This window comes from Microtus oregoni, unplaced genomic scaffold, assembly GCF_018167655.1.
Source record: "Microtus oregoni isolate MIOR12 unplaced genomic scaffold, Mior012 000002F_ref0000024, whole genome shotgun sequence".
NCBI classification, from domain to species: Eukaryota; Metazoa; Chordata; class Mammalia; order Rodentia; family Cricetidae; genus Microtus; species Microtus oregoni.
Window position 1 is genome coordinate 31,344,700 of NW_024543061.1, and position 70,632 is coordinate 31,415,331.

The window sequence follows — 70,632 nt, forward strand, 5'->3', positions numbered from 1 at the left end:
GAACCACGGCCACGGTAGGAGCACATGGCTTGTGTGGCTCCATTGCTGCTGGGAGCCTCCCCCTGTAGGAAGCCAGCATGGGGTATTTGTCCATTTTACTGAGAATATTTATTCTGTGTCACTTTCCCTCTCACAAGCAGCACACATCTCGATGCATGGAAAGCCGCTGCTCTCGCATGCTCACTGTGGCAGTGGCTGCTCATGGCATGGATATGAGTTTATGTCACTAGATCATGTCACGCTGCTTTCCCAAGCCATTGTGCTGACTCCACTCCCGAGCGGGTGAATTAAGGTTCCTTCCTTTCCTTGCTGCTCTGGAACACAGTCCTCCAAGCACGATAGTAGTTACCATCTTCGGAGCAGCTGTGGCTGCTGGCAAGAGGCCCTCAGTATTGGGCCTGCTGACTTTCCCTATAAAAAAAGAGATAGTGGGGAGGTTGTCACACGTCACCTGATGCTCACGGTATCTGGGGCACCGGGCAGACCGAGTGCATGGAGGCGGAAGGTTAATTGATGAGGGGACTCCATGTAGGCAGTGGTTGGGAAGTCCTCACCCACGCTGAAATGGGACTTTCCCATGATGCAACTGTTTGGGGTGCTCACCAATACTCCTGGTATAAACCCCTCACCCATGCTCTTGTAAACAAACCAAATAAACCCGTTGGTTCACCGAGCTAGACTTAAGTAGAACCATACTTTGGTATGAGCTTTTTGAGACAGTGTCTCGTTTAGCCCAGGCTAGCCTGGAATTTATTACATAGCTGAGGGTGGCCTTGAGACCCTGCTCCTCCTGCCTCTGCCTCCCTTGTGCCTTTGACGCTGCTGTGTGTCACCCCGGACACCACGGCTTTAGTGTGGCTTTAACTTGCTTACCACCATGGACAGTGAGGGACTGATATCTCCTCAAGTGCTGAATGGCTCTCAGCTTTCTTCTGCGACATGTCACTGGGCATCCTTCCTGCATGCCTTCCTCTTTCTGCCCCTGTTAGCTGCAGTCCATGCCTTGTGGATATCTGTTCTTTGTCAGGTGCCTTCGTTACCCTGAACCTTTGCAGATGCATCCTTCATGCTTTTGTCCTACCCCACCCAGAAAGCAGCTTTGCACACATCAGGGTGGGAATTTAATTTTCTGTCCTCTCTATCTAGATAATCAATTGACACACAATCGTTTATTTAAAAGTCTGCCATCTGGGACAGAGATGGCTCAGTTGCTGAAGTGTTTGCTGTGCCAGTATAAAGCCCTGGGTCTGACTCTTCAGCGCCCACATAAGCCAGGCACTGGGGAGGTGAAGACAGCTGGGTTCTTGCAGTCTGCTGAACCACTGAACCAGGTTCAGTGAGAAGCACTGGTAAGGCAGAGGCAGGTGGATCTTTGAGGTCGAGGTCAACTTGATCTACAAAGTGAGTTCCTAGTATCCAGAGCTGTTACACAGAGAAACCCTGTCTCAAAACAAAACAAAACCAATAATGATAAAACAATAATAGCAATTATTATTGTTATTTGGAGAATTATTGAGGAAGACACTTAGTGTCAGTGTCTGGCCTATATGCACGCGCACACACACACACACACACACACACACACACACACAAATGTAAAAGAATAAATTAGCCAAAGCAGTATATCCACTCATATGCTTTCCTGGGATCTTGCTGCTCTGTGTCAGGACACAGGGACTGCTTGTTTCTGGTCCCTTGGTCATGGATGGGTCTCCACACTGCCTGGATCAATAGGATGAGGCCTGATTGTCAAGACTGGATCATAAAAGCTGACACAGCCTCTTCCCAGTGCTCTCCTGGGCTGCTTAGGAAACAGCCTCCAGAAAGTGGGAGGTGTAGCTGCATAGAGGACCCATGTGTGGGTGTCGCAGCTAAGAGCTCAGCTCACTGGGAATCAGCATTGATGCGCAGAGAGGGAGGTGAAAGCAATCTCTCAGCTAACTCCAGCCTCCATCCTTCCCATCATCCCCAATGATGCTATGTGTCATGAGTGGCTCCCCCTCACACAAACCCTAGCTGGCAGATCTGGGAACACAGCCGATGTTGCCACTGTTACAGGGGCTGAGCTCTGGAATGTTTGCTAAGCAGTGAACGTGGCAAGGATGGCCATCTGCACACCAGCTACTGTCTCAGTGGACGCAGGGAAAACACCCGTGGCTGGGTCGTCCCTGCACCGGAAGAGGCCAGCGTGTTCTTATGAACTACAATACTTGTATAATCTCAGGCTGGGAGTGCAGCCCAGTGGTCGAGCACTTGCCTACCCCCATAAGCAGTTAATGTAATATAGCAAAGAATGAGTAAGCCTCACTTCTCCAAGTGTCCTGACATCTGGACACTTAGCTGGACACCGAGCTCATCTTCACTGGCCATTTGGTTGTCTGAAAGGTGGACACTCTGATGGGTTTACACCTCTGGAAGCTTGGCTGGACAAGGAGCACACGGCTAATGACATGAGGGTAATAGGGACATAATAGCACCGGCCTGAAGCACCTTTGTGCTATGGCCTGCTCATACCCGAGCCATGCCCATGTGGAATTGGTTCACCCCCAGAGGTTACCAGCAAGGAAACACTTCCATCTGGGCCAGGAGCAAAGCAAGGGCTTCTCAAATGTTTTGGGGAACTCACTGGGGAACAACAGTCCTGGGACCTCATGGGCAGAGCTCAGAATTAGATAGGGGACTCCAGACTCCAGAACACAGGCAGCCTGGTGACCTCAGCAAAGGAGTTGTGCAGCCACTATTGTCAGCTGTGTGAGGGGGTCCTCGAGGGGGTTAGGGACACCTCAGTCCCCAAGGGCAGCGCTGCAGCCCGCCCGTCTCCCGACCCCATGGGTCCCAGACTGAGCAGGCTAGCTTAGCCTTGGTCTGCACTGGAAAAACTGCTTCAGCACTCAGCTCACGACAGCAAGTGCAGCCGAGAACAAAAGATGGCAAATCCTCCCGGAGGGACTTTCTCACGGAGGGAGGCCCAGGGCCAGTGTGGGCTAGTGGCAGCAGGCCAGGCCAGACTGGGGCCTGCAGAGAAGCTGCCGCCTATGGGGGAGGGATGGGCTGGGGGTTGTTTTCAATGAATGGTCAGGTGAGCCTGAGAGACAGGATCCTGCAAGAGTAGGGGCCTCCTGTCAGCAGAGACATCTCTGACCTAGACGAAGGAATGGAGAGACCGGTGGGTTTTCACAGAGCAAGCAAAGGCTCTCTCTGGTCAGTCACTGTAGGGCCCTTGTATCCCCAGGCGTGCTGGTTCCTGACAGGAGCACAGGAGTCCACTTTACCGTGGAAGGGTCCTTGTGGGTCTAGACATGGTTTCAGTAGTGCAAGTGATGGACTTGTTACCCACCATGGTAGGTTTTCGTCCTAGCTGAGCTTGTCAGGTCTCAGCGCCATGACCTTGATCAGGGTCCCTTCTTATAGGACCAGTCAGTGTGAATGGAGGCGCGTTCCTAAACTTCCCTGCATCCCAAATGCCCAGTGCCTTAGGAACCTGTAACACAGCTCCATGTCCCTTCTCCAAGGTCCCCTCCACTGACCTCTCCTGCCTGTGACTGGTCCATTTCCAGAGCTGTCTTTCCCATTCTTCCAGGTTCCCCATGCCAGTGTTTCATTGGGTGGCTAATCCTCCCTTCCCCACATTCCCAGAAGATAAAATGGAGATGGGGGGAGGACTCCCCAGGCCAACTCGAACTAATTCTTCCCTGGTGGATCCATGGGGCAGCTTACAGTCAGACTAACCTCCACCCGTCTTCCAGCGGCTCACCTTCCTGATAGAGGCCCAGGGTTTTGTTGCCTTTATAAATAGTTTCTTATAGGGGAGGCATTATGATCTTCCTTTTAAGAGCCTGGGTTCTGGTTTCCAACAACGTGGGTCCAAATCTTGACTCCATGGTCTTCTATCTGTGTGGCTTATGATGAGTTCATTAACCGTTCTGTGTGATCTCTGTAATAGATTAAAACAGTCCTTTACCAGGCTATGCGACTTGATGTTCCTCACGCACTCAGAGCAGAGCCACTGGTGAGCAATGATCTGCTAAGGACCCTGGTGAGGAGCCACCTTGAGGCCGCCCTCCCCGAATTGTCCTTAGCACATGATAGACACCCCCGCCTCCGGCCTCTTGGATCTACCCACCTCCTCCATATTCTCCTCCTGGTGAGACAGCTTGAGAGATTTTCAGGAGACCTGGGCTGGACCACGCCATTACCCAGAAGTCTCAGCTCACCTCGAGTCACATCCTCCCTGGAGCCCACAAAGTCCAATGTTTGCTCTTTTCTGACTGTCCTTTGGCTGCTCAAGGTCACACTAGCCTCCCTTCTGCTTCTTTATCACACCAGACTCGCTGCCCCAGGACCGTTGCTCTGACTGTAGCCTCCTTCCTAACCTCCCCTTCAAGACTTCTGCCACCTTCTGGCTAAACAATCTTCTGGTTCCCTAGCACCACCATTCTATTTCTTGTCTTGTTGCTTCCATCCTGTCTGACATCATGTCCCTGGCTGTCTGGGATGCACAGAAGTAGACCTGCTTCCTGCTTCTTACCTTCTCGTGTAACTCTCTCAAAGGTAAATATGCTTGCCTGCTACATTCTCTGGTGGGGCTGATGCCCCCGCCCCCCACAGCCTGTGGCATGGCAGAGACTGAACTGGGAATGTCATGGCTATCACCTAGAGATGCAGACGCCCTGTCCTTTAACAGTCTCTGGGGTAGGGCTGAGTACCACTTAACTGCCCTCCTTGGGGCTGGACCTGAAACAGGACCGCATATGACAGACAGCGGGTGAGTTGGGATCTGCACCCTAGATACTTCCCTGCAGACACATGCTCCGGCACAGACATTGAAGGTCACAGACCTCACTTTCTTGGGGCTCAAGACTCCAGATGTTTCCAACCAGATGCCCAAGGCTGTGTAAAAAACACCTTGAATCAGCCAGAGGCATAGAAGAGAGCCCCAGTCAGAAGACCAGGTGAGGGACCATTTCCAGGTGGGTGCAGACATCCGGGTTCTAGAGAGAATGGCTGAGGGTGGCCAAGGAGGCTTGTAGTTAGATACTCCTCTAAGAGTTGCAGCGGAGGCAGCCCTGCATTGTGCCAGGACTGCTAGTGATTGTAAGAAGAATGGGAGTTGGCCAGGGCCCCGGTGCATTCTGGTACTACTCAAGCGGAAAAAGCAGGAGCCATTTAACCAACTTCTGTCTCAGGGACCCTCACATCAAGACTTGTGAATCAATGGGGCTTTTTTTAATTTTTAATTTTTTTTTTTGAGACAGGGTTCCATATTGTAGACAAGGCTGGCCTCCAATTCACAGAGACTGTTGCTGCAGCCTCCTGAGTTCTAGAATTACAGATATAAACCCTCTGACCTGGTCTTCACTCTCTTCCTCTCCTGTCAGATGCGTCAGAAGCTTGATGTACGTGGTCTCTGATGGGGCACTCACTGCCTGTTTGCAGAAGCGAAGGCAACACCAGCAGGAGGCGCTGGTGAGGCAAGTGTGGATCCTCCCACAACACAGCCACCCAGGAATTGCCTGAATAACCATGCAGGATAGTCTCGCTAATGGGGACAAGCAAGACATGTCACAATCACTGGGTCTTAAAATGGACACGCTTGGGGTCTGGCGAGATTGGTCAGCTTGTGCAGGTCTGGAAATACATGTTTGAGTCCTGGAATCCATGTGAAGGTAGAAGCAGAGCTAGCACCACGTGTACACCATGGCATGCATGTGCACCCTCCCCCTTAACAATAACAGTGCATTTGTTTGTGGTTTTCTCTGCAAAGCTTTGGCTGACCTGGAATTGGCTCTGTAGACCAGGCTGGTCTTAAAACTCAGAGACCTGCCTGGCTTTGTCCCAGTGCTGCGATTAAAGGCCTGCCCCCACCACCACCACTTGGCAACAGTAAATTTTTTTAATGGACACACCATTTGGGCCAGCATCTCTAGGGAATGGCCCCTGTGGTAGCCTTGGCAGTAGAAGCAGAGAAGATGGGCTTTTCTTGTGTACCCTCTCATGATTGACTGAGTGACTCTGAGCCTCATATAACCACTCCTGCTCTGGAAGCCAGCTCATGTGTCACCATCCTGGCAGCTGGAACACTGGCAGGGTCCTCTGGTGCCCTCCTCAGGCTCCACCCACACTGGCACAGGCTTCGGCCTTTGAGCCAGCCTTGCCTAGGGACCTTTGCGCGCCCTAGGCTCCTAGCCAGGACTCTTCTTGCCGGACCCTCCGCCTGGCTAGGCACTTGAATCCTTTAGATCTCTATACAAAGTCCATTCTCGGAAACACCTGTCACGTTCTGTCCTGTCCTGTCTGCCTGTCTATAGCACAGCCATGCCCATCATGACAGACAGGGCTAAGCATATGTGAGGGCTTCAGAGAGCTGTGCTGGCTCGCTAGGCTGTCCTCTCTCCAGACTTTGGGGCAGGGCCTTACATGTGGCTCTATCAAACACCTGTCTCCTGCACCATCACCCCAATCCCCAGACCCAAAGACTGAGCAGTGGGGCACCAACCCAAGTACCCCTCCCTTCGGGCTGTCCTCACCTCTGGAGTGCTGATTCTTGTCCCCAACCTCAACAGTCTTCCCCTTTGCCTTGAAAGGTTCCATAGGACTCCTTCAACCTGACAGCTGCAGCTAGGTGTCACTGACCCCAGGGGACAGTTCTGTCCCAGAAGCAGAAGGAGCGTGTCACCCTCTGCAGTCTGGACTGGGTCCCTGCTTCTCTGTGTGCTCTTTAGACTCCCAGTTCCTTGTCTGAGACCTGAGTTGTGACACACCTGCCCTGTAGCACCTGGCACAGCCTAAGAGCATGAGGAAAAAGCCTCTTTCTGGGGAGGTCAGTGCTCGCTGCCATGACTTTAGAGTATTATACAACCCCAGTCTCAAGCTGGCCTGGATTACTGAGTCCTCTGTGCCTCTGGCTCAGGCCGAGTTGTCGATCAGCAGGAGGCTCCTCTGTTCATTCAGGTGGGAATCTCCTGACCTCAAACATCCTAAGGCAAGATCAAAGGGGAGGCAGGCAAGCCAGGCGTGTCCAGTCTGTACAGGTGAGATTCTGACTTTGGCCTGGGGTAAGATAAAATTCCAACTACTCAGAAGAGGTTTCATCACCTGGTCTCATAGGCTAATTCCTTGTGGGAAGACAATGGGACAAAATACACACAGGACTTTGATGCAGAGGGATTCTTTTTTTCTCAGCAGATGCCAAAGGCAGAATCCATGGCTGTATTTGGCTTTAGAAATGTAAACAAATTCTGCTATTTCAAAAGCATGTTGGGCACAGATAAGACTGGGTTTAGGTATCTCTGGGTAAGATACCTAAAAAGTCTGGATACCAGATCTGCAAGGGGCTGCACACAGGCCCTCCCTAGGGACTCACGATGTTAGTCAGGAGCAAATGAGCACTTGGGAATGTGCATCTAGCAATTACGGGGGCGCAGAGCAACACGGTGACATGCTTTCACTTGTAAGATTGGCCATCAGCTGTCACGCTTTTACTAAGCCACGGCCCTGAGAGCTGACACGGACCCAGAGAAGGAAGCCTGGAGCCCGCTGGGGCAGGGACCTGCAGGACTGGAGATCCTAGAGAGCAATCGAGACACAAACGTCGCAATGAAAAACCCTTGGTTCACTGTCCTGTTCTTCAAATTCTGCTTTAAGAAGCAAGATAGAGGCTGGGAACGTGATTCAGAGTGTTTGCCTGCCTGTTATACGGAAAGCCTTGGGTTCCAGCCCAGCACTGTATAGACTGGGCATGATGGCTCATGCCTGTAATCCTAGCAGTGAGGTGGTAGAGGTCATACAAGGTCAGCCTCAACCACACCATGAGAAGAAAAGGCCAGTCTGAGCTACAAAAGACACTATCTCAAGAGAAATGAGTGGGTGAGTGGGGAGATAGACCCTGAAAGGAAGGCAGGAAAGAGGGACAGAGGGTCAGAAAAGCATTAGGGTGGAACTCAGAACATATGCTTAAGGTCAGGTGGCCCTGGCTTCCGTCCCCAGTACACCCCCAATCCCAAAGTAAGATAAATATGCAGAAACATACACACCAAAAAAATTTATTGCCATTGATGTTGCGTTTGCTGTTCTGGGCACTGGACACTGGGTTCACGCATGCACGGCAGCAGCCTTGACTCTCATCCTCAGCCTCGGCCCCTTCTGTATTTTTCATTTTGAGACAGGGTCTTACTAAGTCACCTAAAGTGACCCTGAACTCACTCGGTAGACCAGGCCTCCGCCTCCACATAACTGGGATGACAAGCCTATGCCTGCAGGTCTGGCTTTTTATTATAATTTTATATGTGATAGTAAAATCGAATTTTCTAAATTGAACTTGAGGAATCACTTTTAACCTCCAGTAGCTCATTGTGAGGATTTTGAATGCTCCTAGCCCAGCCTAGAGGGACAGTAGGTGTCTGAGGCCATATGTCACTCATCTGCATGCATCTGCTGACATCACCTTGTACTCGATAAATACATAATTACCACATAGCAAATATGAAGGAAATATCTATTTAAAAATAGGTCTACAAGCTGGGTGGCAGTGGCGCACGCCTTTAATCCCAGCACTCAAGAGGCAGAGGCAGGAGAATCTCTGTGAGTTGGAAGCAAGCCTGGTTTACAAAGAGTAGTTCTAGGACAGGCTCCAAAGCTACAGAGAAACCCCATCTTAGAAAAAAACAAACAAAGAAACAAAAGGTCTACAGCTAAGTGAATGAATCTACTTCTAACGGCAACTAGACTATTATTTATTGTCAAGATTTATTCTTATTTTACATGTATGGGTGTTTTGCCTGCACGTATATATATGCACCAGGTACATGCCGTGCCTTCAGAGGCCGGAAATAGGCATTTGATCCCTTGGAACCAGAGCTATAGGTGGTTGTGAACCTCCATGTGGGCGCTGGGAAATGAACCCAGGACCTGTGCAGGAGCAGCCCAGCAGCCAGTACTTTACCGCTGAGCCATCTCTTTAGCCCTGCCCAATGTCTTTGATTATGATTTTTAAAAAGTCTCCAAAGCGGGGCTCTACCTTCAAAATGTGCCTCTTTTGTTATGCAATAAGAAAACTTAACAATGGTGTGACCATCCACATTTCCTTTTCTTTCAATACGTGCTTGTATTTCCTGACATTTTGAACAATAAGAAAGTGTGTGTGCGTGTTTAAGACAAATTTCTTGATCTGCCTCCAGAGTACATGATTTCTGGCGTATGGCACCAGGCAGGACAATATTACTTCTACCCTCATAAAAAAATAACATATAAATAACTCTTACATGATTTTTTTTTAAAAAAAAACAGTAAAACTCTCTTACTGGTTCTATTTTTAAGTAGGCATGCCCATTGTAGGAACACGCAGAAATGCAAGAGGAGGCGCTGAAGTGATGACTCACGCCGAGATCTCAGTGTAAATATTGGGTAACGTCACTGGTACAAGTTGCTGAACCTCTCGTTCGTTTCTGTTTATTTTTTTTCTTTAGGTAGAACTGCACAGAGTTTGTGTAACAGTTTTTCCTTCTTTTCTTTCTTCCCCCTCTCTATCTCTCTTTCTCTTTTGAGGCAAGATCTTATTAGTAGCCCTGGCTGGCCTTGAGCTCATAGCAATCCTCCTGCCTTAGCCTCCCACTTGCTGAGATTACTGGCCTGAGCACCCAGGACAGGCTCACATATTTTTTCCACCTTAAGCTTTATAAAATGGTCTTTTTAAACTGTGAATTAAGTTGACCACGAAGGTTGGAGATGAGGCCCTGAGTTCCATCCCTGGTGCTTTAAAACAAACAAAACATCTGTCTGAGGTGACAAGCAACAGTCTACTGCACACACAGGCCACAGCCAATGAGAGGGTCTGTTGTCGTTTATTTTGTTTTTTGATGAGCTTCTAATACTTCTCAAATGGCAGGGAAAATATGTTTGCTGGAAAACTAACAGAACACCTGGTCATGTCTTCAAGTTGGTTCCTGATTGTAGACCTGTGGCAGCTACTTGCAGAGCATAGGTGGGCTGTGGAGACGCCAGTTTAACCCGGTTTCAGTGTCCTCATTTTAAAAGAGTGAGTTAGCCGGGCGGTGGTGGCGCACGCCTTTAATCCCAGCACTCGGGAGGCAGAGGCAGGCGGATCTCTGTGAGTTCGAGGCCAGCCTGGTCTAGAAGAGCTAGTTCCAGGACAGGAACCAAAAGCTACGGAGAAACCCTGTCTCGAAAAATCAAAAAAAAAAAAAAGAAAAGAAAAGAAAAGATAAGAAAAGGGTTAAAAGAGTGAGTTAGAGTAAGAGTCTGGCTTTCTTCAACCAGAAGCGAGGTTAAAGTCACCCTGAGCAAGAAGCGACCTGCATACCCTGCCCCTCCTCTGCCTGAGCCAGTACTGGAACTCCCTTTAGTATCTGAGAGATGGCTAGTGTAGGGCTGGAAGGGAGAGTAGCCATCTCCAGATCTCCAGGGTTCCCTCCTCAACAACTCCAGGACACCCTTCAGCCCCTTGAGAGCTGGTGTTACGAAAATTCTTTCCTCAGAGACAGAAACACCTACTGCACCTCTTAAGGTCCTACAGCAAACGGAGGAGTAAGGGCACCAAAGTTCACTCTGGAGAACCTATAGAGTACGGGTGAGGGGTTACAGGCAGGAGCAGCCACACTTCAAAGGTATCTATTAGGTGTGTCTAATTTTAAAGGTCCACAGCCATCAGGGATGATGATTCTCCAATGACTGTGTGGATGGAGGCCCTTCCCCACCTCTATTCTCCAGCCCTTCCCCAGGTCACTTGCCAATCAGGGCAGAATTGCATATGGCTAGCTGGGAGGTGGGACTGGCTACTCTGGCTAGGATCCCAGAACCCTCCCCGCCCTCCCTCCATGAGGCAGCATCAACAGTCAACAAGCCCAGCTGTGGTGATCTTTCGGCAGCTGGCATGGCTGATTTGATGAGGATGGCAGCACTTTGACTCTGCTGGGCTTACAGAACAGGTGGCTAGACGAGGTTGGTGGGAACTTCAGCCCGAGGTTGGCATGACAGACCTATGTTAAGTCTCCCTTCAGTCAGGGAGGGGAGATTCACTGTCACCAGGTGAGGCCCATGCTATATGGCTCGGGAGGGCATGCTGGGGCCTAGGGTGGCATTTGGACGCATCTTCAGTTCTGACCGAGACTTCACCTCCTCCCCAGTAGGTCAAGCAGGTCTGGGCTCAGGATTCTTCTCCTGTCACCCACATGTCATTGCCATGTGATTCCTCAGGCAGACCCTGCCAGTCAGGCTTTGGGCTGAGTTTTCATGGTACCATCACACTTTACGCAGACAGGAGTTCACTCCTGTCCTGATGGTGCCAGCTCCTCCTATGGACTCTTATGCCCATGCCTATAGGACAGCACCAACGTCCTAGGGACACTGAGTTGGAGAAGTGAGGCAGAATCTGTCAAGCATTGGGACCAAGCTGGCATAGAGGACACACCTCTGTTGGCCCTTGGCCCTGTACCTGGCATCTGATGGGCACTCAGGAAAGTGACTTATTGTATCAACTGGGGATTCATAAAAGCTTCTCAGAAAGAACTCGGAGGCTCTGTCAATGACCTGGGGTTGTATTTCCTGGCTACTACCTCCTGCCTGCCACTGCCAGCACAGCTCCCTGCGTCACACAGCCCCATCCTCTAGCTTCTCCAGAGTGGGAGATAAAGAGGCTGCTACTGCATTTGACTTCACTGCTGCTCTGCAATGTGCAGCCCATCCCACCAGGCTAGCTGGGAGATGACTAGGAGCAGACTTGGTCCCTCATGGGCAGACCCTCCTCAGACACAGCAGGATCCCCTCCCGACAAACTCCCCAAAATAGAAAATGCACTGAATACCCCTAATATATGGAGCAGCCTCACTCAGCAACGCAGCATGGCACACTGTACACAGCACCTGTATCCAGAACCTTGCACACAACACTCTCTACATAACACCCTGCAGCATCTGTACCCAAGTACCTTGTACACAGTTCCTGTACATGGCACCCTGCATTCAGCGCCTCGCATAAATCACCCTGCACACAACCCCTGCACCTGCATCACAGCCTCTGGCAGGCAGCTGACTGGGAACTGTGGTCACTGCTGCTGCCCAGCACCAAGGGAGCATCAGACCGCAGTTCAGTAGCCTGGGAAGGTCCAAAGCCAGAGCTCTACAAGGTGCCACTCAAGCCATCCCAAGGCAAGAACCCTAAGTCAGATCCTTACGCTTCGGAGACTACCGGTAGCCATTAACCATTTGCAACAGAGACTCAAAGCAACGTTGTCTTAACACGTCGTGTCTCAGTTACTCTCCTGAGAGCCTGCCTGGTAAAGCAGATGCCCTGCACGAGCTGTCTACAGTCTTCTCCCCTGGCATCCCCTCCCAGACAATGGCCTTGTCTGCTTAGCCCCTGAGAGTTCTCCTGGTCCCTACCTTCAGAGAAGCACGAGTAGGCTAACCCAGAGCTTCCACCCTCGCTTCTGCCATCTACAGGGGCGTCAAGAGACATGGTCTTTCCTTGGGGTCATTCTGTTGAGAACTAGAAGTTCTAAGAATAGGAGACTGAGCGATATTGGCAATGCCACCATGGGAGACAAGGATTAATTAACGAACACACTAATTAATGGATCACTACAAATGTAGAAAAATGCTTAGAAAAAGAGGTACTAGCTATAAAGAAGGTCGGGTAAATGTTAGCTCTGACCTAGGAATATAGAGGTGACTGGGAAAGGGAAGCAGTGGTGCAAAGGGCCTGAGGTCAGCGGAAGTGGAGCACACTCCGGGCCTAAGAAGCCTTTTGCAGAGGTCTTGGGTTCAGTTCCCAGCACCCACATGGAGGCTCACAACCATCTGTAAACTCCAGTTCCAGGGGATTGGACACCCACTTCCAGCCTCCATGGGTACTGCATGCATATGGTGCATAGACATACATGCTGGCAAAACACCCATACATGTGAAATAAAAATAAATCTTTGCAATAAATTAGTCTAGTTGCCTATAGAGTAGATTCATTAACTTAGTTGTAGACCGACTCTTTAAGTACATAGCTTATTATTATTTGCAATGTAGTAATTATGCATTTATTGAGTACAGGGGGATGTCAGCAGGCACATGCAGATGAATGACATATGACCTCAGACACTTACTGTCTATCAGACCTCTATACACTGGGTAGTTGTAGTCCCTGAGACTGGCTTACAGGAAGGAGCTGTGGCCCCAACTCATAAACTTCTACTTGGTTCCAGGCGCTTTTCTAATGTTTGGTATGTAATTCACTCAATTCCTGAGCAAGCCACAGAATGGCTCCCTGCATTAGTTCTGTCCTCAGAGAAGCAGACGCCCTGGGGAAGGACCTGTGGGAGAGTACAGGGGCAATGTCTGGGAGACTCAGGAGAGAGAGGAGTTAACTGTAGCAGAACAGCACCAGCCAGGATGCAGGGCTGATAGACAGGAAGCCTCCGACGGTAGCGTGGCCTGGAGAGTACTGGACAGGGAACCCCAGCATCACAGTTCCATCCGGTGTCTGGGATCCCTGCACCCAGCAGGAACAGCCAGGCAGCACCCAAGTTCTGTCCCCAGCTGGGAAGCTAGGAGAGACCATGTGGGTTCCAAGGGTGCATCTCCTCAGGCTCTGATTGACAATATTCCCATAGCCCTCTGCACAGGGGATCTGAATGAGTTTTCTCCAGGGTCCAGACACCTCAGGGTCATTCTCATTTTCGGACAGGAATGGAAGGGTTGCTACTTGCCTGGAATCGTACACCCAAGGCTCAGGAGCAGGGCTTGAAATGAGGCGGAACACCCAGACCCTTGTTTTGCTACCCATATCAACTTCCTCCCTGAGGTGGGACAAGAGGCCTGTTGGCATGCATGTAACTGATTAGAGCCTTGAACATCAGGGTCACTTGGACAGGGGCTTGTTTTGTGGCTGTCGGCTGAGGATTACCAGCCAGCAGGACCCTTGGGCTGCCAACCCCTGTGGGGGTAGGGCCCGGCAGTGTGCAGTGTGGCCTCAACCTCCCTTGGGTAACTGGACTGGGATTACTTAAATGGCTGCAGGTGAGGCAGCTTTAGGAGAGCTGTTTACCCAAGGGACTCAAGGGTCAAGAACTGGATGTCTCTCCCAATGCTTATGTCATGACGCTAACTTCAGTCCTTCAGAAAGTCTGTGTTCTGGAAACAGGACCTTCAAAGATGGAATTAAATTTTAAAAAAAAAGCCACTGGGATAGAATTCTTAGGAGAAGAGATCAGGACACAGACAAACACAGGGAAGATCATACAGGAACTGGGTGAGAAGAGGGCCGCGTCTCCAAGTCAAGGAGGAAGGCCTTGGGAAACCTTCTCTGTGACACCTCGTCCTGGACTTGTAGCTTCATGCTTGCTCATGCTGTAACGAAGTGAGCTGCCAGGGAAGCAGGCATCCCACGCAAGACAAGCCCTGGCCAGTACCCCACGGGACTCCTGCTGAGTCCACCTGCATTGCTTCAGAGGTCTGCCTCTGCAGGAACAAGCCAGCAGGATGAGATCCCCGTTGTCAGTAGCTGTCAGGGGGAGGGCTGCAGATTTGGGGGTGCAACTGGATCTGTGAACATGTGCATGGGAGAGGAAATGAAGCTAAGCTAACCAGGAGAATGTCAATCCAAGATACACGTCCTTTATTTTATTATCCGTGAGTAGGTGTGCTTGCGCGTGTGTGCTGTGTCGGGAGATCAAACCCTGGCCCCACAAGTCAGGCAAGAACTCTATCTCCAGTCCAAATCCATGACCTTAAAGAGCTTATTGACTTGTGGGAAAGATGGACAATGACACATAAGTAAAAACTAGAAAACCAGAACCATGAAATGAGATGAACCAAGGCCAGAGATCAGAGAGCAGGGCAGACTCTTTCAGACCTGGGGATCAAGAAAGCCATGGGCTCATGTGACATTTGAGCAGAGGTCTGAACAGGAGAAATCTGGCCATAAAGATACCTCAGGAAATAAGGAAACAATAGAAGAATATGTGCCTGACAAGGAGAACGACTTCTATTTTCCTGCTAAAAGGATATACCTGAGTCTGGGCTCAGTGATAGAGCTCTTACCTTAAATGCACTATGCACCAGATTAAATAGCAACTATTAAGGGGAGGAAAGTATAGCAATTCTAAAGCAACAATAAAAAAGGAAAAGTAGAGAAAGAAGGACTCTAAAATCAAATATATCTTGATAAAACGTATAAAATTTGCGAGAAAACATGAGGAAAATATCAACACCCCCAGAGGACTCAGTACTAGGCGTTTTTACAGGCAAAGTCATATGATACTCAAATAACATGTTTTGTTTGTTTTTCAAGACAAGGCTTCTTTGTAGCTTTGGTGCCTGTCCTGGAACTAGCTCTTGTAGACCAGGGTGGCCTTGAACTCACAGAGATCAGCCTGCCTCTGCTTCCCGAGTGCTGTGATTAAAGGCATGTGCCACCACTGCCTGGCTCAAATAACGTATTTTATATCCATTTATTTCCTTTTAAAAGCAATGTAAGTTTTTCTATTAAAAGGTTATTTAAAATTAAAATACATGATGCTAGGGAGATGGCTCAGAATTTAAAAGGACAGGCTATTCTCACGGAGGACCTGGATTTGATTCCCAGCACCCACATGGTGGTTCACAACTGTCTGTAACTTCAGTTCCAGGGATCTTACATCCTCTTCTGGCCTCCATGGGCACTGCCTACATGTGCACATAGAGAACATTCATACACGGAAAATATAAATCAGTCTTTTTAAATTAAGCTTTCAAAAATGAGGCTGAGCTAGGAGGATACCAAGAGAACCTGTGATCTATATCAATACCTTGTTTCAAACAAAAACAAACAAAAAACAAAAACTCTGCAAATTTGAAGAAATAAAAGTCATTCCACTGCTAAAGATTGTTCTTAAAGTTTAAAAGACTCCCAGAGACTAGGAGCTCGACACCCTCTCTGGCCTCTTCTTTCTTTTTTCATTTATTTATTTATTCATTTATTTTTATTGTTTGAGACATGGTTTCTCTGTGTAATAGTCCTGGCTGCCCTGGAACGTGCTTTGTAGATCAGGCTAGCCTTGAACTCACAGAGTTCTGCTTGTCTCTGTCTCCCAAGTGCTGGGATTAAAGGTGTGCGCCACCACCACCCACTCTCTGGCCTTTTCTATAAGGCATTTCTTTGAATGGATGGTGCATGGGATGTTTCTGCTGCTGTGAGATCTCTGTCCCATCCAGGTCTCCCGTGGAGAGTTTCTATTGCCTGGTTGTCTTTTCCTTCTCTCTAGCGAGTGTGGAAATGGAGCATCAGGGAGAGCTCGCTTAGCAAGCCTGAGACCCTAGCATCTAGCTCCAACTCTGAAAACAAGCAAATAAGTCCTTCCTTCTGTACGTGGGAGCTTTTCTTTCTAGATGGTGGAAAAAGAGGGTACACCTATAAAAAGGCACATGCTAAGAGATTGGATACGAAATCAGGATCCAACATTCCGCTGTTTACAAGAAACACACCTCAACCACAATGACAGATATCTGCTCAGAGTAAAGGGTTGGGAAAAGGTTTTTCAATCAAATGGACCTAAGAAACAAGCGGGTGTGGCTATACTAATTTCTAACAAAATTGACTTCAAACTAAAATCAATCAGAAGAGATGGAGATGGACACTTTATACTCATAACAGGAACAATCCACCAGGATGAAGTCTCAATCCTGAATATCTATGCCCCTAATATAAAAGCACCCACTTATGTAAAAGAAACATTACTAGAACTCAAGGTAGACATCAAACCCCACACATTAATAGTAGGAGACTTCAACACTCCTCTCTCACCAAAGGACAGGTCAATCACACAGAAGCTTGTTTTGTCTCTTACAAGAAAATTGTTCTGATTTCCCAGAGGACCAACTGTCCCGTTTAGTGTAAATCCCTGGGACCCTGTTTAATTTCTTTTCTGTGTGTGGGGAATGAATATGCATGTTGGGGGCTGGCACACATCGCATATGTATGCGTGCAGTAGAGGCCTGACGCTGACATTAGGTGTCTTTCTCTACTTCTCTCCACTTTGTTCATTGAGGCAGGGGTCTCTTGCCGAGCCTGGAGCTCACCAATTCCAGTTGGTCCAGCAGCCAGCTTGCTCGGGGGATCCTGCCTTTGCTCCCGTGTCCTAAAATTACAGGCTTCTGCATGGTGTTGGCCATGCAAACTCTGCTTCTGAATATCTAGAAATCTCTGTGCAGCTTACATTCTTTGCAGGAGACAAGAGAACACAGAATAAAGTGAAACTTTTTAAAAAATTAGAAGGTAGTAAGTATCCAGAACTGTTAAACGGGATAGGAAAAGAGGGGAAGGAAGAGGTAGTGCAAATGCAGGCTCACCTCGAAGATATCTATCACTTACAAACCCTGGAGGAGAGAGCCACGTTGAGTTTTGGGGTCAGAGCATACCCAGGCAGAGGGAACAGCATATGCAAAGGCCCTGAAGTTGGTGCTTGGTAAGTTGGCGACCATGTGGCTGGAGTAACATGAGCAAGAAGACGGGGTCAGGGGAATGAAAGGGACCCAAGAGAGACTGAGAAAGCTTGGGTTATATATATTACCTGTGAGTGAGCTTCCGGAAGGTTCTGAAGCAAGGGGGTCTAATCTGACTCAGGGTTAGGCAAAATGCCCTAAGCTGGTCATGGGTTTCTGGACAGCTGGGGCATCTTCCCCCTGGGCCAAGGCTGCTCAGCTACACGCTTGCTGTTGAGCCTTTGACCTTTGGCTGCACTTCTTCCTAGGGGGTGCGAGACATTGGACAGAGTGAGAGGAATGCAGAGCCCAGCGTAGGCAGTGCAGAGGAGAAGTGTGCTGGCCCAGCCTGACCCTGCCCTGAGCGGACGAGCTAGGATCAATCAACTTTACAGACTAGCCAATGCCACCTGCTTTGCTTGCTAGCCCTGGCTGCAGAATGCCCCAGCCTCAGGGGGTACCTTGTCTAAGATCAGAAAGTTGATGACCAGCGGCTTATGATGAGCACAGGCTGCCTCAAGTGCTCTGGTTAAGACTCAGTTTAACTGGTGGGTCGTTCGCAGTGACCTGGAGGGCCCCCAGATCCTTGATTAAGGGGGCCCAGACCCGCTGGCGCTACAAATTCTGTCTCCAGCACGGACAGCTGGGAGAAGCAGGGGGGAAACGGTTGGCCACCTGCCAGTACCAGGTAAGAAATGCCACGAAGAAGGTCTGTCCAAATGTCCTAGGTGTTTGTAAGAAGCTCCCTAGGCAGACACACCTGGCTTTGCCTGATCCTCTATCTATGTGTGGCTAGGAAGGCCCGTGCTCTCTCTCAGAGGGTTTCTTCATGCTGACTGAGGAACCAGGTATAGTGTGGGTTAAAGGGCACAGCAGGGTACCCAGCTCCCTCTGCTCACGTGTTTTCTACGGCTTCACTTTCCTCATTAAGTCGTGCAAGAGCGGCCCAGGATGGCTTGGGACTGAAGTCTGGAACTCCCTCTGCAGATCGAGAGCACCCTGCAGTCTTTGAGGAGGCGCCCGCACTGTCACAAGCCTCCGCGGACAGTCAGTCGCAGAGGCCTAGGGCAGCGCAGCGAGCGCGAATTCCCGTGGGTAACCATGACCGCTGGAGAAAAGAGCAGATGGATTTTTACAAATGGTTCCTTTAGACACGGTCCCTACTAGATCCGGCCTTGATCGGGCTGCGGGGACGATTCCGCTCAGGAGGCCCCACGTGGCCTGCACTTAAGATTTGTGCGGGCTTTCCGTGGGTCGTTAGGCCCGTCTCCCGTGCGCACCGGAGGACCAAGTGAGAATCCACGCAGAGGCCCGGGAGCGCGTGGGCTGCGGGAGGGCGCGGCCGGGGCGGGGCGGGGCGCGTGACGCGCGGCCCTAGCCAATGGGGCGCGCGCCCGAGGCCGAGCCTCCTGCGAGCCTTCGCGGCGCCCGCGGCGTCACGTGAGCGGCCGGAGAGCGCGGAGAGCGGCGAGCGGCGAGCGCCCAGCTCGGCCGCAGGGAGCGCGGGCTGCGGCCAGGAGCGCTGGACGCGCGGCCGCATACGGAGCCGGGCCGCACGCGCGAGGCCTCGCCAGGCGACGCCGAGTCCAGGTGGGAGACGCGTGGGATACCGCGGCCGCGTGGGTCCGCCCGGGGGATCGCGGGCCGTCCCCTGGCGCTTGCTGTTCGAGCTGCGCGCAGGAGCCGGGGAATGCGGGAACCCCCCGAGTGAGAGCGCGGCGCCCGCGGAGGGCAAACCCCGTGTACGCAGCTCCTGCCCGCGGAGCCCACGCGCGTCCGTGGCACTCCTGGATCTGCGCTCCCATATGGCGGCGCCCGGCGGGGCCTGGCGACGGAGGGGCGGAGAGGTTACTGTCGGTCATAGCAGCGGTGGCCTAAGAGGGGACGCGGAGGGGGGCACCGGGCTGAGGGTAAGGTGCTCTCCGAAGCCGTGCGCAGGAGTCTGGCCCACCTCCTTCTCTGCGTACTTCACACCCACGGGTGGACACCCACGCGCGGGCACCTGGCGGACACCCGCACGGCTGCACTGCGCCCCGCACACGCAGTCACACGACACAAACTCACACCCATTTGCGCGCACCCGCAGCGTTCCTGCGGTTCTGCTCAGATTCCCCAGGCAGAGTCCCCAGGCCTCTTTGACCAAACATTACCGATGAGATGGCTGAGGGTAGCAGCCGCGGAGCAGGGCAGGCCACCCTTCTTGGAAGCCCTCTCGCGAGCAGGGTACAGGGGCTGTTTTCTCTCATGGTATGCGAAGCTGAAATCCCAGATGTTTGATTGAGTCCTTCAGATGTTTTTTTCCCCTACCATGGGGAGCCCCCACCGCCCTACAGGTGCGAGAATGTAACTTTGGGGGCCTTAGGACTGCTCAAGAAGGAGACTCTTATTTTGAAGAGCGGCCCCCATTCGCCACCCCCGTGATTTGCACGCTGACCCAATGGCTAGCCCTTGGCCGGCTCTAGGCTTGTTATCAATTACATGTTGTTCCTACAGCCGCTGTGTCCCCGGGAGGATAAACAGCAGGCCTGGCCGGCTAGGAGAGGGGGCGGAGTCCAGCGGCCGGCCAGGGATCGTGCCCAGAACCGGGTGCCCCCTCCCCCTGCACGCAGACTGCGCCTCTGGCTGCGCCACGTGCTGCTGTTTTTCAGGGACCGGTTTGAGCGCTGGCACTCAGACTTTCAGCCCTGGGTCTTCAACGCCTCAGTGTCCCGGGGTTGCTCAGTTCTGTTTTAAGATCCTGTTGACTGACTGGGGCCTCTCCACTCCTGGATTCAGTCAAGGGCTTTTTCTTGACTCTAGATCTTGGCCTGTACGGAAGAGTCATAACTGCTTGTTTTCTGGTGGGGAAGCAGAGCATAGACAGGTCTCACAGTGGTGCCTGCTGTGAAGGATATAATCCCGGGTGATTTGTCTAAGGGAAAGTGTCTTCTGAGTTGAAATATCTAAATAATGAGCTCCCAACTGGAACGCTTGGAGAGCCTTCCACAGAGTTGTTGGTGCCATGGCCCAGGCTCTCTTAGTGCAGATGAGCCAGGCCTGAAGCAGCTGGAGGTGCAGCGTGGGTGGGCAAGGTGCTAGTGCCCTGGGCCCTGGAGGAATCAGAAACATTTTAGAAACATTTTTATGGCGGGAGGGAGATTCTTCTGTGCAGTTCCACTTTGCCATCCTTTTGTATCTGCATTCGCTACCTTGTTCCTGCCCCGCTTCCATGTCTCAGTAGGCTCTCACTCAGCTGCCCTTGAACTCATGATCCCCTGGCTGTCTCCTGAGTGCTGAGACACCGAGTATGAGCCGCTCTGCCCACCAGCACCGCTGTTTGTACTTACAGCAGACTGGTTTCCATCCTTTTAACAATGGAGTCTGGAGACCACCATGACATTTGAAAGCAGTGTGATCGCCCGGTGCTGTGGGTGTCCAGCTGTGAATGTCATCTCAGATCTTAGGCGGCTCTGTTCCAAGTCCTGGGATACCATGCGCCCTGCGTTTGCCTGACTGTCCACATCTTAATAAGTGTTCCGGTATACATGAGCTCTTTGGGTGTGCACGCGGCCTCGGAGCCGGGTCACACTGGCAGCACCCAGATGTGTGCACAGAGAAGTTGTGCCCCTTGCCTGAGGTCACGCAGCTGATAGCTGCATGCGAGGCGTGCGTCCCGCGCCTTTGCCTTTTGCATTGCTGGCACTTGATTCCTGCTCAGCACCTGCCTTAGTGAAGAGAGTGTATTTTAAAGCACACTCCTGCTTTTAGATCCTCAGCTGAGTGTTTAAACCCAGATGGCCTCCTGGCAGGATTTCCCTCGAGCTCAGATCTTGCCTCTATTCCCTGGAGCAAGAGAGAAACTTAGAGAGCACTGAGGCATAGAACAGTTGGGGAAATTGAGACCCAGGGGAGCAAAATGACTCTGGCCTCTTGGCTGCTGGGCAGTGCCAGGTGCCAGGCTGTGGAGGGGACCTGTGGAGATGATGGCCAGGATGTGGGTGCAGAGACTATGGACTCTACAGTTCTGCGCATTCCCCCTCTCCAGTCTTGATAATCACACAGCCAGCCGTGGTCACTGGGCGGGGACAAAGGTCCAGAGAGGTGGCCCCATCCCAGCCAGATACTGTTGACTCTCCTTGGCCGCCAGACCTAGCATGGGATTTGGCTTTGGAGGACACGGCTTTCCCTCTCCTTTCTGTCCACATTCTCTGAGCCCTTCTTGGGTACGTGGTGTGGTGCTGAGTGCTGGGGATACGGCAGCAGAGTGTGCTGCCAAGAGGGGACACGGGCATCTGCTGAGCTTCCCCAAGTCGGTGAGTGTCCCAGACAGGAGAGGTGGGGTGGGGGGAGGACAGGAGGCTCTGCTCCCACACATCGGCCAAGGGCAAATGTCACCCCCTCATCCTGCCTGAAGGTTGTGATGTCCCAGGAAGTTACCCACGAACTGGGCTCTCAGACCTTCTGGAGCCTCATGGCCACCAGGGACTGGACCTTGTCCATCATGGCGGGATAGTGTTAGGCACCATGGAGGGAGCGCTTGGCTCAACTCCGTGTCTCCTCTCCTAGTCATAGAGGAGAAAGGTGGTTCTGGAACTCGGCTGGAAGTTTGTAGGGAAACATTGTGAAGGCAGGCAGGCAGGCACTTAATGGCCTCTAACCTTTTTTTTCCCCTCCACATTATAGCTACCAGGCTAAAGTACAGGCAGCTCAGATACACGCGTGTCCCATTCAACTCTGGGAACGCTGTGCTTGCATTCACAGAAGTTCATTTTTGAAATCTGAAGTGAACATCTAACAAGCAGCTTGTGCTTTTATTCGCTCAGAAGCCTCCGAAGCCTGGACTCAGAGTGCAAATGGCATCTTTCCTTGTCACCCCCTCTCTAGCTCCAGGTAGAGGGCAGAGTTTAGGTCCTGCCACTTGCAGGGCCTCCTCCCCCTGGCCTCCTTTCCCCCTTGGACTCAGCTGTTCACAGACAAGAGCATTCCTTGTTTTATTCCTTTCCAGAATCATTCTGGAAAATGTTTGAAACCAGAAGTGCCCTGGGTTGTGCAACGGGGCCTGGAGAGGGCTCTTTTGCAAACAGGGTGATGCAATTTCTGAAAACACACTCGCCGGCCCCATTGTCCCTTGGGATGGAAGCAGGGTCTGGACATTTGGCCACAGGAGGCCTTGGGCAGGCAACCGAGGGTGGGGGCTGCGAGGCACCAGTGAGCATGCAGTCCTTCTAACCAGACCTCCCTTGTTCCCTCTGCAGCCACCACAGGCTCGGCCAAGCCAGCATGGTGGACCACTTGCTTCCAGTGGACGAGACCTTCTCGTCACCAAAATGCTCAGTGGGGTACCTGGGTGATAGGCTGGCCAGCCGGCGACCATACCACATGTTGCCCTCTCCCATCTCTGAGGATGACAGCGATGTCTCCAGCCCCTGCTCTTGTGCCAGCCCTGACTCGCAAGCCTTCTGTTCCTGCTACGGCTCAGGTCCAGGCCCTGAGGCCCAGGACAGCATCTTGGATTTCCTCCTGTCTCAGGCCACACTGGGCAGCGGTGGTGGCAGTGGAGGTGTCGGAGATAGCAGTGGCCCTGTGACCTTGGGATCATGGAGGAGAGCCTCTGTGCCTGTGAAAGGGGAACATTTCTGCTTCCCCGAATTCCTGTCAGGAGACCCTGATGACGTCTCCAGACCCTTCCAGCCTACCCTGGAGGAGATTGAAGAATTCTTGGAAGAGAACATGGAGGCTGAGGTCAAGGAGGCCCCAGAGAGCAGCAGCAGGGACCTGGAGGCCTGCAGCCAGCTCTCCGCTGGGTCACACCGGAACCACCTCCATCCAGAGTCTGGTGGGAGAGAGCGCTGTACCCCGCCACCAGGTGGCACCGGTGGGGGTGGTGCCCAAAGTGCTGGTGAGGGGCCGGCACGTGATGGCCCCATGCCCGTGCTGCTGCAAATCCAGCCTGTTGCTGTGAAGCAGGAGGCAGGTTCAGGGCCAGCCTCCCCAGGGCAGGCCCCAGAGAGTGTCAAGGTTGCCCAGCTCCTGGTTAACATCCAGGGGCAGACCTTTGCACTCCTGCCTCAAGTGGTACCATCCTCCAACTTGAACCTGCCCTCCAAGTTTGTGCGCATTGCGCCTGTGCCCATCGCTGCCAAACCTATTGGTTCGGGATCCCTAGGTCCTGGCCCTGCTGGCCTCCTTGTGGGTCAGAAGTTCCCCAAGAACCCAGCAGCAGAACTTCTCAAGATGCACAAATGCACTTTCCCCGGCTGCAGCAAGATGTACACCAAGAGTAGCCACCTCAAGGCCCACCTGCGCCGGCACACAGGCGAGAAGCCCTTCGCCTGCACCTGGCCGGGCTGCGGCTGGAGGTCAGTATGCATGGACAGGCTGGGCAGCCAGCTAGGAGGCACATCGCTGCTCACCGGGGTGTGTTGCCAAGCCCCCTTTCTCCATTAGATAAGGTGGAATTGGAAAGGAGCAAGGGGTGGGCAAGGGTCAGGATCAGAGCTGGCACAGTTGCTGGAGACTTACTTGTCCCTCTTGGTGACTGAAGCTGGTAGCTACCTGGTCTCCGGTTTCTTTAAAGATCAGGTAAGTCTTGCTTGGGCTTATGCTACATGTGGTCTCTCAGGCTGGGCTGAAGCAGAAGGAAGCTCAGCTAGAGAACTGAGCCAGAGACCCATGCAGGCCTCTCAGCATCCTTGGGGTAAGTATTACCGTCACACCCATGACATTTCTGGTTAGGTACATGGAGACTCTGACTAGTCAAGAACCACCCATGCCACAGTACTGTGTGAGTGGAATGTGAGCCCTGAGACTTGAACTAGAAAATTATACTTCCCTCCAGCCAGGAGGTGAGCTTTGCTCACAAGTTTGGGCTGAGCTTTGCCTTGTTTCTTCCCTGGCGACTGGAGGTGTGTTTGGGAAGCCATAAAGAACAGCCGAAAGGAAGGACAGACGGCTATCATATGGAGCCAAAGGTGGCAGAATCCTATAGATTTCTGTTCCACAAAACAGGGTGGATCCAGACTGCCCAGATGTGATGACAGGGACCATGGAATCCTGGGGTCGCCTTGTCCTAGGCCCTGGGTGCCCGTCATGGTCTTCAGGAGGCTAGTTGCCTGCAGAAGCTCACAGGCTCAGGGTGCTACAGCCAGGTGGCGGATGCTCTGGCCTTGGTGGATAGCGTGTGTGGCAGCAGCACCGTTCCATCTTGTCTGTCTGTCACGTGTGTGTGTCAGGTGAGGCTCATCTGTATGCACAGATCTGATAGAGCTAGACATTGTCTGCAGTGTATGGACACGTCTTGTACCTGATGTGGGGTGGCACCCAGGAATAGTCCCAGAGGGAGAGTTCTGAGTTAGTGGGGCTAGCCTCAGGGCAGGTGCTGGCCTGATGAGACTGAGCCTGGGGGATGGCCTGTCACAGTGGCAGTATTTACCTTCCAGCACCAAATTGACCAGAAAAGGAACTTTCTCAGTCAGTATTTTGGGTTGCGGAGGCTCCTGAGAGGTGTTGTTGTTTTCTCTTACCTGTTCAATTGCTGGGCTCCCTAGGTCTGCTGTCTCTTCTCTGAGCCATGTTTTCAGGAGTGGACCCAGAGCAGGACTGTGGGGTGGTAAGTGAGTGGACAAGTTGTAGGGCAAGAGGAGCCTAGACAGAGACCTGGCAGGGGTGTTGACTGAGGATGGAGGGAGCAATGGACCCTGTTTGGAGGAGGCAGTGGGACAGGCCCAGAGCCCGCCCTGGGGTTGCTATCAACTTGCAATCTCCTATCTGTCTCCTTTTGTTCTCTGGAGCTCAGAGCTAATGTGGGGGGTCTGACTGTGCCCTCTTTTCATGAGGTCATTTTCCCACAGTCGGACTATGGAGAGGAATCTCTGAGGTGTCCTGCCTGGGACACTGGCAGGTGTTTGCACCCACAGGGACTGCTCATGGGAAGGCTACTGAATAGCCTTCGCCCAACAGTGCTCACTCCATGGGCTTGCTTGCCCCAGGAAGTACTGCTTGCTCACTTTGACTGGTGCTGACGTTTGAGTGGCATCTCCAGAGAGAAAGAGGCCAGGCCAGGGTTACAGGCTGTAAGATGTGGTCAAGGATGAAGGCTGGAAGGCAGGTCATCGCCCACCACCGTGTTGCTCCAGGAAGCATGAGATCCAAGGAAGGGCCTTGGCTCTGACCCTGAGCCTTGCACTGGCCTCACTGCCCAGGCAGAGCCCACTCAGCAAGACTAAAAACATGGTGTCCATGTCAAGGTCCCTATGTAGCATCTGCCTCAGGAAAGAGCTGGAAGTTTGAGTGTCTGAGATCCCCAGGATATTCTTGGAGATTAGAAGCCTAGGGGTTGTGCCTCGAAGGTCTGCGAGCTCCCTGCATGTGGTCGGCCTTCCACTCAGAAGCGGTGTAGTGGGCGGCAGTTCCTTGCTGCAGTTAGGTGGGAGGGTGGGCTGTGATGACGATGATGGTGGCGGTAGCATGTCGCTTTGGGGATCACTGTGTGCTGGGATCCCCACCAACCCCTTCTCTTGTGTATGCCCTTCTGCGGGAGCTCATTACTCCCTGAAATTGATGTGGCCTTCAAATGCAGAGAACACTTTGGAGTGTTTAAATTCCAGTCCAGCCTTCTTGCTGTGGCCCACAGCTTCCCCAGTGTTCTCTCTGGCCTTTACGCCTTCTCTAGCAAGATCAGCCATGCCACTCTCCCCTCTGTTTCCTTCACCATCGTCACAGGCCCCAGGATGCTTGTGGTGGCTCAGCCTTTGCTGTGAACCCCCAATACACACATTAGCTTATTGAGTCCTCACAAGAACTCTACAAGCATATGTAGTAACCCACATTCTACAGAGGGAAATCAAGGTACAGAATGATCATCTGTCAGAAGGATGTAGCTAGTATGTGTGATTTTGGGGTTGGGGTACATCCCCATGGGTGCAGCACCTGCCTGATTCTTCAGCAGTACAGCCAGGTTTGGAAGTGGCCATAGTATATGCTGTGGGGTGTGTGTGTGTGCGTGCGTGTGTGTGTGTGTGTGTGTGTGTGTGTACTGTGTACTCCTGTGATCAGATACACATGCACATGAAGGCCGGAGGTGCTTACCATGTGTCTTTTTCAGTAGTTCTCCACCTTATTTTTTGAGACTGGGTCTCTCACAGCCTAGAGCTCATGGATTGTCTAAGCTGGCTGGCCAGTGAGCTCCAGCCGACCCTAACACTGATAGTACAGGCACACCCTACTGTGTCCAGTTTTTATTTAAGTGCGAAGGGATCTGAACTTGGGTCCTCATGTTTGCTCAGCAAGCACTTTACCAAATGGGCCACATCCTCAGCCCCTAGGCTGTGCTGTGCTCCTGGCTCCTGGCTATGGGAAAGGAGAGAGCGGCAGGCACAGTGGTAACTGCTCATGTCAGTTCCTATGAGGTGCGCCTAACGGAGGAAATAGAGCCACAGAGCTGGTAAGCACTTTCTCTGTGGTCATACAACTTCTAAGTTGCAGAGTTGTCCAGCGCTTAGGAGGCAGAGACAGGATGATCTCTGAGTTCAAGGTCAACCTGGTCTACAGAGTAAGTTCCAGGACAGCGAGGGTTACACAGAGAAACCCTGTCTCAGGGAAAAAAAGAGGAGAAAAAAGTGGCAGAGTCAGGAATTTAACAGCTGTTTTCTCCCTCACCCACCCTAGGCTCAGAGTGCTTCTCCGCACTTTTGCTTCCTTTCCACACTCTTGCTCACCTCCCAGGGGAGAGGCCCCTCTTCCACCTGCAGCTGGGCCTGGCTGGTCCAACGTGTTCTATACTTCCCATCCGGCTCTGGTGCTGGCACTGGGCCCTGAGTTCCTAAATCTGCCCAAACCCCCGCCTCTGCTCCCATTTCTCCACAGCCCAGGGGACTACCCCGCAGCTGAGGTGGCACCTGTCCCAGTCCCAAACCCCACTGCATTCTGCTTTAGTGTGGCCAGGATTCCCTCCTCTCTCCCTGTTAGGACGTGGTTTTGCATGCAGGAGGGACTAAAGCCAGCCTGCCTATTCTGGTGTAACCATCTGGGAAGTGGCTGTTTGCCGCCTTCCTAGAAGTTTCCTCTCCCCACTTGCAGACACAGGCCTCCTTTGTTCCCTGCAGTGGAACATCCTGTTCCAGAGTGGCCAAGCCGCTCCTTCCAGAAAGAATCTCGCTGGGCCATAGCTGAAGTGAGTATTAATAGCTGTCAGCCGCTATGTGTCATGTACTACCGGCATCCATGGTGGACACAGGAGGCCCCGAGGGGGACAGTAGAGTCCAAAGCCACTGAGTGTTGGCGGAAGTGGGTACTGGATTCGGGCTTAGTGGTCTCTCTTAGCATTCATCACTGCTGCTCATATGCAGGGGCATGTCCTCTGGCCTTGTGGCTGGCAGATGCCCACATATGATCTGCAGGTTGCACACTGCACATGCAGCCTTAGGGGCTGCAGCTTCTGAGATCCGACTGTTGACTGTGACTTTCTGGCAGATGGCAACTTGTGTTTCACACAGTTCTTATGCTGACATTCCTGATGGCTCCTGTGCGTCTTCTGCCCTATGAACCTGCCCCACAGACGCCAGGCACCAGGCCTTTGCCATCTACCAGGAATCCTGTGTTCTGTTCCTTATGTTCAATAGGAGCTCACAATTCTTAAACAATTGCCACATTTGAAGCCCCATTGTCTGTAATTGTCTCCTGAGATAAGTCTGTCATTGTTACTGTCCCAAGGTAGGGATACCAGGGTTTAGCAGGACTTGGCAACCTGCCCAGACGAATCCCAAGGCTGTGTCCTGCCCAGCTAAGATCTTGTATCACTTGCTCGTTGCTGCCTCAGGCTTCTCGTTTGACTGTTATCAGAGGATGTGACCCAGTCAGGCAGGGGTCATCTTCAACTCAGTTACCAGGACATTCCTGTCAGGTACCAAAAGGCTGTGACAGCAGAGGGAGGCTCTGGAATGGGGACACCTTGTTCTCTGGCATGGCTGCCCCTCAGCTGCTGTCCCTCTCAGGGTGTCTTATAACCTGTCCCTTCGAAGGCATGCAGGGAGTGAGGGAGGAAACTGAGGTCCCGGATGCTCAGGACCAGTGAAATGGGGACTGTCAAACCTGTTCTTCCTTGTGAGGCTCTGTGCCCAACGCCTGCTGAGGGCACGTGGCTATGGCACAGGGTCCAGGTAACAGCACTACCAGGCCAGGAAGAGAAAGCTGAGAGGCAGGAGCAGACAGGCCAGGGGAGAGGCTTCATTCCAGCCTCAGGTGTTCTGTCTCAGTTCACATCACGGTGAATTCTATCTAGTTAAGTGGTCCTCTAAGAGACATCCCCGTGCCCGGTCCCCTGGGACATGGCTGCAAGGCAGCAGCTTCCACACTGGCTCTACCTGCCTTGACAGGCCCTGCACTGCTCAAAGCACAGAATTTTGAGGCCCTTGGTGTCATGAGCCCTGTCGGTTGTCGATGTCACTATTATTCTTGTTCCCCAGGCTGAGGTCAGGGTGGTTTACTGCAGAATCTGAGCTAAGGTGACCGTAGCTCTAGCAACTGAGTGTGACGTCTTTGCTGTCCACCTCATCTGCCACACCGAGTGGCACCTATCTAGAAATGGGGTGCTGGGCCTGGGACTTGTGTGTGTTCCTGGGGATATATGCAGTGATCAGTGTGTGACAATCCTTTCTGATCCCGGGGTGCCTGCTGAGCATCCCCCCCCCCATTTAAATGCACCTCCTGGGCACAGAGAACAGGGAGTGCGCTCTTCTTCCTGGAGATTATGCTGTCTAGGCACAGCTGAGCCTAATTAAGATATTGAAACTAGTCTGAAAATGCCATGGGGCTGGAGGTGGTGCTCGGTGGTGGAGCGCTTGTGTGTCCGAGCTTTGCTTCCCCAGCACACACAGGAGATAACATAGTGCGCAGTGCTGTGGTGCAGCTCAGCACACGGTGTAGGACCCCCAGGAAGTGACACTGGGGATAGACTGAAGAATGAGCGGATAAGGACAGAGAGGAGAGGGGAGAGTGCGCAAGTGTCTTGTCGCAAGGATAGAGGAAAAGTCTGAATAGGTGGGGTAGTGAGGCCCTGGGGTCCTGTTGCTAGAGCAAAAGCCAAATGGAGAGTCTTAGGTCTCTGAAGTTTTTCCAAACAGCCTGGGCATTGTGGCCTAGCTCTGGTTCCTGCCTGTTCCACGGATCTCTGTTCCCAGGCCTGCAGTGACTGAGAGAGAGGCATGTTCCAGGAAGCCATTTAAATGCTTAGACGTACCGTGAAGGCATGTTTGGAGGCATCTCAGAAGGTCCCATGTCCAGGTCTGCAGAATGCCAGGTCCTTCTGCCCTGTTGCAGCAGCAGAAGAGTGGCCAGGCGCTCCCATGGTCTGAGGAGTCTGGTTCCTTTGTTGGGCCTGTCAGCTCTGGCGGGTCTTCCCAGGGACCAAATACTGCTGACCTGCTGTTGACAATATAGGAGCGATCCAGTTCCACCGAGTTACTGTGGGAGGGAGGGAGTCCCAGGTGGCTAGCAGCCTTAGGTCCCTTTCCCATGCAGAACAGTAACCAGCTACTGTGGGAAGCAGGCCCTGGCCAGGATAGAAAACCCGTGCCTCGTTGTCTTTACCCTTGGCTTCTGGGAGGTCTCTGGGACACTGGGGCTTGCCAGGATCTCATTGGGTGGCTACAGAGGTGGTCTAATCACTTAAGTTCCAGCCTGGCTTAGCCTAGCCCACTGTACCCCCACCTGGTGCTGGGGAGGCTGTGGCGCTGGCTTTGAGGTCACTTGCAGTGGTGGTGCCCACGCTGGCCTGGCTGACCGCCATGTTCCACAGGTTTTCCCGCTCAGATGAACTATCACGGCACCGGCGATCTCACTCAGGTGTGAAGCCGTACCAGTGTCCCGTGTGCGAGAAGAAGTTTGCGCGGAGTGACCACCTCTCCAAACACATCAAGGTGCATCGTTTCCCACGGAGCAGTCGGGCCGTACGCGCCATCAACTGAGTGCAGTGACCACCCCACCCTCCCCTAGCCCCACGCTTTGTTTTTAGATGCAATAACTTATTGCCTCCTTCAGAAGGATGTGACAATGTTACCAGCCCCCTTCTGAATCTTAGGAGGTGTGACCCAGAACCGCCATGGCTGCCTTTCCGGGGAGGACCTAGAGTCCCCAAGGTCCCCGGGGCTGGTTCCCCGGTGGCCCAGGCAGGCCTGCACCCTTGTGCCTTTGTGCCTTCCTGCCAGCCGGAAGGATTGTTGGGGGGGTCCTTGCCCTTCTCCCATTGGGCTCCCTACCTGGGCCAAAGCCAACATTATTGCTGGGGAAGAAGTGTTTCGGTTGTGTCGAAATAGTTCCCAGAAGGAGCCATGCTGGGAACAAGGAAGTAGGTCAAAAGTGTAGGGCTGAACTGTGGCATGAGGACTGCCATATGCAAGAGGCCTTTGAGGGTCCAGGAGAACGGCCACCCTTGCTCTAGGCTGTAATGCATGTGCTTAAATGCAAGACAAATGGAGCCATATCCATCGGTACCCAGCCTGGCTCACCCTCCTCCAGACATCAGCATCCTCCAGGTTGTGGTAGGAGGAGACAGGAACTGGCCTGGTGGATGCCAAGCAACTAGCTAGCGCCTCCCAGTCTGACTTAGATTTGCATTCCTCATCAGGTCTAGATATTAGTATCAATTGGACTAGCTTGTTTTGACAGGTCTATTTCACATCCTATGAATGTATGTAAATAAACTGTACATAGGTACGCATCTACATAAAATATCTTTTAATAACACGTTGACATTTGTGTAAATTTGAAATTAAAAAATTCTATAAAGTCAGTGTATATATGTTACAATTATGTATATTTTCTTTGGTCCTTCATAAAAATATATTTACTTTGCCAATAAAAAGAGAAAAAAGAACTCAACCATTTGGCCCTGTCTTCCTTTGCTGACCTGGGACTTGGGAGTGAGTCTGGTGTTCTGCTCTTTCCAGGTCCCTGTGTGGACCTTCCTCTCTTCAGCCATGTCTGGTCCCACCTGAGGGCAGTGTCTCATGCCCACTGGTTATTGCCATTTGCTTTATGCCAAGGCAATCATCTATTCTATGGGCCCTCCTCAGGGAGGTGGCAGACCTGTTCGCTCCCTGCACTGTGACTTTGACATCTTAGGAATCTTCTCCAGGCAGGCCATGGGATGGTTGGTATTTCTGCCATCGGATTCTACTCTCAGGTTTGGGTCCAGGAGCACATCCTCTACAGGCTGGACTCTAGGATCATTGGGAGCAGACAAGGGGAATCTGTGGACTCTGTAGGGATTGACCCCAGGGAGTCTTGGCCTGGGCTGATGAGGGCTAGCCTCCTCAGCAACTCGGCTGGTGTAAGGTGAACAGTAGGAAGACCTTCCTGGTTCAGCTGTGCACAGTGTAAGGTGAGAACCAAGTGGCCCTTTTCCTGTTGACTCCCCTAAAATAACTGGGTGCTGACTGGGCAAGGGTTTCCCAGGAGCCCCTCGGAGATCTGGAGGCAGCTGGCAGGTAGGTTTCCAGCAGAGAGATTTCTACACCATATGGGTGACGCAGTCTCAGAATGTGGGGCTGGCTGGGGTAGGCTGGCTAGTCTGTTCTGTCCAGTGGGAGCTGGCAGTCACTGAGCATTTGTGTGCGACATCCCATCTGACCAGCTTGTGACCTCTGCCCTTTGCCTGTGACCACATATACCTTCTGAGGACAAACAGGCCCTGAGGAAATGAGACATTGATTTCCAGCTGTGTTAGGGTAATCTCTCTTCATCCTAAACAATCAGTGCAGCCACAGATACAAGGGAAATTGGAGGGACAAAGGAGGTCTGTTTTGTGGTCATGCTGGTGACACTGAGGAGATAAACCATGTCCACATGCACCACTGTGGCCAAGGATGGATGGCATGCTCTTCCCCCTCACTGGTACACCAACGGCCGGGTTATTCTAGCCAGCTGAGCTGAACTGTCTTGGGGCGAGGAGTGGGGTGGTGGTTATAAGTCAGCATGGACTCCTGGGGTCCTCACCTGAGCCTGTATTCTCACCCTGCACTGCAGGAGAGGCCGAGGTGATGCATACAGCAAGACGGAGGGCCATTGCGGTCTCCCTCATGCAACCTCTCATTGATGCTGTTTTGGGTGGGTTTCTGATGCTTCAGATTGCAGCCAGACCTTGCACAGCATGTTGGTGAGAAAGTCCATGGTATTATGAGGTCAATGGTAAGTGGGGTGCAAGCCTCTGAGTTGGACCAGGAGAGGATGAAAGTGTGCCCTTCTGTCTTCAGTGATTTCTGTGGCCAGAGGAGAAGTCTTTGTCCCATTCTATGTGCCAAGAAAGCAGAAGGAGACATAGTCCTGTGGCCCAGCAATTATTTGCATTAGGAGAGGAATCTGAAAGATTATGAAACAGGTAAAATGACCCAGATCTCCCCCACGGTCTTTGGGTAAAAGCAGAGCACTGTGAAATACTAGTAATTTGTTTTTAATGTTAGTGATAAGCAATCCTTTTTTAAAAAAAATTTTTTTCTTTTAAATAACTGAGTTTCTGGGAGTTGGAGTGGTTTGACTCCCCAGCTGACAGTAGTCACACTTTTCCCTGATGCCAGGCTGCGTATGTGTTGGACTGCCAGCCCTGCAGTTACCAATTGCCCTCACGGCACCTGGCTGATTTGAACCCTCCTGGATACCTTAGGAACTGCACTGTGATCAGCTGCAGGCTTCAGAAACATGATGCTGGCTCCTGAGGCACCATCCCAACCACGCAGTGGCTTCAAACAGCTTGCAAGAGACTTTCTGCTCTTCACCAGCCTCTCTGAACTCCTAATGACCCTGTAACCACGTCCACCCACACCAGATAGGCTGGTGGGCACCAAATGAAAGACTATGCTGTGGTTGGTGCAATCGCAACTCATTTGCATAAAGCGCTGCTTCTGATTGGTGCCGGCAGCCTTGCCACACCCCCTTTCTAGAGCTATAAATTAGCTTTCCAGTTCCTTTCTTGAGTTAGCTGTGCTGCGCTTAACTGCTGAGGCCCGTGAAAGGCTAGTCCAGACCTGTAAGAGACGATAAAGCAGAACAGTGGAGAGGTAGGAAGCTGTGAAGCCTCAAGGAGCAGGGCCCCAGCCTGAAATCTCTGATCCCATCAGGGTTACAACAGCTTCTCAGAGCTGGGCAGCTGGGAGTTGAAGCGCAAGGCAATGAGACTCCAGCCTGAGCACCTGGAACCCTGAATCTCTGGCTTCTACAGTCCCCTAGCCCAGCTTGCTTTGCAGCTCAGACTGGCTTCAAACTTGCCATCCTCCTGCCTCTGCCTAAGTGCCAGAATAAAAGGTGCGTACTAACAAACCCAGCTTCCTTTTCAATAATTTCTACCCACGTAGAACAAAAGGTTCCCAACCCGCTTGCCCTCGTTTGGTTCCTGTTGCTATACTAAGCACCATGGCCAAAGACAAATTGGGGAGAAGAGATTTATTTCTTATCACAGGCTACAGTCCGTCACTGAGAGAATTCAGGGTAGGAGCTTGAAGCAGAGACTGTGAAGGCATTCTGCTTTATTTATTGACTTGCAGCCTGCTTCTGCAACTAGCATTCTATACAACCCAAGAGGGATAGTACTGTCCACAGTGGACTGGGCCCTTCTCCATCAGTAAGCAATTAAGAAATCCGCCCTGCCCCAAACACACACACAGACCCAAACAGACATGCTCACCGGCCAATATGATAGAGACAATTCCTCAGTTAAGGCTCCTTCTTCCCAAGTGTATCAAATCAACCACCAAGATCAGTTATTGCTCAGCTCATTGGTAGCAATCACAAAACAAAATGTAGCCATGGAGACTACATAGATAGTATCTGCCTGTAGGCACACAATCAGACCATTGCTAATAGCAGGTAGCTCACAAGGCAGCCTGCTGAAGTGCAGAATTCCAGCTCTCTGATCTAAACGAAGTAGACAGTCACATTCCTCTATATAAGCAGGCTGAAGGAAAGTGGTGTGGGCTAATACAGTAGCTCCTCCATGCTGTGAGTGTGTCATCATAGATGGCTCAGCTGAAGAAAGCAAGTGGGGGGCCCGGTGCTCCTGCCCAGCCTCCAGGCATTGACACTTCTACGCATGCCCCATTGGCTAGAACGTAGCCTCACGGCCTCTGCTCCAGTGCCCTCAGTTAGGAAATGAGGGTCCCTCACTGGCTTGAATAGACAGTTGCAACCTCCCTGCCTGCCCTGCTTGCTCCTCTGTTACAAGCGCTAGCAGCCTTTGCCTTCCCAGAAGTCTGCAGAATAGGCTCTGTGAGGCAATGGTTGAGCCTGGCTGCCGGGATGTTACAATGTGATTTAGGGGCATCCCTGAGGCATCTGGGGCTAAGGGTAGAACTTCCAGAGCAGTGGGTTGTGAGGAGGGGAAACTGGAACCAGAGAGCAGGAACAGATGAGGGAATCCCTACTGTGAACAGAAGCAAAACCTCCTGGACCACTATGAGATGTACCTGAATAGAGCCAAGACCATGCTAGGGCCATGGGGAGGAGGAGACAAACTAGTTTTCTGTATATTAAATTGGTTAAGGATATCAAAGGCACAGGCAGGGAGATCTTCTGGCGGGGGTGTGTGTGACTGTGGATTTCACAGGTGTGAAAAGGAGAGTTGAATTCAGGAACCAGGTGCGAGCAGACCCTATTGGACTTGAGGCTCCGCACACACAGTGGAGACGGCAGGATGGGACTCTTCTCATGCACAGAGCGAGCAACAGCCAGCCCGTGTCTGGACCTCACCACTTTCAATAAGGAAGGGACGAGGGGCTGGAGAGGAAGAGGTGGCTCAGCAGCTAACAGCACTTGCTGCTTTTTCTGAGGTCAGAGTTCACTTCCTAGCACACTCTGTGGCTCACAACCAACTGTAACTCCAGTTCCGCAGGATCGAACACACACACACACACACACACACACGATATAATATCTAAAAAGAGGCAGGAATGGCTCTAGTTCCTGGGAGACTCCAAAGAGACCCAGAGCCACTCAGAGTGCCAGCACAAGGGAGAAAGAGGTGTATGGGGTGGGGGAGTCCAAGAAGGCAGACAGCGCTGTGGGAGGGTGGGGAAAGGGAAGAGGACAGTTGGGAGGGATAAGAATAAAGCTGCTTAGGCATTCTCTAGCACAGAGGGAAAGGTGGAAGAAGGAAACATGGATGGCCAGGGCAGAGTGGAGAGGTGGGGTCTTGAGTCAGACTCTAGGACAAACAGATCAATGCCAATGACACAAAATGCAGGCACAAAGCAGAGTTGTCAGGGCCCCAGGGGGTGCTGGTTACCAAAGCCATGTCACTTTAAGGGAAAAAAAAGAGACTGCCTGTGTTCCACAGCAACGTTGTGATTGAGATGGCCATGACTAGAGAGAGAGCTCCCAATGCTTGTCAGAGCAGCTCTGACTCACCGGGATGGTGGGTGGTCCTCCCGGCCTAGCAGCACCCTAAGGGAGGATGGTGGGGTGATGACCTGGTCAGTGTGAAGGCCCCTTCTCTTTTCCCTCCTGGCCATCCTGACCTGATGGGCCTTTCTGGAATTCTGGGTGCACGGCTGGAGATCCCCACACTACATTGTGGGCCGAGGATGTCCCACATGGTCACCAAAGTCATGTGAGTTGGGTTCCTATTCCAGCCCCTATGTTAGAATTTTTACAGTTCCTTATTGTGTGTATGTGGGGCAGGGTGGCACACACATGACACCGTGCACATGTGGAGAGTGAAGGGCATCTTGTGGGAGCCAATTCTCTCCCATCAGGTGAGTTCCAGGGATTAAACTCAGGTGGCCAGGCTCGGCAGCAAGCACCCTTACCTGCCGAGCCGTCTCTCCAGCCCTCAAGTGGGTTTTAATTGTGGCTGCAGTGTTATTCAGGGTTGCCTGCAGAATCCATCACCTTTACACTTCCCGAGGGGGCACCACTGAAGCTTTTCACTGTCAGTCTCCAGTAGCTTCACTTGGTATATACATGTAAATATTATGAAATATATATTGTTGTTCTATTTGTATATATAATATAGCTTATATAATCAATAATATGCAAGTAATGTAAGGTAACACATATGCTAAAATTTAAATATTTTAATATATCATAAAATATATAACACGTATAGTGATGTAATTACAATAAAACATAATATAGTAATATGTGCATATACTCTACAGATGATGTCATTTCTAATTGAGAAATTTGGTTGATCTTATTTTGTGTTTGGGTGTTCTGACAGAGTGTATATATATACACCATGTGCATGCAGGGCCTACGGAGGTCAGGATCCCCTGGATCTGGAGTCACAGATGCGAGCTGCCACATCAGTACTGGGAGCCAAACCCAGGTTCCCTGAGAGAGCAGCCAGTGCTCTTCACTCTCTGGCCTTGTCTGTTTTAATTTAAGCACTAGAGTAGCAATTGTGTGCGGTTTAACAATGAGGATATATCCTGCGAAATGTCACTCAGTGTTCACAGTGGAGTTACCTTGACGACCTCAGTAGGTGCTATAATCTGTTGGGATCGTCATTGGCCAACGTTGGCCAACACATCGCGTGGTACATGACGTGTGTAACCTAGCTCAGAAAGTTCTCTAAATGTAACCATGGCCTTCTCTACCAGGCAGTGGCTTCTTTTGCTCTTCTTTCCTGTCCCTCCTCTGAGTTTTCTTGGGGCTTCAGATTCCTACTACTTGAAACCAGCAGATGTGCAAAGAGGGCCTGGCCAAAGGGGCCGAGGGTGCTAGGACATTTCTCACAGGTCACCGAGAAGATGAAGAGGAGGTGCTAGGATGATGCCTGGCAGATGGTGAAAGGTTCGGGGTTTTGTTGGTGGCACTAAGGATTGACCTAGGGCTCAGCATGTGTTAGGTAGACACTCTCCTCCTGGGCTCCACCAGCCTGCTGCTGCTCCTTTCACTGCTACCATAGCTATCCGAAAAGTCTTTCAGGTCTCCCTTGTGCTCCGAGGAGTATAGCTAGACAGTTGTCCTCACTGAGTCCGGCACCCCTCCCCATCCATGTTTTATTAAAAGCAGGTGCTCTGTAGCCCCTGAGCCGAAATATCCTCCCAAATGGGCATTTGCAAGAAGCGAGTGCCTGGAAAAGCTGCCAGGCTGCCTGGTAGGCCTTTCCATGATCACTCACAGGCCATTAACTTCTCAACAGCCCAAACCCCACAAGCCTTGGGACAAACTGCTGCTATTCGGGAACAAGCAATGAGTGAAATAAACATGGTCTGAGGCCGCAGGGCTTTACAGGGCTCCTGGGCTGTCTTTGCATTTCCCGAAGCAGGAGCCTGGTCATCTGACTGGTCATCGTGTGTTGGGAGCAGGGGACTTTGCTCCTGAGATGGCACCCCCCTTGACTGTCATCTTTCCTCTTTCAGATAGTCCTGGGCCTGGAAGATCTTCCCACCCGGGTGGGGGGGGGGGCTGAGAGCTAAGAGGAGAGCCCTCTCTCTGCTGTGCCATCGGACAGTAAAACCGTCTTAGACATCCCTCCCCCAACTGAAGAAGCCAGTGCCTCTTTGGGTGCCAAGGGTATGAGTTGGTGACTCCTAAGTTTGGGTCCCTGGGCTTGTGCATAAGAGCAGTGTCTTAGTTAGGGTTTCTATTGCTGTGAAGAGACACCATGACCACAGCAAGTCTTATAAAGAAAACATTTACTTGGGGCTGGCTCCCTTACAGTTTCAGGGCTTAGTCCCCATTGTCATCAACAGTAAGTTTGTTTCTTTTTCCTTCCACGTTCTTCTACACTTTGCCACATTTCTTATCTTCTTTAGTGTGCATGGGTAGGAGTGTGCCCCTGTACATGCGTGGAGCCGGAAGAGAACTCGTGGGAGTTCTCTCCTTCCATCATGTGGATCCCAAAGACTCAACTTGGGTAGTAAGCTTGGAACTTTGTAGATCGGCTGGAGTGGAACTCACACAGATCCACCTGTTTCTGCCTCCCAAGTTCGAGACTAAAGACATGTGACACCACACCAGGTCCATTTAAAAGGACTTTTCCACACAGAGTGTGCTTTCTCTCCATGGCAGAGCTAACTCAGAACTCTGAAATTCTAAGGTGTGTGAAAGATTCACATACATTTGAGAAATAAATGACACATTTTTCTTCCCCCTTTTGTTTAATTTTTATGTGTATGTCTGCACTCTACATGTGTGCAGTGCCTGCAGAGGCCAGAAAAGGGCATCAGATTCCCCTGAGTTATGGACCCTTGCTGATTGGTCACCATGTGGGTGCTGCAAATCGAACCTCAGCCCTCTGCAAAAACAGCCAGTGCTCTTACCATAACACACTGTCAATAGCTCTCTGTCCCAAGACAAACATGAAAAAGGAAAAATTTAAGTCTTTTAAACTCAACTAAATGAAACAATATTCAACTTTATGGCTTGTTAGTAGAAGGACTTGATAGCATTAAATGCTCACACTAGAATTGGAGAAATGTACTCAAATTAGTGTTCTCACCTTTCACCTCAAGTAGAAAAAAAAAACTAAATGAAATCCAAAGAACTCTCAAGAAAGGAAGCAATAAAGTCCTGACCAGAAATAGATGCAAACAGTGGGGAGCATGGCACGTGTGAAACACACAGCTGTGGGCAACTTTATCCCCCCTCCTAAGAACACCTTCACGTTGGATTAGGATTGGGCGCTTGCGTTTTACCTTCGCGGTGAAGCGGTCAGTGGTAGAGACTGCCTCCTATGTCTACCTGGGTCATCGTCCACCCCTCCTTCAAGAATGGAGGGGGCAGACAGCAAAGTAAAAGTTCGAATACCCTCGGTACCAACAGGATGCCTGCTGAGATTCTGAGAGTACCAGCTCCAAGCCTGGAGAGGGTGCGGATGTTACACACCCCTATGTTCTTGGCAGGCTTCAGGGTGCCAGCTGCGAGCCATTCCTTAGAGAACACACCAGCAGGTCATGGATAGGCGTGGCAGAAGTAGGTCTCCTATCCCCAGCAAGTCTCTGGTCACTGGGACAGGAATGAGTTCCTCTGTCTGCAGCTGCTATTGGAATCACAGAGACAGCTCCAGCGAGCTCCTTGCCCTGGGCCAAAGCCTTGGGTGTAGGAAGGCAGTGAACCCGTCTCCGAAGACTCCTGAAGCAGAACCCAGCAGAGGACTGGCGAAGCCAAGAGGCAGGATCTGAAGTCTTCCTTTGCCCATCTGTTCCCAGGTAGAAATGGCTTGAATCCCCAGGATGGCCAAATTTATTGAGAAACAGTTGGGCCCTGATTGGCTGAGTGTGGGTTTGTAAATAGAGTGAAAGATGAGGCCAAGGAGAGAGGAGCCATCAAAGGGTCTGTTCATGTTGCTAGGGTAACCTTTTCAGGCTTGGTCAAACTTGAGGCTGGGGCTGTCAAAAGCCGGAGCTTCCCCAAAGCTGGGCGTTTGTTTCTGGGCAGCTGCTGCACACGGACAGCTGCCAGCAGTCTGCTCTTTGTTCTGGGCGCCTGAACTTCATTGTCCGAGGGTCCTACAGTGGGCAGGAAGCTGGACATCAGGTGTCCCTCCAACCCCTACCAGCGGCCTCTGTAAAGAGTCTAGCTAGAAGTACAAGACAAATTCCCAAGTGTTGTAGTCAGAGTCTTGGGATATACTTCAACCCAAATGCACACTAAAGGTGGCCTCTGTGGCCCCTGCTACCATTCGTGGTTATGAGCTCTCTTAACCCGTCAGATTCTCTCAAGAACACCCAAGGGGCCACTGGCATCACAGGAAGCTGGCTGGCCATGTCTGCTACTGCTGAGTGGCGCTCATGTGCCCATCAGTGCCTGAGTATCCTGGGCTATTGAAGGCTGTAGGAACCTTGTGAGCAGAAGTGTCTTCATTCACTTCTGGCAGCTGGCGTGAGGACCACGGCACCTCCGTGGGACCTTACCATGTGGTTGCACAGCACGGACTAACATGGCTTCTTGTTGCTGCGTTCCAACCCCAAGGGTGGCTAGCCACCCGAGGGAGACGGGCACAGTGGTGACCAGGTACAGCTCAAACAGACAGGGTCAGGTTCTTCCACTGTCTTCTGGCCATTAAGCTTCACCCAAGTTTGAAAGAAGTGATGAAAAACCCACCCTGGTCCCACTGCAAGGAGGAATTTGGGGTTGGAGGGGGCATGTTACAGTGAGCGTCCTCGGACAAGGCATCCCTGTTCATCATCCTCTTTCCCCAGAACCCGTCTGTACTCTGTAGAAGGATGTGTGGGAATAGAGAACGACAGTTACCATGACCCCCTCAGGTTTGGTTCTAAGAGGTAATTACCATAGCAGTACCAAAATGGCTGCTCTTAACAGCTGAACCGTCTCTTCAGCCTGGGACCTGTACTTTTACCATCACTGAGGTTCACAGAAGAAAATAATGTCAAACAGTTTATTTTGACCATGGCATGAAATGCCAATATCCAATATCCACTGTGAACCCCAAATCACCTTGCAGCCAGCATAGGTAGCTTTCAGTTCATCCTGGGTTCCAGGGGTGTTTACCTAAGGTCCCCGTGGGCTGCATTCTACCTGCACCCTGCAGATGGCCACACCCATCACATGTGCACCTAAGTAAGCTCCTGGAGGAGCCCACCCACCCATCCACCTGCCTCCTTTGGCTTCCGTGTGTGCAACCGAGAGCCTACACCTGAGGAAGCCAGGAGGGCATGGAGAGGGAACCCAGGCCTTCCGCTGCCCCAAAGGACCTGTGATTATTCCAGAAAGGACCTAAGATAGCAGCATGAAATACCTGGGTGAGCAGTCTCTGGGGTCAGAGTGGCCACCTTCCACAGGGCTTCTCTACACCTTATTTGCCCTTGTTGAGTCAAGGGCTGTTGGGATCTTAGACTGGTTTTGTGCTGGGGTTTGGGAAGTCAACTTTTGGGAGCAAGGTTAGTATTTACATGAAGGGTTGGTAGGGATCAGTTGTGGGAACAACTAACTGGTTGTTGATCATTTGGGGTGTGTGTTTCTTCAAATTTTGACCAAATAGCCAAAGACATCACATTTATTGTATAAACTACTTTTACAAGTGTAGACATCAGTAATTTTTTTAATGAGCATCGGCTGCATTTATGTATGCCCACTACACACATCTGGTGCCAGAGCTGGATGCTGGAACTGTAAGTGATTTGAGCACCCAGGGAGAGTGTTGGGAGCGAAGCTCAGGTCTTCTGTGAGAGCAGTGTGGGTTCTTAGCCATCTTATCCACAAAGCCATCTCTCCAGGCCCCGTGGAAGATGTTTCTATAACCCCTCGCTAGATACGTGAATTGCAGTGTTTCCCCAAGTCAGTGTGGCCTTGACTATTCTTCTGGGGGAAGGATTTGCTGTGATGCTCCCATATATTAGTATGTCGTACCTTGATCATGTTCATCTGCCTCCTCTCCAGCTGGGCCCCCACCCCCGGTTCCTAGTAATTCTGATCATGAACAAGTTCCCACATGCTGTAGGAAACACACCAAACTTGCCTTTGTGTCTGGTTTGTTTTGTTTAATATGTTCTTTCCTAGTTCCATGCTTTCCCTACAAGTGAATATGCTATTATTTTCTTATGGCCGAATGCACCCGTTGCTCCTCAGCGGCCAGAATGCTTAAGAGGAAATTAATGATGAAAGGTTCTTTTTGGCTTAGAGCGGCAGAGGTTTCAATCCATTGTGGAGGGGAAAGTGTGGCAGAGCAGCCCAAGTCATGGCAGACAGGAGGCAGAGGAAGGAATGGAAGGTTCGGTGTGACCTTCCAAGGCACACTCGAGTGGCCCAGTTCCTCCAGCCAGGTTTCAGAGTTCTTACAACCTCTTGAGAAAGGGCCACCAGCTGGAAATCAAACACGATCCTGTGAAGATGGTTCATATTTGTCCTGATATTTCATATCAGGTTTGTTTGCTTGTCAAGTTGACAAAATCTGAGGTCGCCTGGAAAGAGAAAGAATCTGGACTGAAAAGATGCCCCTTCCAGATATGCCTGAAAGCAGATGTGGGAGGGTCCAGCCCACTGTGGGCAGTGCTGTCCCTGGAGAGGTGGTCCTGGGTATGCTAAGCAGGTTGAACAAGCCTTCAGGTTCTTGCTTTGATTTCCCAAGGTCATCAATGAACTGCTGCCCGAACTGGAGTGAAACAAACTCTCTCATCTCTGAGTTGCTTGGGGTCAGTTTTCATCACAGTCACAGAAAGCAAACTAAGACAATATTCAGACCACAGCACTGGAGAGTACTCCATTGTCTAAATAGGCCTGTGGTGGTCTGAATAGGTATGGTCTCCATCGACTCACATGTTTGAATGCTTGATCCATAGGCAGTGGCACCATTAGGAGATATGACCTTGTTGGAGAGGGCGTGACCTCGGATGTAACTTCGGAGGAAGTATGTCACTGTGGAGGTGGGCTTTGAGGTCTCATATATATACTCAAGCTATGCCCAATATGGCGCACAGACTTCACTTCCTGTTGCCTTCAGATCAAGATATAGAAATCTCAGCTTCTGCCCCAGCACCGTGCAAGCCTGCATGCTGCCGTGCTTCTCGCCGTGATAACGGATTAAACCTCTGAAACCAGCCCCAATGAGATGATTTCCTTTATATGAGTTGCGGTGGCCATGGTGCTGCTTCACAGCAGTGGAAACCCCAGGACAAAGCCACACTTCCATTCATCCGTGTGCAGGTGCCCCTGCTTGCTCATCTTAGCTGCACGAGCAGAGCAACGATACGCAGGGATGCAAAGGCATCGCTTTTGTGTGCTGACTTCATTTCCTCCGGAGAAGTATCCAGAAGTGGGAGAGCCAAATTATAGGATGGTTTTATTTTTAGTCTTTTGAAGACTTTTCATATGGTTTTTCCATAATAGCTATGTTCTGATTTACATGCCTGCCAACGATGTAAGGACTCCTCTTGGTCTAGAATCCTATTGCACTTTGGATTTGTGTTTTCCTGATGGCTAGTAATACCGAGCATGCTGCATATATTGGCTGCCTAGATTTCATATTATCAGACCCCGCCCCCCCCCCCCCCGCGTATGTGCATCTGCTGGTGTGTATGTGCGTGACACAGTTTCACTCTGTAGCTCAGGCTGGCCTAGGACTGACTCAATTCTTCTCGCCCCACCCTCCTGAGCTGGGATTACACCACACCTGGCAGTTTGCCCATTTCTGACTGACTTACCTGTTTTGTTCCTGTTGACTTTTTGTGGTTCTGGAAATTAATGTTCTACCTGTGAGTGTGTGGCAAAGATCCTCTCGCTTTAAACGGACTGTCTCTTTGTTGATTATTTCATCAGATTTGAAGACACTGCTTAATTGCTGTGATCAGATTTGCCAGCTCTCATTTTGTTTTCTGTGCTTCTGAAGCCCCTCTCAGAAAAATTGTTGCTGTGACAATATTTTGATGTCTTTCCCTTCTGTTTTTCCACGGTAGTTTTAGACCCTGGGGTCTCACATTATTGTCTTTGTTCCATTTTGAGTTTCTGTTTGCTTAGGCTGAGAAGTAGGGATCCAACTTAAGTCTTGAGCACGTGGGTGGCCAGTGTCTGCAGTGCCATGTATACAGGTCTGTAGTTTTCTTGTTTTTTTTTTTTTTATGCCCTTGTCAGGTTTTGGTTACAGGGCAAATACAGCCGTGTAGAAGAAAGGCTATCTCTGCAGAATCATTTTAGAAGTATTATTGATAGCTTGTTGTTGTAAGGCCACTTGTTCGTTTCCCAACAGCTCAAACTCCCGAAATAATCACACAGAAACCATATTATTTAAATCACTGCTTGGCCCATTAGCTCTAGCTTCTTATTTGCTAACTCTTTCATCTTAATTTAACCCATCTCCATTAATCTGTGCATCACCACAAGGTCGTGGCCTACCAGCAAAGTTTCAGCAGGTCTGTCTCCAGCAGCAGCTCCATGACTTTTCCACTCTGCCTCCTTTCTTCAGCATCCAGTTTAGTTTTCCCTGCCTATCTACCCTATCAGGTCAAACCAATTTCTTTACTGACCAATGGTAGTCACAGCATACAGAGGGGAATCCCACATCAGCTTGTCTCTGAAATCCAGTGATGATATCATTCAAGTCTGGGCTTTTCTATGTTGGGAGACTTTACAGAAATTCCCATGGTTATTAGCGATTATTTTGGAAAGCTGTATGCTAATAAATAATAAAATTTAGAAGAAATAGATAAAATTCTGGACATATTCAATACAGCAAAGTTCAACCAAAATGATTTTTTTTATTGATAATTATTGAGCTCTATATTTTTTTCTGCTCCCCTCCCTGCCTCTCCCCTTTTCAAGGTCCCCATGTTCCCAATTTACTCAGGAGATCTTGTCTTTTTCTACTTCCCATGTAGATTAGATCTATAAAAGTCTCTCTTAGTGTCCTCATTGTTGTCTAAGTTCTCTGGGATTGTGGTTTGTAAACTGGTTTTCTTTGCTTTATGTTTAAAAACACCTATGAGTGAGTACATGTGATAATTGTCTTTCTGTGTCTGGGTTACCTCACTCAAAATGATGTTTTTTAGCTCCATCCATTTGCCTGCAAAATTCAAGCTGTCATTTTTTTTCTGCTGTGTAGAACTCCATTGTGTAAATGTACCACATTTTCCTTATCCATTCTTTGGTTGAGGGGCATTTAGGTTGTTTCCAGGTTCTGGCTATGATAAACAAAGCTGCTATGAACATAGTTGAGCACATGTCCTTGTAGCACGATTGAGCATCCTTTGGATATATACCCAAAAGTTGTATTACTGGGTCTTGAGGAAGGTTGTTTCCTAATTTTCTGAGAAATCGCTACACTGACATCCAAAGGGGCTGTACCAGCTTGCATTCCCACCAACAATGCAGAAGTGTTCCCTTTTCCCCACAACCTCTCCAGCATAAGTTGTCATCAGTGTTTTTGATCTTGGCTATTTTTATAGGTGTAAGATGGAATCTCAGAGTTGTTTTGATTTGCATTTCTCTGATGACTAAGGATGTTGAACATTTCCTTAAGTATCTTTCAGCCATTTTAGATTCCTCTGTTGAGAGTTCTCTGTTTAGGTCTGTACACCATTTCTTTTTATTGTATTATGTGTTCTTTTGGTGTCCAATTTCTTGAGTTCTTTGTATATTTTGGAAATCAGACCTCTGTCTGATGTGGGGTTGGTGAAGATCTTTCCCATTCTGTAGGCTGTCGTTTTGTCTTGTTGACCATGTCCTTTGCTTTACAGAAGATTTTCAGTTTCAGGCGGTCCCATTTATTAATTGTTTCTCTCAGTGTCTGTGCTGCTAGGGTTATATTTAGTAAGTGGTTCCCTGTGCCAATGCTTTCAAGTGTACTGTCCACTTTCTCTTCTATAAGGTTCAGTGTGGCTGGCTTTATGTTGAGGTGATTGATCCATTTGGACTTGAGTTTTGTGCATGGTGATAGATATGTGTCTATTTTCATTCTTCTACATGTTGATATCCAGTTATGCCAGCACCACTTGTTTAAATATGCTTTCTTTTTTCTATTTGGTATTTTTTGCTTCCTTGTCAAAAATCAGGTGTTCAAAGATGTGTGGATTGATATCCGGGTCTTCTCTTCAATTCCATTGGTCCTCCTGTCTGTTCTTTTGCCAATACCAAGATTTTTTTAGTACTGTAGCTCTGTAGTAGAGTTTGAAGTCAGGGATTGTGATGCCTCCAGAAGTTTTCTATTGTACAGGATTGTTTTGGCTATACTGGGTTTTTTGCTTTTCCATATGCAGTTGAGTATTGTTCTTTCGAGGTCTTTGAAGAATTGTGCTGGGATTTTGATGGGCATTGTGTTGAATCTGTAGATTGCTTTGAACCAAAAGGATTTTTAAAAAAAGAAACAAACTGATATTAACTGAGAAGACAGAATCCATCACCTGGCGTGGTGGAGGCATCTGCCTTCATGGACAGCTTTCAGTCTCTTCAGATGAGGCCATAGAGTCTGTTGACTTCCTATACACCCTAGATAGTCAACTGATAACAGGTTTATCTTGGCTCTTGATTTCAGAGGTTTCGGGTCATGATCAGTTGGTCTCATTGCAAAACAGCTCATCATGACAAGGTCTGGCTACAGGGCAAAGGCTCGACCTTTGCCAGGAAATGAAAGAGGGGAAGAGACCAAGGTCCCTTGGTTCCCTTTGAGGACTCTCTCTGAGTGTCCTTCAGACTTGCCACTAGGCTACATCTCTTAGTCTCTACCATCTTCTAATCATGCCACCAAGCTGGAATCAAGCCTTTAAAACATGGGCTTTTGGTGGGGAGTGCAGCATCCAAACGACAAAAGAGAATGTAATCAACATTCCCAGGTCATGCCTGGCATCCCAAGAGCTAGGCACCAGCTCCTGAGCTGCAGGCCTCTCATGAATGCAGGGACAGACACAAATGTTGTTTTAAAATGTGACTTAAATATTTATCACAAAATAAAAATAAATGCACCCAAGCTTAACACACAGGAAGCAGAGCGATGAGCATTTGCATATACTCAGGCTGAGAACCACACAGCACAAAAGCAGCGCCATGCCGGGGTCCGTGTTGTGTGGAAAATGACGCAGTGATCATGTCAAGACACCATCGGAAAGCTCCAGTAGGTCACAACCTGTGCCTCATCCTCAAGAAACCCATTCAGAGAGCCAAATTAAGAGTAGAAACCAGGCCAGGGGGTGGTGATGGCAGCCCTCACCTTTAATCCCAGCACTCAGAAGGCAGAGACAGGTGGACCTCTGTGAGTTCAAGGCCAGCCTGATTTACAAAGTGAGTTCCAGGACAGTCAGGGCTACACAAAGAAACCCTGTCTTGTAAAAAAATCAAAAAAATAAATGAAAGTGGAAAGCTGGAAAAGGTGATTTTTTTTTAATGTCCTATTAGAAGGAGAGTGCAGATCAGCGCAGAAACCTTCTCAAGTTCGCCTTGCAAGTGCTGCAGTGAGATCAGAGTTCAGAGGGCCAAGGATGTGCGCATCTAAGCAGCTGTGGTCCTGCCCACCATTGACTCATCACTGTCTAGGCTTTGGTCTCTTCCTGTAAGGTAATGACAAGAATGGCCAAGATCTAAAACACTGATGACAACTTATGCTGGAGAGGTTGTGGGGGAAAGGGAACACTTCTGCATTGTTGGTGGGAATGCAAGCTGGTACAGCCCCTTTGGATGTCAGTGTGGTGATTTCTCAGAAAATTAGGAAACAACCTTCCTCAAGACCCAGTAATACCACTTTTGGGTATATATCCAAAGGATGTTCAATAGTGCCACAAGGACATGTGCTTAACTATGTTCATAGCAGCTTTGTTTATCATAGCCAAAACCTGGAAACAACCTAAATGCCCCTTGACCGAAGAATGGATAAGGAAAATGTGGTACATTTACACAATGAAGTACTACACAGCAGAAAAAAAATGACAGCTTGAATTTTGCAGGCAAATGGATGGAGCTAGAAAACATCATTTTGAGTGAGGTAACCCAGACACAGAAAGACTATTATCACATGTACTCACTCACAGGTGGTTTTTTAAACATAAAGAAAGTAAACCATCCTACAAACCACAATCCCAGAGAACTTAGACAACAATGAGAACACTAAGAGAGACTTTTATAGATCTAATCTACATGGGAAGTAGAAAAAGACAAGATCTCCTGAGTAAATTGGGAGCATGGGGACCTTGGGGAAGGGCTGAAGGGGGAGGGGAGAGGCAGGGAGGGGAGCAAAGAAAAATGTAGAGCTCAATAAAAAAGAAAAGAAAAAAAACTGTCAGTGAAATCCTTTTCCTGGCAGACAAGTTCCCCTCTGTTAGGGTCCCTTTCCTTCTCCCAATATGAGATTCTGGCGGCAATTCCCATTTCAAGGGAGCCCATTGTTTCAACAGTCAGATTAAGAGGCACAAGTATCTCTTTAGCATATCTTCGTTTCTGCCTGGCCTATTGCAAGGACACTGCAATAGGGACAGGAGCCACACTAGGGGAAGAGACACTGGTCTCCACTCTGGAGGCACAAGTTAGAATCAGCAGATAGAAAATAACAAGGAGACTTCCTGCATATGGGGGTTCTGGCTGTGCCAGAGCCTGGCCAGGCAGTCAGACATCAGCTGGTGGTGAAGGACACGTAAGACGTCGCTGAGGGCGAGCAGACACAGAGGGCAGGGTTCTCGGTAAACTGGCTGCACTTCGTCTTCCTAAAGCTGCATTTTACAAGTGCACAGATGGGTCTTGGAGACAGCTCAGAATCCCACTGAAACTTGGGCAGACAGAAGCTATTAGGGCACAAGGAGTCTCACTTATGCTCAGCAGACTCTTGCTGGAGGAGACAGCCGCTGGATGGAGGGAAGGGCAAACCCTTTGGGATTTGTAGTGCTGTGAATCGGCCAAGGACTCCAGACAGACATGCCACCTCCTGGATGCACATCCAAGGGAGCAGGGGGGGTTTCCTGGGGGACCAAACCAACAGCAGTGCCTGTCCTTCCAGCTGCAGTGAGCACTAAGTGAGTGCATAGGACCAGGGTGTCACTGTCAGCTTTTAACACTAGAAGCCAACATCTGGGGCTCAGCTGTGTAAGTGTGTATCTTTGGATGTGTCTATGTATACCTAAAAGCATACATGTGTACATACATGTGGCAATAAATTAATCCATATGTGTACGCATATGTCTATATGTTTCTATAGCATATGTGTGTATAAGTCTGTATATGGCTACTTATATATGCATAAATACATATATGAGTATGTATATATGTGTGTATGTGTACAGCTATGAATGGGCGCATGTGTGTCTCTGCATGTTTGTATATATGCATGAATGTGTATCTGTAAACAAGTGTGTGCACATGTGTGAATCCGTGGTGTGTGTTTTGGAGGACAGTGGGAGCCTTGGTGCTGGAAAGGGAGTTTTGAGATGAGGGTTCTTCTTTGGCAGGACGAAGGGTGGAGAGGCTTAGAAGGAGAGGAGTTGGATGTTGCTCTGGAGAAGCTGCACCCAAGGTCCTGCAAGGCCTAAGCCAGGCTGCTGACCTCAGCAGCAGAGATGGGGCAGAGCCAGCAAGGGCAAAGGGAACCAAGGGTCAGGTCACAGGCAGAGAGAGGTAACGGTTAAACCATGACTGGGCAGCCTTTGCTCTTCCTCCGTGCGCTGCTGGCTGGTGTGTGGCTTAATTATTGACGTTTAACTCTGAGCAGTTTAACCACTGAGCAGCTCCCGTTAATAAATATGGAAGGGATGAAGAAAACAAACTGTCCACCAGAAGAATACAGATTCGTAGCTGCAGGGAAGGGGTGCCCAGAAATGTTAGCGGGTACAAGCATAAGCAGGGGAATCACAGTAGGGTCCCAGAGTCACCCCTAAATGTTTGATAATTATGAAGTAAGCTTATAGCGGCAACTCCTGGCCTGGCCCCATGCTCACTGAGAGATCAAGGATGATATCTCTGGGTTCAAGGCTTGATGACATCATGTACCTGCTGATACGATACTATGAGCGAGAACATTGCCTCAGACCTGCTGAAAGCGCAAGATGTCAATCTGAGAAAGTGTCAGGAGACTCTGCACAGAGGACAGTGGTCAGAGCACGGTATTTAACAGGCAAGGGAGGGCCAAGGTCATGACCCGGGGCCCGGGAAGCCTGGGTGGAAGCCTGGTTTGATCTTGGACAGAGTGGGATCCTGGAGGGCACATGGTCAGAACAAACCAATCCCCTACTTCCTAGGCGGTGGTAGCAGAAACTGTCATCTTATAGGACCCCCCTCCCCTACCCTGCAGGGAGAGGCTGCTTTGAGGGGAGTTAGGTGGTAGCTGCTGCAAAGGGGCTCTCAGTGTGAGAGACTCTTCCGTGTACAGTCAGTGTGCGAGACTCTTCCGTGTGCGGTCAGCGTGGGAGACTCTCCCATGTGCCATCAGCGTGGGAGACTCTTCCATGTGCGGTCAGCCTGGGAGACGCTTCCGTGTGCGGTCAGCGTGCAAGACTTTTCCATGTGCGGTCAGCGTGGGAGACTCTCCCATGTGCCGTCAGCGTGGGAGACTCTTCCGTGTGCGGTCAGCCTGGGAGACGCTTCCGTGTGCGGTCAGCAGTCCTCCCCAGGGCTGCACTGCAGGTGGTGCCAGCACATATAGTGGTCCATGCTGCACACTGGCACTGAGACATGATCACTTCTCTGACCTCCAGAGGGCACCGAAGGGGAAGAGGCCATGAGCCTGACAGGCATCACCTAGAAAGGCAGGACTAAGGGACAGTGTCTCACCCGAGCAGACATGCCCAAGCCTCCCATCTTCTCCCAGATTTGGGGAAGTGTCTATGGCTAAGGTGAATTCCAAAGTCCCACCCACCCAAGCATGCTGTGTCTAGTTTTGGGTCAACTTGACACCAGCTGGAGTCGCTTGAAGGGAGGGAACCTCATTGAGAAGAGGCCTCCATAAGAACAGGCTGGAAGACGTTTCCTTAACTAGTGATTGATGGAGGAGGGCCCAGCCCCTGGTAGGTGGTGCCATCCCTGGCTGGTGCTTCTATGTTCTATAAGAAAGCAGGCTGAGCAAGCCACCAAGTAGCACCCTTCCATGGCTACTGCATCAGCTCCTGACTCCAGATTTTCCTTCCCTGCTTGAATTTCTTTTTAAAAAAAAAACAATAATTTATTTACTTTAATTTTACGTGCATTTGTGTTTTGCCTGCATGTATATCTATGTGAGGTTGCTCGGTCCCCTGTAACTAGAGTTATAGACAATTGTGAACTGCTATATGGGTGCTGGGAATTGAACCCGGGTCCTCTGGAAGAGCAGCTCTTAACCTCTGAGTCATCCCTCCAGCCCTTGTTTGGGTTTCTATCCCGAATTCCTTCAATGATGATCAGTGATGTGGACGTATAAATTCAATACACCCTTTCCTCCCCGAGTTGCTTTGGTCATGGTGGTTTATTGCAGCAGCAGCAGTCCTAAGACACCCACCTTCTGCCCCAGATTCTTCTGCCCACACCAAGCCTGTTCCTCCTCCTTTTCCCCCAGCTCAGCAAAAGGACCCAAACCCACAAGCCACTTTGGTGTTTCCCCCACTGTTGGAGGAGAGCCTGCTTGTTCATCCCGGCCGCCCAACTAGCTCAGCCCCGAAATAACCACACAGAAACTGTACTAATTAAATCGTTGCTTGGCCCATTGGCTCTAGTTTCTTATTGGCTAATTCTTACATCTTAATTTAACCCATTTCTATTCATCTGTGTATCACCATGTGGTAGTGGCTTACCAAGTAAAATTCCCAGTGTCTATCTCTGGTGGATCCATGGCGTCTCCCTGACCACTCTTCCTTCTCCCAGCATTCAGTTCTGTCCTCCCCACCTACCTAAGTTCTGCCCTATCAACAGGCCAAGGCAGTTTCTTTATGCATCAATGGCAATGACGGCACACAGAGGGAACTCCCACATCACCCCACTGTTCTTGTTATCTCTGTCTCCAAAATCTAGCCTCAAGCAGACCTGTTTCAACATCTTCATCACTGACTGTTCAAGCACATCTGAGCCCCACAAAGCTCAGATTAGCTCTCCCCTTGCAACCTAGCGGTGACCCTGTCCCTTTCACCATGTCTAATCTCCTGTTTCCACCTGCATAACCACTCACACGTGGCTTTGTGCCCCTGCTCCGGCCTTCACCTCCTTCCTGCCCCCCTCCCGCCATATACTCACGTTTCCCAGAACTTGGTGGCCCTCAGGCTGAGGTTTGGGGGCAAACCTCATGTAACTTAAGAGGTGATATGGCAATTCCCACCTTGTCCATACCTGTAGAACTCTTCCTACCCATGAATAGGGTGAGTGGGAGCAGAGACCTGGCAGAATTCCTGGGGAGCCATGCCCAGTGAGCCATTAACTAATGTGGAGCTATCTAAGTAGTGGGAAGTCATCTCTGAATGTTGGAAGGTTGAGGCAGGAGAGAGGAAATGGTAGAGGGGTGGACAAAAAGGCAGGGGTGGAAGTGAAGACAGCCTGGGGACAGGAACAAATGCGTCTCTATAAGGTATAGAGAATTTTCAGTGCTGAGTCCCCATCGTCGTCTTGTGAGACTGGGTTATCCCAGCAGAGCAGTGGCTCCGGATGACCAGCATCTCAGAGCCAGCGGCTGCAGGTCCCTCAAGAGCGGTTCCCATTCTCAGATTGATTGCTGGTGGTCGGGTTTAAAGTGGGGACAGAGGCTTCAGAGTGAGCTGGAGTTTGTGTTGGCTCCAGACCAAACTGTGCCTCTTTCTGTAGCTCCAGTAAGCTTATACAAGGGGCTGCGGAGGAAACGGACAGAGGGGGGCGAAGAAAAGAAGAAAGCACACACAAAGAGTAGCTGGCAGGAATCCCCCATCCCACCACAGCGGAATCCCTGACAGATGTCGGGGAGCTGAGCCTTGGCCCTAGGAAGGGCGGGGCCTCTTCAGAGCATTCTCTCTTTGACTCTCTGGTAGCCCAGGACTCAGACCCTCCTGCGTGCCAGCCTGAGCTCAAAGGCCCTCTGTCTTCCCCCCAGGCCTGGGGTTGAGAGCCAGGCTCAAGATAATGAAGTGGGTGAGCTGGGGGCACCTATTTGGAGCCTCTTTTCTCTGGGAAAAGGGAGAAGGACCCTGGGAGGCAGACTTATCAGGTTCACACAGACTACAAGTGGCTCAGCCTCCCCTGGCTGGGAAACCAGAACTCTCCACAGCCCCTGCCAAGTACTCAAGAAACTTCAAATGTAAATAATGTAGAACCTGAGAAATCTCACCTCCCAGGGGAATAAAACGTAGCAGAATATGAAAATAATCCACTGTGACAAAATTAAAGATCTCTAAAGAACGTGATATCAATATTATAAAACTGATCAGTGCACCTCATTAGATTATTAGACACAGTGAGAAACAGATATCGCAATAGATGCGCCATAAATGTTTGATCAAACACAATTGTGTTTATGAAACAAAGGCAGTTTTATCAGAATAGCCAAGTTTTGGCTGCACATGAAGAGTCCCTGTGGGCCTGAGTGTTGGAACTTGGGTCCCCAGCTGGTGATGCTATTTTGGGAGGTGGTAGAAATTCTAGGAGGCAGGGCCGCGGAGCAGGAAGTAGGTCACTGGGGGCATGCCCTTGGGTTATAGCTTGCCCTGGCCTCTTTGCCCTCCTTCCCTGCCCGCCATGAAGTGAGCAGCTTCCATCCACATTGTCCTTCTGACCCACCTCACTTCAGGCCCAGAAAGTGGAGCCAAGTGATGGTGGACTCAAACTTCTGACTGCAGAAGCCACGGTCTGTTCTCCTTTCATGTTCCCATGCCAGGTTTTTTTTGTCACATGATAGAAAGCCTGTCACTAGGAATAAGAACACTTCCAGGGAGGTACTCAGATAGACCATTACTTTCTCCCTACAGAAATAAGCATGTGGAAATACTTTCATTTTCTTCCAGGGAAATAGACAGACCATTTGATGCCCATTGTGCTTTCCCCCACAGAAGGAAACATGTGGGTATGTGTTCTAAGTTTTGTACCAACTGCACAGGGGCTTGAAGCCTACTTAGTGCTCATTGAGTTATGGGGGAAAGTCAGAACAGCACGCATTAACAGGAAGTATAAACAGCTCTAGACTTAAAGCCAGCTCTGTCTTGTAGCTGTGCAGATGTGGACAGTCAGTCTCCTTATCTTGCTCACCTTGGTCCAGCTTCCTTGACCTTGGCTTATGGTGGAGCTTGATCCACAGTGTTGACAGGAGGATGAAACAATCTCGATGTGTGCAAAGGTTTTACCTTGTAAATCATCTTAGTGGTTGATTAGCATTCAAAGAAGTCACATGTTGTCTGGCATAGAATAAAAGTTCCTGTCTAATCTGTTTCACAGTGTATCAGAGATTCTAGCCAATGATGCAGCCTAGAAACTATCAAAGTTATAAATATTAACAGTAATGATAAGGATCATTTTTGCAGGAGGATGCTCTTTTTTCCTTCCAGAGCTAAGATTTGAACCTAGGGCCTTGGGCTTGTGGAAACTACTAAAGCTAAGATGTGTTCAGTAGGGGCGGGAGAGGTGGCTCAGAGGTTAAGAGAGCTTGGTGCTCTTCCAGAGGACCAGGGTCTGGTTCCCAGCATCTCACAGTCATCTAGAACTTCAGTTCCAGGGGTAGGACACCCTCTTCTGGCTTCCATGGGCACTGCACAACATGGTACACAGATATGTGCAGGCAAAACACTCAGACACATAAAATAGAAATCAAATAAAATTATTTTAAAAGAGTTGTTCAGTAAACTCAAAGCATTTCTAAAATAAAAGTAATCATAAGACAAAAGAAGGGAGGGAGCCAAATCCTGTTCCCTATGACAAAAAAAACATAGAAATGATTTAGAAATACATGTGGGCTCAGGCAGGTGAGGTGGCTCTGCGCATGAACAGGATTGTCACCTTCTCACCAAGACTTATGACCTGAGTTCAGTCCCCAGAGCCCACATGAAAGCGGAGGACTGAAGCCTGGAAGTTGTCCTCTCACTCCACTTGTGGTACGGTGTGACACACACACACACACGCACACACATACACATGCACACACACACACGCATGCACACACACATGCACACACACACACATGCACACACACCACATGCACACACACACACATACACACACACATACATACATACATACACAATAAATGAATGTAAAGTGTAAATATGAAATCCTGGCTGGCTGTGTGGAACGCACTTTTAGAGTCTTTGTTAGGACAGAGTCTCATCTTAAGTTAGGGTAAGACTGCATTTTTAGACACTGGCTTATGTAGGTAGAGATGTGTGTGAGAAAAAGTATTCTCAGACACATCACCCAGGGGTAGAGCTGGGATTTGAACCAGCCAGACTACTCCAGAGTTTAGCTTTCAGGCCACCTGGGTTCCCTTGACCCTGTTCTGCGTGCATTAGTCTGGAGTCCTCCTCCTGGCCTGATGGTAGGCTAGGCCTGTCTGTCCCCCAGGCTCTTAGGTGAGCTGTTGCCTCCCACTCCCTCTGCTCGGTTCCAAGCCCGTTTCCACAAGGCTGCCAAGGGCCATGTGCAAGGCTTGGAGATCCCCTCTCATTCTTCATCTGTGTTTCCTGTTCACTGCGAGGCCACCAGTCAACACCCTTTCCCATCTTCCAGGGGCGGGGACGGGGAAATACCACAGGTAGAGTGAGGGCTGAGTGGAAACAAGGCCACACCCACACTGGATGCCTGTCACACCCATGCGACTTTGGGTGTAGCTTTGTTCCTATCTCCCCTGTCAACCACAAGGCTTCTGTGGAGCGTCCAGGCGCCTACACATGCAGCCCGCATTTCAGTCACTGGCCCCCATCTGCTGCGCCCATTCCACCAGGCTCTGAAAACGTACATGTGCTTATAACTGCTGTCAGGAAAAACAACTGAGCTGAGCTGAACTCTCAGAGAGGCATAACTCAAACAAAACTGACTACAGCTGTAACAGCCTTAATGAGGAGTAGCCATCATGGTCACCTCAGGACCAGTAATGACTGGCCTGCTGTCTCCAGTCCATGGAACTGGGTATGGCCCCCAGAATGCATGGCAGGCCCAGGAGTCTTAGGAATACCTATGTAACTGGGTATGCCCCCCAAGAATGCATGGCAGGCCCATCAATCTTAGGAATACCTTCCCCCCTTTCCCAAAAGGCCATCTGTTAACCTTCTCCTCTCCTCCTTCCCTAAGGACTGTTGCTTCCTCAGAGGGAGGGGAACCAAGTAGAGCTCAGTCTGGGACATTGTATGGGGTGGGGGTGTCACTTTAATTAGCAGGCGGTGACAGAGAGGGAAGTGGGGAAGGAGAGAGAACACACACTAGGCTGAGTTCTTTACGGTAGAACTCTTGCCTGAAAACGGTCCATCCCAACATTCTGATTGAGAATCACCGTTAGAGTCCCAGTGAGAAGGAATGGACCCTCTGTGCCTGCAGATAAGATGTTCTCAAGTAGGACACGCTTCTGAGCATCCGTCCTGGAACAAGAGTCTGAGCTGAAAAAGTCAAGAGAGAAGAAAAGAAAGGAGCTGGATTCCTCAGAAATGGTAGCGCCCTGCAAATCGATCTACAATGGATTGCTCCAAGAACTCTGTGGCTAGAGCAGGTCGGATATTATTCTTCCGTGTATGTAACTACGAAAAGGTTTATGAGTTAAAACAGCAAGAGATTGACTACAATAACCAGGAATGTACTGTAACAAAATACACACCCACATGGTCTTTCTCTAGCTCTGAAAGCATCACATTGTAGTCTCGTGACGGTGGCGCGAGAGGAGGTGGGGCCTCGAGCTAAATGCACGGCCTTGAAGCTCACGGCTAGGCTGCCACAGAGAGGCTACCCGAGACAAGACCCTGCTGCTGAGATTGTTGATCTGGTAACCCTGGAGACACTAAGTGATAGGACTGTTCAGGGTCCACTAGAGGAACAAAAGCAGCAGAGTGTATGGACAATTTCCAGAGGGGGCTCCTAGCTTGGTTCATGAGCCCAGAGGCTGGACACCCACCATGGTCCTCTGCAATCTGGAATGCTGGTCAGTTCAAGAGACTGGAGCTGTTAGAGTAAGAGAGACCTGGGATGCAGCCCTGTCTGAGGCTGGAGGCCAGCGAGCTCCCTGGGGAGTCGTGGGTGTGGCAGAGCCTGCGGACTTCTGTGTCTCACGTCCACAGGCAATAGCAACATCATAACACACACCTGCCTCAAGGAGTGTCGGCCATGCTTCCCCTTCAGTTCTGTGTTCCATGGAGGTCCCCACCCTATGGGTGTCACTCACACCCAGCGATTCCCTCATTCTTTGACCAGTGAACATCCCAGACATGCCTATTATTGCGCTCTACCAAAATTCTAAGTGTCTTTCACTCTTGTTGACATTTAAGGCCGACTGTCACAGTGACTAAAGAATGGGTTGCATGTACACTGTGGACGGGTAGCCAAAGAGATAATCATGTACCCAGTTAGGAATAAGTGAGCAGCCACAGATTTTATCACATGACTCTGAACAGCATGCAGCTTGAAACTTACAAATTGTTTATTTCTGGAATGTTCCATTTAATATTTTCAGACTACATTTGATTGCAGGTAATTGAAACTAGAGAAGGAAGCAGAAAACGGGGAGGGGAGGTTACTGTATGTCCTGTGCTTGCATGTGTGTACATGTATGTATGCAAGTGTGTTTTCATATGTGTGCATATGTGCCTTTTACACTATGCATTTACATTTTACCGGTAAGTTTATAAATTAGAACAGTCAGAGACTGGCAACAGATTTGAACAGCAAGAGCCAGCGACTCCTCCTGTTGTCTGTCCCCTGTGCTCTCTCCTCCTGACTTCTGGAGAACAGTTATGGAGCCCACCCTGTCCTGCCAGCTTCCCAATGACCTGGAGAATTCAGTGTTCGGAGCCTCTGTGCTCCCATGTCCATGCCCGTGTTGCTATTCTGTGAAGAAGGCGGCGCATCCTGCTGCTCGTAGCAATCTGTAAGGTACTCCTTGCCAAAAGACAACCATATACAAGAATGCGCATGGGGCTCCTGGGTACCCCAGGGTGTCACTTATCACTGCTCAGAAGGCTCTTATTGGGTCCCTAAGGTGATGGTGGCCTGTGATGTGGGTGTCTGGGGAAATCGCTGGCTTACTTCCCACACTTCAGCTAAGAGAGCCTCTAAGGAGCTGTTGGGCAACATTTATCATTCGCAACATGGAAACTCTACCGTGTTTCATAAACATTGTCCTGTGAGTTCTGAGCAGGGGAGACCATGTCAGGAGCTGTGATGTTTGTTTACTCACAGTCTTTGTGTTAAACTGTATTTGTTTTTCAGAGCTCCCCATCCCAGACTCCCAGGAAAGAAAAGGCAGGACGGTAGGAGGGAGAGAGGACAGATGAAAGAAAGAAGATGGGAAGAATTGAAGGAAGAGAGGGAGGAGAAGATGACTAGAAAGGGGGGGAGGAAATGGGAGGCGGTGGTGGGGAAGAGACAGAAATCTTAAATAAATAAATAAATAAATAAGAATCAGAGGCACCACAAAAAAAAAAAAGTTTCCTGTCAGTTTCCAAGCCACTGAGGATCAGTTCCCCACCTCCACCCCGCCCCCGCCACATCCATATGCCTGTGGCAGGATAGAAAGGGACACAGGGATTGGGTACAGTCTCTTACGCAAGGATACCATGGATCTTGTTCAAGATAGCTAGTGCCGTGAAAATCAGCCCAAAGACATAGGCATCTTCCCAGAGATCAGAGTTCATACTGGGGCTGAGGTGATTTTTTTGCCTCTGAGAAAGTTCTAGAAGAAAACACAGCAGAGTTCTGTTAGACACAGAGAAAGTTCACATGGAACTTGGGTCAATCAAAGGCCCAGTAGAAGCAGGAGGAGGATGTGGGAAGGGACTGAAGACCATCAGGGCACAAACAGCAGGCAAGGGACCAAGAGGTAGTAGGGTCCCAGGCTGGCGAGTTATGAGCCACCAGCCTTTGGGTCTGAAAGGACAAGGGAGAAGAAGCCACTCAGATGATTCCCCAAGTAGGGTGGGGACAGGCTGGGAAACCCTACAGCAGTGGTTCTCAGCCTTCCTAATGTTGCCACCCTTTAATACAGTTTCTCATGCTGTACTGACCCCAACCATAAAATCATTCCATCACTACTTCATAACTGTAATCTTGCCCCTCTTATGGATCATAATGTAAATATCTGATATGCAGGATATCTGATATGTGACCACCAAAGGTGTTGTATCCCACAGGTTGGGAACCACTACCCTAGAAGGAGGGACTAGAGACACATGGTTTTGTGCCTTTTATCTTGGATCCAATGACTGATTGATCCAGGTTATTCATGTCTCATTTCATAGAGGAAGAAGCTGAGCTGTGGGTAGTGGCTCACTGGTAGACATGCATCTGGGAACACAGGGCTTGGAGGAAAATTGGAATCAATCTTGGGAGCCTGGCAACAGAGCCTAGGCCTCTTCAGGGGAATTTACCCCCAAAGGCATAGCCATACTGAGCCTCTGCCTACTTGACTGTCCTCAGTCCTTCAAAGCTTTGGTCTCAAGCCCAGCTCACTGCTTCCCTTTCCTCCAGCACCCCTATCTCTCATCCCCTGGGCAGCCTGAATCACACCCTTACAGAGACTATTCTTAGCTGGTCGCAGCATCTCCCAGCCTTTTATTTCCCTTGTAAAGATCATGATTCTTCCCATATTCTCGAACCCCTATATTAAGTGTTTAGCCATGCTCTCCAAATCAATTCTCTATTTAAACATATTTACATAAAAGAAAATCAAAAAGTAGAGAGTCAGTATTTTTCTAGCTGACTTTAATGTACGTAAGAATTGGTTCAAATGTAGACCGCTTGTCCATGCCCCCCCCCCACCCAATTCCTGTATTTAGGAATATTCCTTCACAGCACAGTTTAGTATTGTCCTTTAAAAAAAAAACATTTCATTGATAGTATAAGCAAAAGAAAATTGACTCACATGATAGAGAAATATTGAAGAGATTGATTGTTTATATGTGTGTTTGTTTCAGTATAGAGAAGAGGCCTCTGAAAAATCTGTCAGGTCCCAGAGAAGATTCCAGAAAGCTTCTCTTTATGGATTATAGCCTTCAGAAGGGTCTCTAGGTTGATTACCACCTGGCATCTGCAGTGACATTAGTAATGTCTCCAAAGTTGTGCTTTTGTGGAGGTTTTTGCTTACATTGGGGTTTTGGTTTTGAAACAGGAACTCACCTGTCATGCAGGCTGACCTGAAATCCAAAAGATCCTCCTACCTCAGTTATCCTTGTGTTGGGATTATAGGTATGAGCCCCCATTGCGGCTCACTTCCATGTGTGTGTTTGCATTTGTATGTGTGTGTAGTGTGTATACGCATGCTCGTGTGGGGTGTGTGTGCGTGTGTGTGTGTGTATTTAAGTGTCAAATGTTGGCCACTGCCCTTCTTACATGGTTGCTCTCCGCATTATACACGAGACAGGATCCCTCGTCGAATCCCGAGCTACTGATTCAGATACTCTAACTAGCCAGCTAACTCCAAGGATCCCCTGTCTTTGCCTTCTGAGGGCTGGAATTACAGGCAGGCCTCCAGGCCCACTAAACATTTACCTGGGTGCTGGGGGTCCAAACTCCAGTCCTCACATCTGTACACGAGTGTGTAGCAGCACTTTGCCCACTGAGCTTACTCCTCAGGCCCTCACTGTGCCTGGACGCAGGTTTCCATGGGGCAGCCTATATGTTTGCTGTAAACTATCTTTTAGTCAGTCCTGCATCACATAACAAACACCAGGACGGATGGCTATAAAGAGGGCTTAGTTTGGGCTCAGGCTTTCATGGGTCTCTGTCCGTGGCCAGCTGGCCCTGCTGCTTTGAGGGAGGGTGTCATATCACCCTGATAGCACCCGGTGGAACAAAACTGCCCACGCTGTAGAAGTCAAAGAGAGACACTCCCTTTCCAGGGCATATCTCTGAGGACCAAAAGACTTCCTGTCAGGCTCACCAGCACCAATCTGGGGCCTTTAACAGATGGCCTCTGGGGACATGCAGAGCCAAAGGACTGTGAAGTCCATTAAGTCTGGGGCGCTGGCTTTGTTTTCAGCCACCAGATGAGTCCTTGGGGCTAGATGGACACAGCAAGCTCCGTCTTCTGATGTCAGGGGCTGCGGCAAGTCCTGCTAGATAGAGTCCATTTCTTAAATATTGGTTTTTAATTAATCATTTATTGTTATGTGTATGTTTGCCTGCGTGCATGTGCATGTATGCTTGTCTACATGTATGTACAGTGCCCACGGAAGCCAGAAGAGAGCATCAGATCCCCTGGAACTGAAGTTGCAGATGGTTCTGAGTGTGGGTGCTGGGAATTGAACCCTCATCCTCTGAATGTGCAACCAGTGCCCTTAACCACTGAGCCATGGCTCCAACTCTGACAGAGTTCAGTTTTAATGCAGAGACATGTTTGTGTTTATTGACACAGAGAAATTTGTACTGCTTTTCTAAACAGATCACTCATTTTTTGCTTTATTGTTTCGACCTTTTTTGTGCTTACTAAGCACTCTTCCCTCCTAGATTATATATATTTTCAGAGAAATACACTCTGAATGTTTTTCTGGTTTCATGTTGCTTTGAATCTTTAATCCATCTGAACAAGAAACAGGAATCTAGCTTTATTTCATTTCAAGGACTGGTCATTCGCCCAGTTTTCCCCCGTTGGTCCTGAGTCTGGAACCCAGGACCTCACAGGAGCTGGGCAAGCGCTCAGTCACCGCTGCACCCCCAGCCCTAACCCAAGTGGTTTATTGGACAAAAGCCTAGAACGCCCTTAGCAGACTTGAAAGGTCATCTTTTCCCGTGTTAATATTTGTGCTTCAGGCTGACACACACATTTCCTATTCTTTCTTGTGTCCATATCCGGAATTCTGTGTCCAAAAGATTTTAGCTTTAATGTTTGATAAGATAATTCGGGCTGAGTTTCCTCATCAAATCCTTCTTGCTGGAAAATGGCATCTTTTCCTGCTGGGTGTCTCTCGACCCCAGGCCATGTTTCTCTGTTTGCTAAGTGACCCTGTATTGGGTTTTTTTGTTTGTTTGTTTTCCTTCAGGTAAGAGTGGTGTGTGTTTCCTTGCCTAGCTCACTCCCAGGAACTTCTCATCCCTTGCTGAATCGTGAATGGGATCTTTTTTACCCCTGGTATATTTTGTTACAACTATTTTGGGGTATTTGGCAAGCCACAGGGTTTGTGTGTTTGTTTTGTAACTGGCCACCTCACTGAACTCGCTCTTCAGCTGGGAGGGATCCTTTCCCTGTGGCTTTCCTTGAATGTCTTATTTCTGTGTCCTTTTGTGGCAGTAGCGTTTTTGCGGAGAAGCTAGGGGGAGGGGAGGCTGACTGACCCTCCCCACTCCTGGTTCTCAGGCCGCAGCCCGGGAAAGAGATACTTCACCCTCTGTGAGCATTCAGGGATCCATCTCCAAGCAAAATATTTTTTTGTGAAGGAGCTTGCTTTACGTCAGTTGGTATTTTGGTCAGGAGTTACAGAATGTACTTCATATCGAGTTGAAAACACACAGCGTTTAAAACCAAGCCTTCCCAGTGAGTCCAGCCCCAAGAGTGTTGCTTTTCTCACACCTTGGACACGTAGGAAAATGTGTGCTCAGAGAGATGGCTGGGTGCCCGTCTGGGGAAAGTGCCAAGCCGGGTGAATGCTGCAGGCAGGGGCTCGGCTTGTTCTTGTTTGCTGGACTTTGAATAGCTGCTAAGAGTCCCTTCCAGAGCCTGTGGGCACCGCGGGCCCTGTAGAGCCCAAGTCTGGGCAGCTGCTGGCCTCTCCATAAGGGGAGAGCACTCTGTGATTCGGGGAACTGTGTGAATCTGCCCATTGCGTACATCGGCAGCAAGCTGTGTTTGAGAATCTCATTTATGACCCAGGTAGCCCTGTGCCAAAGGTGTGGCTTTGAGAATTGTGGTGCTATGTATTCAAAATAATGTCATCAGGCTTTGGGGACAGAAGTTGCATTCGGATTCAGAACATACTCAACAGGGTCCCTTTACTTTCTTAACTGAGAATTGATGAGACCTGGCTGAGAAGATTTTCATTTTGTTTTTGTTGTTGTTTGTTTTGTCCTGTTTGAAACAGGGTCTCACTTTGTAATTCTGTGTGGCCTAGAACTAACTATGTAGACTAGGCTGGCCTCTCATAGAGACCAGGCTGACCTCCCATAGATCCATCAGCCTGTCTCTGCCTCCCAAGTACTGGGATTAAATAAGTAGGTGAAATACTTTTAAATGTGAGTTACACTTGCTGCTACTCCGTGTATTTGAAATTACAGTAGGTCTGTGTCATGCATTTAGATTAGGGATGATGGGAATACTAACAGGCTAAACTTCAAGGTCACCAACATAGTGTCCCTAAGTTAGCACACAGCACGTTCTGTTTTGAACAACTTTGTGTGGGACATCTTAGAAAACACACTTTATCTGTCGGCAATTTGATTTTATCAGTGTTGTTGAAGCTTCTGATTTTCAGCCAGCAGGAAATTCGAACTGGACCCAGGGTGAGGAGCCCTCTTCCTTCTCATATCCTCTTAATTATTTGTCTTCTCTTCTGCCCTTATACTGGGCATGGAAGAAGAATGACCACCTGGACTTCGTCTTCCAGAGTCTATGGCTGTTCATAGGAGTAGTGACAGTCCTACCCTGCTTGTTTCTGTTACCTGTACAGCCCTGGCTATCCTGACTGTCCTGGTCTCCCTGGGTCTATACAGTCTGACCTTTGTCCAGCCATTGCTGTGAAACTGCCTTGACGTCAGGGAACCTAGGTTTGCCTTCTAGAGTCCCCAAGTCTCCGGCTGTTCACCCTGTCCTTAGAAGAGGGTAACTCCAGTTAGTAGCAGGTGCCCCAGGGGCAGGCTCAGGAGGTGGCCAGCACCAGGCTGCTCTGCTCACAGCTCGCGTGCTCCCTGCATTTCAGCCACTGGGGTCTGTGCCAGGGTGAACAGAATGCACAGCCTAGAGCCGCAAGAAGCCCTTCTTTCTTATTCCCCCTTAATAACTAACCCGGGCTTTGCCCCCTCCCTTTCAGGGACTGTTATGAATGGAATGTACAAATTCCAGCCTGTGAGCTTCAGGCCAGGAATGCAGGCCCTGGCGACCTCCCCACCCAGGGCTGCCCTTCAGCCCTTCAGCCTGGGATTGGAGAGCCAGTTCCTGCTCTTCTGGTCTGTCAGACACTTGAGGGACTAAACCGTGGGAGATTCAGCAGGCAGGCACCTGGCAGAGAAGTAAGCTAGGCCAGGAGTCCACGCAGCATCAGGGCAGGCCTGGGCCGTAGACCATTTATAGAGGTGCCCCATCAGAGAACAAGAAAGCACACAGAGCCTCGTGTCCATGTCTAGGAACACGGCTGGTGATACACACAGACAGACACTCACGGACACACCAACGCCATGTTCTTCACAAACATTTGCATATGCCGGGGTTGCTATGCAGAGCTGTGTACTCACTCACCAGAGAAACACTCTCTAATGGTACAACGGGATTCACACCTAGTACAGGCAATGCACCCACATCATGGGGTTGGGGGTGAGGTGTCCATGTGGGTACCTACAGGAATGAATGCATTGCAGGAAACCCTCTAAAACACAGCTTGTATCTCCGTAGAGGACTGGTGGGTCCACAGAGGGTCTAATGTGATGGAGAGAAAATGACAGCCTTGCCCCCCCGGGAAGATTGATGTCAAGTCCTCTCTTTGGCATGACACTGGGCATCCAGCCTGACCTCTCAGATCTGAGCTTTTTCCTGATGGCATGGGCAGGGGGAGCTGCTCAGAGAGCGCTGGTGGTATGGCCACAGACTCCTTCCTCAAGTCCTTGTTTTGTGTGTCTGCTTGTCTCACAGACTGGAAGTCTTTGCCTGGCGTAACGGAGTGACGGAGACCCTGGGTCTGACGGGCAGGGCTGGCCTTCTCCATCCCGGCTCCTGGCTAAGGATGGCTGCTGGCCAGTCCTGGTGTCGGTGCCAGTTCAGCATCTCCGCAGCATACTCCCTGTGGACACCGTGTTCTCCCGCAAGATACGGGGTAAACACAGGCCTCCAGGCCCCACGAGAGTCACGGCATCCTGCCAGGCCTTTCACTTAGCCACTCATCCATTCATTCATTCGTTCCTCTAGGAATTCTTTGCCGAGAGCTTCTGATAGGCCAGATGCTGAGGTACAGCTGTGAGTCAAGACGGTCCTGGCCCTCCCCTGGCATCCGGCTCACAGATATACTTGATTTTTGCATTGCGGCAATTCTGAAGCTTTTTATTTCATACAAAGATCCCGAATTCCATCTCTTGATTTCCTGCCGGTGCAGGAGCTTGAACCGTGGGCTTCCTTCTGTGCTCACCTTCTCCTACTGCCCTGTGGCTCTAGCCCTCTCTTTTCTTTCTTTTTGAAAACGGGTATGTGAGTTTACACCTTCTTGCTCCTCAGAAGTTCACATGGCTGACCCCAGGAGCCTCCTTCTCACAAGCTCTCCCACCAGCCTCTGACTCACCCCTCCCCAGCCGCTTCAGGACAGCTCAGTGTTGGAAGTACTTACCAGAGGAAGCCCACGGATTCCCTCCAGGAGCCTCTCCTGCCCATATCTTCATGGTTTCTTGAAATGGAATGGGAGAAAAGCTGATTGTGTGGAAAGGTAGAAACCTCCTGGTTCCCACATAAATGAGTACGGATGGATTATCTCCGATGCTGAGCCTGGGGACGCCCAAAGAAGCCACTCAGTCTCCGTGCCCCTGGAGAGAGACCTGTTGCTAACTGCCCAGCAGGCTTCGAAGTTAAAATGGAAGAAGGCTCACAGCCTTGCAGGCGCAAAGCATGGAATCCCCACCCTCTTCACTGCTTAGACAGCATCCTGAGGTCACTGGTGGCCTCTACTTAGCATTTTCCTCTCATCTTTGTCTCTTCTATTGGACATTCACTTGCTGGCTTAGGTCCAGCTCTCTGTTGGACCCAGACACACTTCCTTCAGCCTTCAATCCATTTTTCTTGGGTCTCCTGGGCTAGGCTTAGGATAGTTGTCTCTTGTAATCTGTCTCTGCACGGGTGAGTGTCTTTTCAGAAATAAGGTCATATAGCTTGTTAGGGCAAATCCAGAGTGTGAAGGGACCAGGATGTATTCTAAAAAAAGGTGGGCACAGGTAAGCCGAGGCTGCTCCCAGAAAAGAGGAACTCCCAGGAATTGTGAGAGAGGACCTGGCACATCCTCTAAAGAGCATTGTGAGCCAGGCCTTGTGGAATCTGTGTCAACCAGCACCCCACCCTTCTGCCTCCTCTCTGCTCCCAAATCCTGCCCATGTATGGCCTGCGTTTACAAAGTTCACACCTAACTAACACCTTCAGAGAACAGCCATGGATACAGTCTGTGTTCATGGGTTCTGTATCCACAGACTCGACAAACCAGACACTGGAAATATTTAGGGGAAACTGCAACTGATTTTAACATTATCCTTACCTTGTAACTGATCTAGCAGAGAAAGTGTTTATACAACATACACGTTACCCAGAGAGGACATAAAGTGCACAGGAGGATGTACAAGCCCTGGGCAAACACCACATGCAGGACCCAGCCTTCCGCCCTGGGACCGTCTCCAGCACATACAGAAGTATGTCAGTTTAAAGTATCATTACCTACACTTTCCCCTGACTTTGTAGTTGGAGAGGGGAGCAGAGCTCATGCATGCCTTGATGCAGGTGCAAGGGTCAGAAGTCAGAATGTCTCCTCTCATTATGTTGGTCTGTGGGATTGATCTCAGGTCATCAGGCTTGGTGGCAAGAACCTTTACTGGCAGAGCCTTCTCGCCAGTTCTATTGGCTCTCCTTTTGCGGTGAAGAGATGCTACCTGGGACAGGCTACCTGGGACATGTCCCCCCTAAGCATGAATGACATCTTGATTGACTGGTGTTGGCCCTTCTCTCCTTGGGAAGCAGTTCTGACCCTAGGATGAACTCCAGGCTCCCTCTGGCAACACCTTCTCCTCTGCCCAGCACTCAGGGGCAAGAGCTACACTTGAAGGTGACAGGTCCCAGCAACAGAATCCCAGGCCTCTAGCCGCATTCTCTAAGCCTCTCCTCCATGACAGAAGACCAGCAATGGGCTGAGGTCTCTGGGCCCACCCAGGTAACCCAGGACAATCCTAAGGTCCCTTGACTAGCAGCTGTGACCTTACCTTGGGCTTCCTATGTCACGTAGCAAACCTATTCCCTGGGTGGGATTAGGACATCACGAGCTGTCCTCCACAGGAGTGAAATGTTTTGCTTTTGTTTGTTTGTTTGTTTTGTGCAAAAGAGCAAAGCCACAGTTCAGACAGGGTGGGTTGAGGAGGTCACCCTCACAGAGAAAAAGTGTGGAACGTACTCATGGTCCCCAGGGGTCAGAGGTCAGCTGAGAATGACTGGCAGTGGTGGCACTTCCCTGTGTGCTGGGGAAGCCTTTTAAGATGCAGGTTGAAGGATAGTGGGCCCAGGTCAGCTTGAGATGGAAAGCTTAGTTGGGGAATAAATCACACTAAAATTGTGTGTGCACTTTTATGGCTTCAGATTCATCCTTGCTGTGTACAGTTACCAAAGAGCTGAGCTTTTTAAAAGATTTATTTTAAAAAATCTTATGTGTATGAGTGTTTTGACTGCATGTATGTACGTATACACGTGTACCTGCAGTGCCCACAAAGGCCAGAAGAGGACATCAACATCAGATCCTCTGGAACTGGAGTTAAAGACCATTGTTAGCCACCATGGATGTGTTGGGGATTGAACTCAGGTCCTCTGGAAGGGCAGCCAGTGCTCTTAACTGCTGAGATAACTCTCCAGCCCTCAAGTGTTGAGTTCTTAAATAAAAGCTGTCATTTCAATTTGATCATCTTCATTTCCGTGGTCCCGAGTTTCACTTCTAAAGCAAGCCTGAGTTGTTCTCCATGCCAGTGGCCAAGGTACACCAGTAACCCTGAGGCTACTCTGCTCAGCTAGGAGTCCAAGTTCAACTTGTCTCTCTGGAAGGGCCACAAAAGGCCTGGGACCCCGTGCTCTGAAAAGGACTGGTCAAAGCTTTCCCAAGACTGGTGGTCTAGAATGAACAGACAGATGGGAGAGATGGGAAGGAGAAGGCAGAGCGGCCCCTTGCTGGGAGCGGTCAGCCTTAAGCTTTAGCTCTGGCAGGGGGGTCTCTGCAGGTCAGCACCCTTCACACCTCGCAGCCCTGCCAGAGGACAGGTCCTTGAGAGGCAACCAAAATCTCTGAGATGTGCTGAGTGTGCACTGGCCAGGCCTCTGTGGTGATGCAAGCCGTTCTCCATTGTGCAACAGAGATGAACGGTCCCGGGAGCAGCAGAGCTTTACCTCACTTGCGCTGTGTCAAAATCAAACACCCCAGAGAGGAGAGTTTGGGGTTCCGAGGGAAATGAGAATGAAGAGCTGTTTTTGTTTTCTTTGGTTTTAACTAGGCAGTGCACGTCCTAGAGCCTGCAGAGACCAGGGATCAGGAGTAGCAGGAGTAGGGAGGGAGGGGAGGATTAGCGGGGGGGGGGGGGGGGAGCAAGAGGAGGAGGGGAATAATGAGGGGTGGGAAAGGAGGAAGAGGAGAGAGGAGCCGCAGGAGGGAGAGGTCCCTGGCTGAGGGCTCTCCTAGCTGACAGCCTGTGGCAATGGTGGAAACTCAGGCTGGAGCTCCTGCTCTCACCCCGAGGCTGACTCTGCTGGGTAAAAATAGGTGTGGCTCATGGGACAAGGTCTTGAAGTCCCTAAACGAGCTAAGTAAATAGTGACCTGATCCAACCACGAAGAAAAGCTAGGCCTTATTGACTTTACAGGCCTGCTGCTCTGGGTGTGGCTTCCCCTCAGGCCTCTTCTGTGGGGCTTTTGACCAGCCTGGCCTTGGCTCTGCTGGGATCTCAGGCTGGAACCCTGGGGCACTGCCATCTGCCCTGCAGGGTTCCAATAGACTCAGAGCCTCTGCAGCAATATGCTGCCCCCCGCTGGTCAGTTGTGTGGGATCCTCCAAGGAATCCAGGGGGCCTGAAGCTCTCTACTTCTGGAGAGTCCTGGGACGGGACCTTCTCTAAGCAGATGGTGGGAGGTGCACCGATTACACTTCACAGGTACAACCAAGGGTCTGTAGGGTTATGGTGGACCTAGGAAGCCCTCGTCCCAAGTAGCAACATAGATATCAAGATGTCACAGTGCTGTGTGTTATTCCTGTGTTTGTGTGAACATGTCTGTTGCACTGCCAGCCATGTGAAAGCAGAGATGGAGTCACACAAACTACCAAAGACTTGGTGGCTGCCGGGCAGATGTCTTTTCTTGTTTGTTTTCATTTTATTTTATGTGCGTGTATGCAGTGCCCTTAGAAACCAGAAGACGGCGCTAGGTCCCGCGAAACTGAGTTAAAGATGGTAATGAGCCACCATGTGGGTGCTAGCATAGAACCTGGGTCCTCTGCAAGAGCAATGAGTGCTCTTAAGCCACGGAGCTTTTGTTTTTTCTCTTATTTTTTAAGTTGACTGTAGAGGAGTCTGCAGCAGCTGGCCAGACAGCTTCCCGGGACTCCCATTTGCCACGTGTCAATAGGCTTAAGAGCGAGCGGCCTGTTTCATGCGGGTCTGAGAAGGCCATTTCATGCTGCTGTCTGCAGGACAGACTCATCCTCAGAGCTGGTCCCTGTCTTCACGTGTGGTGTGTCTTTACTTCCATGGCCTCTGAGGAAGGAAGAGAAGGAGCCAGACTTGGGTCTGGTGACAAAAGTCCCTTCCTCTGCACCCTGAGAACTATGTGACTGGAAGAGACTTTATTGAGACCTATGAGTCATCACTGTCCCTACTGGGCTTCCATTCAGACAAGGGAGCTCTTGGGCAAGAATTGGTCTTCGCTATTGAGATTAAGAATAAAGCAAAGACACCCTAAGTGGCTTTTCTCCTCCGGCTGGGCAGAGGTGGAGACACAGGGTTACTTCAGACCTTCAGATACCTTCTGATGCCAAAACGTACTTAAGTTTATAAATTCTCTGGTTACAGAAACAATATTACTGTAGAGGCTGCCCTCACCTGCCCTGGCAGTCAAGAAAAGTCGTTCTGTTTGCTGAGACAGGGTGTCTCTGTGTAGCTCTGGCTGGCTGGGAACTCAATTTGTAGACCAGGCTGGCCTTGAGCTCACAGAAATCTGCCTCCCTCTGCCTCCTGAGTGCTGAGATTAAAGGGTCTCTCTACCGCACTGGGCATATGAAAAATTTTAAAAGGACGTATGTCACTTATCGCTTAGGGGACTCATCGAAAATGAAAAGGTAGGGGAGAGAGAAGAGCTGTTAAGGGGGAAAGGAACTGCTCTGGCAATCAAGACTCTACCATGACTCTGAAGAGAGACAGGACCAGCACCAGTCTTCACCTGTGGGCTCCGCCTCTGAGCACTCTGAGCTTCTGTGCATCTGCCTGGAGCATGAAACACTGAGGGAAGGCTTTCCATGACCAAGTGCCCTTAGCAGAGAAGAGACAGAAAGTGAGTGAGCAGGGCATCTTTCCAGAGAGAGGGGAAGCGACTTGCGGTGCAGATGGGGACAGAGGAGTCACACTCAGGGAGCCTGTTCCTCCCAGCAATGTGACTTTGCTGCCTTGCATGTCACAGGCTGGGATTTATTTCTCTGTTGTTTGAAGTCAGGCCAGCCTGTAACACAGAAAGTGCCAGCATGGCCTTGTGCAAGTCCCAAGACTTGAGCCTCAAGGGGACTTGTGGCCTTGGTCTTCACCGGCCCTCTGGGAGCCTAGGCCATCTTCCTTGGGTGGATTTGGGCCACTTTTGCATCTTGCCTGTGGTGAAAAAAGTCTA

At 50.1% G+C, this 70,632-nt stretch overlaps 1 protein-coding gene and 1 long non-coding RNA gene across 4 annotated transcripts; one reads left to right on the forward strand and one right to left on the reverse strand.

Moving 5' to 3' along the window:
• Positions 1-213: 213 nt before the first annotated feature.
• On the reverse strand, positions 214-17,859 carry LOC121434940. Its single transcript, XR_005972530.1, has 3 exons — positions 17,552-17,859; positions 3,755-3,934; positions 214-411 (listed from the first exon to the last, which is right to left on the reverse strand). It is a non-coding gene; the product is annotated as an uncharacterized LOC121434940 (long non-coding RNA).
• Positions 17,860-18,893: 1,034 nt separating this feature from the next.
• Positions 18,894-31,316, forward strand: Klf15 (Kruppel like factor 15). Of its 3 annotated transcripts, XM_041633917.1 has the most exons (4): positions 18,894-19,052; positions 22,697-23,800; positions 27,519-27,612; positions 30,235-30,387. In XM_041633917.1, exons 2-4 carry the CDS (start codon positions 22,722-22,724, stop codon positions 30,250-30,252), a joined length of 1,191 nt encoding a protein of 396 aa, XP_041489851.1. In that variant the 5' UTR covers positions 18,894-19,052; positions 22,697-22,721; the 3' UTR covers positions 30,253-30,387. The 3 variants fall into 3 exon arrangements, with proteins under 3 accessions (XP_041489851.1, XP_041489841.1, XP_041489845.1); XM_041633907.1 differs by lacking the exon at positions 27,519-27,612 and having other exon boundaries at positions 18,895-19,052; positions 30,235-31,316; XM_041633911.1 differs by lacking the exons at positions 18,894-19,052; positions 27,519-27,612 and adding an exon at positions 21,551-21,754 and having other exon boundaries at positions 30,235-31,316.
• The last annotated feature ends 39,316 nt before the right edge of the window (positions 31,317-70,632 follow it).

Excerpts from the sequence above, each read along its gene's own strand:
- Klf15 (XM_041633907.1), top strand. The coding sequence starts at position 22,722 with ATGGTGGACCACTTGCTTCCAGTGGACGAGACCTTCTCGTCACCAAAA. Across the intron at positions 23,801-30,234 it reads TGGCCGGGCTGCGGCTGGAG|GTTTTCCCGCTCAGATGAAC; the intron begins GTCAGTATGCAT and ends CATGTTCCACAG.